Raw genomic sequence first — 72,089 nt, 5'->3', positions numbered from 1 at the left:
TTCTCGAGCGGTCTCAGTAACATCTCCATTCATCTAGCCCTGAGATCCTAGGAGCCTCTCTTTACTCGTCCTTTATAATGGTGCCACATTGGAGGCTCTTTCAGGGTAAGGGGAACGAGACCCATCATTGTTACTGGTTTTGGCATATGAATACGCCATGGGGAGTTTGCAAGGCTTTCCCATGTGGGCAGGAAACTCCTGGTAGCTTGCCAGGCTCTCCCAAAGGGAGAACTAGGCCATAAGATGTCTCCAGGCTGCAAAGTGGCTGTGCGCTTCCCGGAGCTTGGTTTTAAAGTCTCTGGATGTTGGCCGTTGGTGGGATTACACGGCACCAGTGAAGTTCCTGAGTGTGACCTCCTAGCTACTGGAAAATGGGGAATCTGGGCGGAAGAGGTCCAGTCCCGATCCGAGCAGGCTTGGAGGTCTCAGCTTCAGGTCCCACACATCTGGGTTCCTCTGCCCCTTCCTTCATCCGTGAGACTCGTCTGAACATGTGGAGAGGGGCCTTGAGCATGACCGTGGCTAGACTCCGGAGTTCTTCGGTCTCAGGGAAGATAGCCAGGCACGGGGTGGGGGCGGAGGGGAGAGAGAGAGAGTTCTCTAGGTACTTAAAAGATATCTAGTAGAGTGAAAATGTCTCTAGCACCCCTTCAGGGGCTGGCAGGGGCTGGGGCAGCATGACTAAGCAGACACCAGCCGTGAATGCTCCTGCTCTACTCTTCTCTGTCCCTTTGAGACTATAATGAGTGACATCCCAGTGAATAGAGGGATGGGGTGTGAAAGATACAGGCAGGAAGATGGTTCAGGGTGTGATTCATAGATCTGGAGGTGCTGACAATACATGAATTTAGAACCTCCCTGCCACATGAATTGGAATGTCCATTTTTTTTTCTAATTCAATTTTGTTGTTTGGATCCAACCCTAATATCTCCTTCAGATAATGTTTTTTTCCCCCGTACTGAGTCACAGAAATATTAGGAGGCAGCTAGGAGAAAACAATGATCTGACACTTAAAGAGAAAATCGATGACAAATGTCCTCTTTTATGCTTTCTCATCTAATCCTCACAAAAACCATGAGAGAAGTTTTAGTTCCTGTTTTTCAGAGAAGAAAACTGCAGTTCCTAGAGGGAATGAATTTAAATTCTCATACAGGATTTGTTCAATTTTTAAATCTGTATTCATTTTCTTCCATAACAACTAAAGCCCATGTTGACTTCCTTTTATGACCTGTTAATATTAAAATAAATATGGTTTCTTTTCTTATGGAAAAAAAGTCCTACCTAGAGAGAACAGAGAGCACCAATTCAACCTGAATGTGTGGCATTGTATATTCAATCATTGGGGAAGGCCATAAATCTGTTATGAATTTTCAAGTTTGATTTTCAGAACTCTAGGTCAAGGAGCTGTCTCAACAGTCAAACATCTGTGGAAGAATGGATTATGACCAGATGACCTCTGAGCTGTCCACTAAACTCTAATACCAACTAACTTCCCAAATCTGCTCATCAAATCACTGTGCAGCTTAAGGGTTAAGTAAAACAAAAAGAAACTTCATGCCCTTTGACTAATGTCCTCTGCTTCCCTCTTAGGTATCAGGTTGGTGGCAACAAACATATGAACATCACTTATAGGTTCAAGTTACTCAATATAATAAGAAGAAAATAAGAAGTTCTCTAGCCTGAGTCAGTCATCGGTTCTGCAAGGAGCTCAAGTTGTTCTTTGAGAAAACAGTATTTCTTAAAAGGAGTAAATGAAGTATAGCAGTCATGTGTGTGGTTTCTGGAATAGATTCATTTATTCACACATATGTTCTGCCACATACCACAGCCTTAATTAAAAATTCTAATATGGGGGCCAGAGGAATAGTACAGTGGAGAAGGTGTTTGCCTTGTATGTGGTGATCCAGTTTTGTTACCCAGCATTTTATATGGTCCCCCAAGCACTACCAGGAATAATTCCTAACTGTATAGCCAGGAGTAACCCCTGAACATCGCATGGTGTCACCCCAAGACAAAAAGAAAATTCTAGATATGGGCCCAGAGGGTTAGAACAGGGATTAAAGCACTTGCCTTGCATATAACCGACCTCAGTTTGACCCCTGGCATAGCATAACACCTCTTATCACTTCCAGGAGTGGTCCCTGAGCATAGAAGCACTATGCTCTGAGTACCGCCAAAATACAGAACCAAAAAAAATAATTCAAAGGATGGAGCAGTAAACAAAACAAAGTCCTTCTGTTTTCAGAGGAGACTTTATCTTTATCATAAAGATAAACCAAACAGGGTGAGGGGTGGAGTGAGTGGCGACAAATGGCTGTATTACAAAGAACAGAGAAAGAAGACTTTTAGAGGAGACAAGGAGACAAGGCATTGGGGAAACTAGAGTAGTGTGAGGGGAGGGAAGCAGCCAGTGTCCCGTCAGTGTCCAAAGCATCTGGGAAGGAATATTCTAAGCAATGGGAGCAGGCTTGTCATGTGAACCTTTTTGTTCAGCTGACTGGGCTGTAGTAGGAGCTCGCTATGATGATATAAAACAGGATCGTAGAAACTCCCCTGTGAAAGTTAGCTATGCAAGGGGCAATCGAATAAGAGAATTATTAGAGTTGAGAGAATGAGAAGACTACCCCACCTTTACTTATAACGTAGGTGCCTCCTAAAATAGTCATGGAGCTCCAGATAACAGACCTGTCACGATGAGGCCCTCCCACTTAGGAAGCAGAAATTTGTCCTCACGCTCAGGAGACTTTTCTTTATAAGCAAGTGCCTCTTTATATTGAACTTGTCTCCTACCCACAGGATCGACAAAGAAGCTACCTACTGCCTCTTTCACATGACGCCTCCACCATTTGAAATAGCTTTTTACTCAGCTCCATCAGCTCCTTCGACCATTCCCTATCTATGCAGCTTCTAGGCTTCTGACAGTTTCAAACAAAGATTCAGTTTCTGGAGACAGAATGATGAGGTTGGTGTTTGAGACTCAAACGTCCCCAGCTCAACAGTGGGGGAGAGACCACTTTGCTTTTCTCTAAAAGCCAAGCCCTTGATGGGAATATGTCTATTCTTCTCAGTATACATCTGTCCTTTGCTGCCATTTTGCTTGGAAGTAACCTCAGTGTGTACCTTACAAATATACCTATGGTCAAGTCTTTGGAAATTCCAAGTTTCCTAGAGACTGAGATCGAAGGGATGGGAGTGGGGAAAAAGAAAGAGAGAGAGAGAGAGAGAGAGAGAGAGAGAGAGAGAGAGAGAGAGAGAGAGAGAGAGAGAGAGAGAGAGAGAGAGTGAGCCAAACATGCAGGAAGTGTTGGGAGTGACAGAGAGTGGTAGTGGGTCCAGGACAGATGTTAATGCTGTGTTGTTAAGCACCAGATAAATGAAATTACAATAGAGCTGGTGAGTCAAAAATCCTAGGTTCTATTTTTTGTGAGTCAGCCAGCTGGGCTTGTTACTGAGCGTTAGCTTAACTTATTTCTGCCAGCTGCCTCACAAAACAAGCCAGGACTACGAGAGCAGATAAGTACAAATGAAACAGTGCAAACCCATTACTACTATTAGAATATAATTCAGAAGAGAAACCTGCCTCATGATGGGTGACTTGGGTCATGTGGTCTTTAGCACTTACCTGATTTAGAACAGATCCTCCTGGCCATACTTCTGAGATCATGGGCAGATTTTTAACAGAGGCAGAGCTAAATTTAATCATTGCTTTCATTGATGCTGCGAAGATCTGCATTAATTTATTTCTACCTCAATTATTGAGCAATTATTTAGGGCACTAGGGAGAAACAGAAGAAAACAGCAAAGACAGCTATGTTGGGGTTTCAGCTTTTACATTGTAAACAGAAACCTCTTAATTCTTAAGTTGAATGTACGAAGGGTCAGTGCAAGAAAAATCAAGTCTCTCAAAGTGATCCAAGAGTAAACAGTAGTTCCGGTGGAAACATGCACTTATCACAACCTCACAGTGATTTATCTGCTCTCCTGAGCTGGCTTGATAAAGCAGCTTCTCACTAACGTCCATATGATGCCGCACCAGGACTCAGTTTGCTGGGAGCTACCAATTGGTTAGGTAAAGCTCTGGAAAATAATGGTGCCGTTTCTCATTGGTTGCTCTGGCTGACAGGCAGCTTGGGCGAGGCTAAGAATCTTATGTGGGTTGTTCCATTCCAGGACACCAAGCATCTGACCTTGACGCTGTCCAAACTGGGCAAGTTGCCATTTGGAGATCCTGACAGTCACAGAATTTGCAAACTCATCCTACCTGACTCAAAGCTTTTGCTTATGGGGGTTGGGGCGGGCGAGGGGGGGGGAATGTGTCTACACAGTTTTACTTCTTTATTCTATCTGCAGACTCGATTTTATTTCTTGACCCAGTGAAAATGGGAAATTTCAGTTCCTTGATCTTTTTGTACTCAGCCAAAGCAGTCATTCTCGAGAGGTGTTTAAATGCCTGTGTGCGTATTTTTTCTAAGTATTGAAGTTCATGACATTTCTCCCCTCTTCTCCCCCCTCATTCCTAAATGCATAATGCTTCAATTATCAATAAGTAGAACACAAAATTTACTATATGTGGAGCATTGTGGACATCCAGCTGAAATGCAGGTTCTTACCCAGTGGGGATGGGAGAAGACTAAATCTTTGTCTTTTTGACAAGTCTTCCTAAAATTTCACTTTTGCAGCAGAATCTCATTCTTTTTTTTTTTTTTTTTTTTTTTTTTTGCTTTTTGGGTCACACCTGGCGATGCACAAGGGTCACTCCTGGCTCTGCACTCAGGAATTACCCCTGGCGGTGCTCAGGGGACCATATGGGATGCTGGGAATCGAACCCGGGTCGGCCGCGTGCAAGGCAAACGCCCTACCCGCTGTGCTATCACTCCAGCCCCACAGAATCTCATTCTTTAACAAACTGAATGGGTTGTCTACAGTTGTTCGCATTTCTCCAGAACTGTCTGCAGCTTCTTGAGTGTTCAGGAGCTTTCTCCCTTTATACCTTTCCTAATGCCTCACATAATGCTATATAAGCAGGCCGTACTAATAAATAAGTGCAGAACAGGTACGATTGTATGTAATAAAAACTGTTGATTCCTCATTAGCATAATGATTGATGCTGAGTATGTGCTCAATTGTAGTAATTGAATGAATGGATAAATAAATGAATAAACTGCCAGTATCTATGAGGCTGGAAGGAGATTAACAAGCCAATTGGAGAAGGATTTTTAAGCTGTGTAGCCTGAGATACAAGGGAAAAATATGTAAATTCAGGAAATCTGGCATCTGAAATCAATTTCATTATGGAACTCTCATCATGCAACATATAACATGTTTGTTACTAAATCTTTTCTATTATGAGGATTTAAGAAATATTTTCTCTGTCAAGAAAAGGTTTGGAGAGTATTTGCTGGCCTACTCTGCTTTAAGTACTATTTATAGGTTCACTGCATGGAATAGAAAAGGAGACAAGATTTACTTTGACAAAGTGTAGTCAGAAGGAAATCTAAGCAATTAATCCTCATGTGGCTTTTGGCTGATTATTTTCTTAAATGTTCAGTAATGTTTAATTGAATGTTGAACACCATTTAAAAGTACCAGGGCCTATACCTATACAATGGAATACTATGCAATCTTTAGTAAAAATGAAGTCATAATTTGCTTATAAATGGACGGACATGAAGAGTATCATGCTGAGTGAAATGAGTCAGAGGAGAGGGATAGATATAGAATGACTATATTCATTTGTGAAATATTAAAAAAATAGTATGATCCTAATATCCAAAGCCATGAAAAACAGGGGCCTGAGGACTGGCCTCTGGTTGGAAGCTTGCCACAAGTGTGTCGGGGGTGGAGGGCAGTTAGATAGAGAAGAGACAGTATGACAATAATAGTTGGAAATAATCACTCTGAACAAGAACTAAGTGTTGAAAGTAGGTAAGGGATATACATGATAACCTTTCATTGTCTATATTGCAAACCATAATGCCTAAAAAAGCAGGGGGGAGGAGTCCTTGCTATCGAGGGGGATGTGGGGGAGGTTGGCAAGGAAACTGACGCACACTTGTGAAGAGACAGGTGTTGGAATATTATATGACTGAAATTCAATCATGAACAACTTTGCAACTGTGTATCTCACTGATTCAATTTAAAAATTTAATAAATCTTTTTAAAAAATACCATTACCTCTTATTCCCCTAAGAGTAAACCAAATATTTTCATTAATAGAAGTTCAAAAAGATCACATTTTGTTTTATCTCTGCCTTAATAAATCAAGTAAAGATTAGCTTCACTGGGTATGATCAATGACATAAAGACTCTATGGTATTTGATTGATTCTTTTTGGTGATTCCCACTTGCTTGATCCTCCCCTTCTCATCATCCACCAGCACTCTCCCAACACACCATGCTCTGAAACCCTGACTTTCCATTTTACTTGTTTTCAACTGTTACGAAGCAGATCTGTGACCTAAACACAGGACTGGACCTTAACAAAATAAACAGGCTGAGCTGTTGATAGAAAGGGCAAGCATCGTCCGGTATTCAGAAGGAAAGTCCCAGATGGCAGAGAGATGAGAGTTATGAAAGCAAACTGGACAGCTTGGAGAACCAGCGAGGTCACAGGTCAAGGCAGTAACAGCGGTTCTTCTTTCCTGTCTTTAAAATGAGGAAGATGATGGGGTTTATCCTCTGACAATACAACTCAAGACACCCTATGTGTTTCATTTTTTTAAAAAAAATTTATTAGCGAATCACTGTGATGTACAGTTACAAACTTAAGAACTTTTGTGTTTGCATTTTACTCATACAGTGATCGTTTACCCATCCCTCCACCAGTGCCCATTCACCTCCACCAATGATCCCACTATCCCTCTCACCACCCCCACCCCATCCTCCACCACCCTACCCTGCCTCTGCTGCAGGGCATTCCCTTTTGTTCTCTCTTCTTTTGAGTGTTGTAGCCTGCAATAGAGGAATTGAGTGGCCTTCATGTTTGTCTATAGTCTACTTTCAGCTCGCATCTTCCAACCCGAATGGGTCCTCCCAACATCCTCTACTTGGTGTTCCCTTCTCTATCTGAGCTGTTTTTTCCCCCAGCAGGTGAGGCCAGTTTCCAAGCTGTGGGGCAGACCTCCTGGTCCTTATCTCTACTACCCTTGGACACCCTTATGTGTTTCTGTGGGAACTTCCTCACCTGCCCAACATAGCTCTTTCATCTAAGTGACCCTTTTCCCTTGGCCTCAAATTCTCTTTCTCTAGATCCTTTCTTTTGTGTTAAGAAATGAATAAAATGTTGGCTTTGGAAGTTCCCTGTTAAATGTAAATTTTTATGTCTGGCACCTTTTATGGGTGGAGATGGGGAGTTTGTAGCTGGCAGTGCCCTGGGTGTTTTCCACCCCCTCCAGCTGTATTAGAGGAGCACCCATAGAGTCTAGGTAAATTTCACTGATCTCCATTCACCCCAAACTTGCTGAGTCAGAGTACCTTTGTCTGTGAGCTATTCACTATGCTTTGAGGGAAGGCAAGGTGGGGGTGCAGGGGGGAGGTGGCATCCAGGTACCTCCAGTCCTGGTGGGTACAAGTTTGTGACCTGTGGCTACAGGAGGAGCAGAGAGGCAGGGTGAGACCCCCGGGGTGTACACAGCACATGCTTAGTTGTAACAGACTTGGATCTTTGCTTGATTTCCAGCTAAGTGCAGTCAGACTGGCTGTGCAGCAGAGCTGAATGCTTTGTGAAGCAGGTGCTGTGGATACTCAGCAAAGGTGCACAGGCAGCCACCAGTCTGCAGAGCTGAGAACTTTGCAGTCAGGCTCAAGTCAGCTCCGGGCTGGTTGCCAAGAGCCTCTAGCGGACTGCGTCACAGCCTCTCACTTGCAGGCGAAGGGAGAGAGGGAGAGCAGAGTCAGAAATGCCTCTTTGTGCTTGCTTCAACTACCTTTCCCTGCTTGCTTCAACTACCTTTCCCTGACCCTCTACTTCTGCATGGGCTTCTGCCTTCCTTTTCGTTTTCTCTATTCTGAGCCTCCTTCCCATGTTGTCACCTTTGTGTCCTTTTGACGGGTCCTCATGCCAACTCCAACTCCGATGTAATCCAGCACTGTGCTTTACAGGGAAGAGCAGGCTGAGTTACTGGCTGATGTGTTAGCATGTCCATGGGGATTAGCAGGAAACCCCTTCACTGTATCACTGTCACTGTCATCCCGTTTGTCGATTTACTTGAGCGGGCACCAGTAAAGTCTCTATTCCTCCCAGCCCTGAGATTTCAGCAGCTTCTCCTTACTTGTCTTTTCCAACAATTAGAGGCTTTTTCAGGGTCAGGGCAATGAGACCTATTGTTACTGTTTTTGACATATCAAATACACCATGGGTAGCTTGCCAGCCTCTGCCTGTGTGGGCGTGATACTCTTGGTAGTTTGCCAGGCTCTCTCTATGATTTATTGCCTACTGTTTGAACTCCATCAAATATGGTGTGGTAATTATAGAAAATGGGTAGGAAGTGTCTTCTAATGTGTCCGGAAAGTGGCCTGGAGCGTGGTGGCGGCTGGGTAGTGGAGGTCGGCTGCCAGGGCTGGGTCTTTTGGGGTGGGTAGGATTCTCACCTGTCCCCCTTTGGGGTGCCCCAAGTGAAAACAGCCTGGAGCAGAGTCCCAGGATACCCTTTAGCAGGCAAAAATGGGAAACTGATGTTTTCATCTAGGGATCTTCCTTTGGCATGGAAGCTGCAGGATGTCCTTAAGCCCCTCTTTGTGACTGGATTGCCCCATCTGTGAAATGGGAATAATTTCTCTTCCTTTCTCTGTTACAGCATTGTGAGTAACAAGTGGGATAGTCGAGAGTTTCATATGCCTTCAGATGCCTCTGAATGATAGGGGATCTTGTTAACACGCCATTCTGATTCCATAGGTCTAGAGTATGACCTGAGTTTCAGCCTCCCACACACATATCTGTTTGTTTTTGCAGTGGAAATGGTGGGGGGATGGAGGGTACTTGGGTTACATATGACTGCTCAGTGCTTGCTTATTCCTGGCTCTGTGTTTTAGGGTCACTCCTGGTTTGAATTGGGAGACCCTTTGCAGTTTTGGGTATCAAATCAGGGTCATCCATGTGCAATGAAACACCTTAACCTTTGTACTAAGTCTCCAGCTCTCTCACAAATTTCTTTTTTTTTTTTAATGTTTTTTTTTAATTGAGTCACCATGAGATAGTTACAAGCTTTCATGTTTGGGTTACAATCACACAATGATCAAACATCCATCCCTTCACCAGTGCACATTCCCTACCACCAATATCTTGGGTATACCCCCCCTTTCCTACCCTCCCCATGCCTCTAAGACAGACAATATTCCCCATACTCTCTCTCTACTTTTGGGCATTATGGCTTGCAACACAGATACTGAGAGGTCATCATGTTTGGTCCATTATCTACTTTCAGCATGCATCTCCCATCCCAACTGGTTCCTCCAGCCATCATTTTCTTAGTGATCCCTTCTCTATTCCATCCGCCTTCTCCCCTCCACTCATGAAGCAGGCTTCCAGCTATGGGGCAATCCTCCTGGCCCTTGTATCTACTTGAGTGTCAGCCTCATGTGATGTTATTCTGTACTCTACAAAAATGTCTCTCACAAATTTCTAGCGTAATAGATGTCCCTGGTCTGGAGACAAGTCTAAGTAGCAAGAGTAATAAAAGTAATAAGAGAACTTTATGTGTTTTATTTTTTTTAAATGTTTTTGGTACCACACCCAGTGTTCAGGGTCTTCTCCTAGCTCATTATGAAGCACCAGATGATCACAACAATTATTTTATGCATTTGTCCTTCCTAAAAACATATTCATATTTTAAAAGGACTTCTTATGCCTTTAACTCAAATAAATGTCATTATTTTAAACATCTCACATGGCTCTAGAGAAAAAAAATGTCAAGTTAAAGAGCACTGGTTTTCATTTTTGTTCACTTAAAAGCATTGTCTTTCTTCCCCCTTTTTCCTTCTCCTTTCCTCCTTTTAGAGAGAGAACCTGCATCAAAGCAGACTTTTACCTAAACCTGAAGTCAACAAATGACCCAAGGTGAGTCATTACCTGCACCAGACAAGGACAATTGAGGAGTTGATTGAAAGTCACTGCTTGTTTGCGCCAAAAATAATGTACAGGACCAGAGAGGTGAGGTGCTTTTCTAGCCCGTGGCCACCAGTGAGAACCATCATCCTGAGTACAGTACCAGGGAAAAACCCTGAAAACAGAAGTGTATGTCCATAAAACTGAAAACAAACAAGAAAAATTCAAAAAGCATGTACAGAGATGTTCCTAGTAATCCTATGGGCAAAGTCACAGCTGGAAAGAAGCCAAATGTCTAAAAGCAGTAGAACAGAATGAGTAAACTGTGGTGTCCTTATATAATATAATGATATAGAGGCATAAAAGTGAACAAAATACTATAATATACCTTTGTGTATCCTCATATGTGACTATTACAGATTAAATGAACAAAAAATTTATTAGAGATTAAATAAGAGCACATGTTACATAATTCCATTTATATAAAACTTTAAACAGTGAGCCTGTAAATAAGGGACTGATTTTGCTCAGGAAAGAAAGTTAATTCTTATTGGTAAGGATGCTTAAAACTACCAGTTTACTAAACTGTATCCTTAAGATCTGAACAAATTACTCTATTCTTGCTGCATCTGAGTGAAGAAATTTAAAGTCACAGAAAAGGAAAGACTAGCGTTAATTTATTCCTGAATGTTACATTTTTGACCCTTCTCTCCTCTCTGTCTTTTTCATATTATTCCTAAAACAAAAGCCCTTGTCAGCCATATCAGTCAACTGTCCTGATTACCCCTGTTGGCTTCCCAGTTTCTCTTGCTAGACCATGAACAAAAATAGAACCTGTCTTTTCATCACTTCCTCTGTTACTGCATGGAAGGCTTCAGGCTGTGTTATTTGCAGTTCTCTAGGGTCCCTCAGTGTTGTAAGACTTCCTCTGCAGGGTGCCTGTGTCCTTTGGTAATAAAAGCCTCTGATTGCTTACTCTCTTTTTTTTTAAATTTTTTTTTTGCTTTTTGGGTCACACCCGGCGATGCACAGGGGTTACTCCTGTGCATCTGCACTCAGGAATTACCCCTGGCGGTACTCGGGGGACCATATGGGATGCTGGGAATCAAACCCGGGTTGGCCACGTGCATGGCAAACGCCCTCCCAGCTGTGCTATTGCTCCAGCCCCAGATTGCTCACTCTCTTAGCTGTAAAGGGAGTCCAGAAAAAGTTGTGCACAGTTGTTTATCGCTTGTTGCTTAATAATTTGTCTCTTATTTGGCTCCCCTGAGAAGAATATAAGAGTTGTGGCATATCAATTATTTTGTACCATTATTCCAATGAAGTTGCCTAAAAAGCTCCCCTAAAATTGGTGTTCTAGTGTATCCGTTCTTAAACTCAGTGTCATATAATAATATCCCAGCTTAGTCCTTAAGGATATAGATCAACTGGGTGGTTCTGGGTGGTTCTGCTATGGGTCAGACTCTGCAGAACTCAGTTGGACTTGAATGTACAGCTGGAGACCTGAAAAGTCCAGCTAACCAGTGACTGTCCCTGTAGAGTCTTACTCATTTGTAGTAGTCAATGAATTGTTGTTTTGGGGAATGTCACAGGGCAACATTTCTAACTCTAGAAGCTCTGTTAGACATGATCAGATTGTGTAACTAAGGATCCAAGAACAAGGGGAGACATATTCAAGGGCTCCCTGGAGGTCAGACTTAGAGTTGTGACTCTATAACTTTTGCCCTATTCTGTTGGCCAAATCAAGTCACTGACCAGTCTATGTCCAAGATATGAGGATGAATGTTCTAGCTCTGGATTGAAGGACCTAAAAAAGAATTAATAAGTGTGCAGGTAAGCAGAGGTGTGTGTGTGTGTGTGTGTGTGTGTGTGTGTGTGTGTGTGTGTGTGTAAGCTATGTACTACATATGGTTGGAGGATCAAGACAGTGACGTTGAGGTTAGAAGCTTACCACAAGACTGTGAAGCGGGGGCGGGGGAGTGAAGGACAGTTAGGAGAGAGAAGGGACCATCCTGCCATTAATAGTTGAAAATGATTATTTTGAACAGGAACTGAGTGTTTAAAGTAGCTAAAAGGATATAACGGATAACCTTTCACTATCTATTGCAAACCATAAGGTTCAAAAGGAAAGAGAAAGAGAGGGGGAGAGGGATGGAGGGAGGGCGGGAGAGAGAAAGAGAGAGAGAAAGAGAGAGAAAGAGAGAGAAGAAAAATACCTGTCTGTAAGCAGGGAGGGGTGGTGGTGGGAGCTGGGGTTGTTGGTGGTGGGAAAAATATACTGGTGAAGGGATGGGTGTTGGAACATTATATGACTGAAATCCAATAATGAACAACTTTGTAAATGTGTATATCATTGTGATTCAATAAAAAAAGTAAAGGATGGGGAAGAAAGACAGTGACATTGAGAATCTGGTCTCTTTCCTTTCACAAAGCCTCCATCTGTAGCAGCAGATACTGTCCAGGTTTCAGAGGCTGCACAGAACCAGCTAAACCTGTTCTCCAGCCTTCATTTCTACATTGTTCCTTTGGGACTAAGCAGACTGTTTCAGTCCAAACAAATTTCTGGGAGCACATGAGGAAAAGCAGTCTTACAAGGGTCTGCAATGGGCAAATTTCAGATTATTTCCTAGAAGAACTTGAAATGGGAGTACTTGTCAAGAAATTATTTTTGAGGAGATTCTCAGTAAAGAAGAAGCTAGGCAGGAACAAAGTCTCCCATGCAGCTCAGAACTATTCCACCTTAAGATAAGCAGTCTGGGCTGGGTTCCTCTGCCCCTCCCCACACCCCTCACTCCCCGCCTTTACTTCATATCCATCATTGACTATGGTTGCCTCTAGGTGGACCAAGCCTTTATTTCTGTCGTAGTAGGACCCACACACAACAACCTTTTCAGAAAAGACTTAAAATTTTCAGAAGAGCTGAAAGGTTTTACTAGCTCACAATGGAGACGTTACTGGTGCCTGGTCGAGAAAATAGAATAACAATGGGATGAAAGTGATACAGTGATACCATGCAAAGCTACTGGGGAATGGAAACGTGGTTTGGGAAAGGAAGTCTGGATTAGATACTGGCAGTATCAGTACCCAGAAGTATCTCATAATTCACTCATAATTGCTCATAATTCACTCGAGAGAGTGAATTATGAGCAAAAAGAACTACACAGCATTCAAAGGAGACCTAGTAACTGGGTCTTCATGTCAAGATGGGGAGTTGAAGTATGCACATACCTTTTGCTTCTTGGCCTTCATCACCCCTCCTGCTACCTTTAACTCAGGTAAAAGCAGTGAAGCAGCTGTCTTGGTGGCTGGCTTGTGAAATATTAAGTAAGAGTCACTTGTCCAATCCTTAAATTCCCTATATCTGTGACTCTGTGACATAGATCTTAACCGTTATTAGCTGCTAGTTCCAGTCTGACATTTAAAGTAGTTGGATAAATATTTCTAAGGCATCCTAGATATTCAGCATATCCAGAAATAATTCATTACTGTATCAGATAGCTTTGTATCATATTGCCATATATTTTTAGTTTTATACGCTTGGGTAGGTATGTACATGGGAGGCAGTTCAGATATGTAGTAAAGTTTGGGCACCAATGACTTTTCTTTACCACATCTGTCTGTAGAAAGAACTTCTCTCCAGAATTTACACAGGAGAGAACAGCATTACTCCAAGATCAATGGAGAAACCCAAGGTGAGTTCTCTTTTGACAGCTTGTTCTCATACTATCTTCTTTCCAAAGGAGTTAGGGGTTATTATTCTTCTCTAAAACCTGATTTATTGCTGGACACCTCTGAGATGGTCTGAGTCATTCTCCTTGACTCATGCTCACTGCAGAATATTCAGTGATAAAAATATTTAAACACAGAAATTTCTGGCAAACTTCAAGGTCTTCCTTGCAAACACAGAAATTTATCTGAAGGCTACACAGGAAAGGTAAATAAAGGCCTTTTGTAAAGCATCAAGTAGGGATATTCCAAACCTTTGCCTTTCGGCCCTGTTCCCAGATTTTGAGTCTTTACTATTTAGATTCTCTGTATCCCCCTGATCAGGGATAAACTTGGCATTTCATCAATGGTAAAGTTTAAATAGTTTAAAAAGCAAGATTATTTGGGAGCACACAGAACAGTATGATAGCTATAAAAGAATATTACTACTACCATTTACTGAGCATTAGTCATGTTTCGATGCTGACCCCTGCATTTTTTTAAGTTTCTTAGGACTCCAATCATCTTATGAAATGAATCCAATTATTCTCTCCATTTTATAAATGGGGGAATCAGGACAAAGAGAAGGGGGCTAACTTGATTTAGTTATTTAAATAGTGATGTCAGGATTACAGACCCAGCAGGCTAAATTCAGGATACTTAACAGGAGATACTAAACAATTCATAACAAGCAAATTTACAAAGCAACAACAACAGCAGCCACAATACAGATAGACTGATCTCAAAAAATGTTTTTTTCACTCTCAGAACTATGGAGGAAGTTGTGGTGTGATAGTTATGTAGAGGATGCTTTGTGGAGGTCAAAAGAATTTGGGTGCCTGATTTTAGTTTTGAAATCAGCAAGGAGAGGTCATGAGCAATTAGAGCATGACCACTAATATATTATATTTTAATTATATATTTACTTATATAACATGATATGTAATTAGTAATAATTTATGTAGCACAGTAGCACTGTTGTCCTGTTGTTCATCAACTTTCTCAAGCGGGCACCAGTAACATCTCCATTGTGAGACTTGTTACTGTTTTTGGCATATCAAATATGCCATGGGGAGCTTGCTAGGCTCTGCTGTGCAGGCAGGATACTCTCAGAATGCTGGGCTCTCCGTGAGGGATGGAGGAATAGAACCTGGGTGGGCCACATGCAAGGCAAACACCCTACCCACTGTGCTATCGCTCCAATCCAATAATTTATGTCACTGTCACTGTCATCCCATTGCTCATCCATTTGTTTGAGCGGGCACCAGTAACATCTCTCATTGAGAGACTTATTGTTACTGTTTTTGGCATATCCAATACGCACAGGTAGCTTGCCAGGCTCTGCTGCACGGGCTCGATACTCTCAGTAGCTTGCCGGGCTCTCCGAGAGGGGCGGAGGAATCAAACTCGGGTCAGCCATGTGAAAGGTGAATGCCCAACCACTGTGCTATTGCTCCAGCCCCTAATTTATGTATGATATATATAATAGACACAATAGTGATGATTATATATTATATATGATTAATTTACATATAGCTTGGGGAATTTTTATTAAGTAACCATTATTCAAGTACTATAAATCTACAATTCAATATACTGTAGTACAGTTACAGAGCTGTATATCATCACGGCTATCTAATTCTTGAACATTTTCATCATCTCTAAAGAAGCTCTCTACCCATTAATAGTCACTCCCATATTACTCCCTCCCTTTGAGTGCTTGGCAACAGCTAATCTACTTTTTGTCTCCATGGAGTTGCTTATTTCCACTATTTCTTTTAAAGAGATTCACTCAATATGTTGTCTTTTGTGGCTGGCTTCTTTCACTTATTGTGTTTTCAAAGTAAAATCCATGTTTTAGAATGTTTCAATGCATTGTTTCTTTTTAAAGGCTAAATAGCTTTGTACTGTGCAGATTTATCACATATGGTTGTCTCTTGATCAGTTCATTTATAGATAAGATTTTGTGATTTCCAGTTTTTTGATGACTAAATAATAATATCACCAATAATATTTGTAACAAATTTTCATATGGACACATTCTTATTTCTCTGGATGTGGAATATACTTAGAAGTGGAATTGCTGAATCGGGTGGCAACTCTGTGTCTGACTCTTAAGCATATACCAGACTGTTTTTTCAGAAGTGACTGCACTGCTTTACCATCCCAGCAGCAGTGTCTGAGGGTTGCAATCCCTCAATCCTCACCGAATTTATTATTTCCTTTTCTCATTGTTATTCTGGTAAGAGGAAGGAGAGGTAGTAGAGGCCTTGCACACTCCCAACCCTGGTTTGATCCCCAGCGTGGTCTCTGCTTTGCAGAGTCTCACCAAACGTGACCAACATACAAGCTTATGCTCATTACCTTCTGCATACAAAGCATATGGTCAACTCACTGAGCAATCTTCCTGGGTCGAATTTTTAATTTTGAAGATTGATTGATCTATCCCTTTTCCTTTTTTCTTTCTTTCTCTCTCTTTCTCCTTCCTTCCTTCCTTCCTTCCTTCCTTCCTTCCTTCCTTCCTTCCTTCCTTCCTTCCTTCCTTCCTTCCTTCCTCCCTCCCTCCCTCCCTCCCTCCCTCACTCCCTTTCTTCCTCCCTCCCTCCCTCCCTAGTCTCTCTCTCCCTTTCTCCCTTTCTCTCTCTCTCCCTTTCTCCCTTTCTCTCTTTCTCTTTCTTTCTTTCTTTCTTTCTTTCTTTCTTTCTTTCTTTCTTTCTTTCTTTCTTTCTTTCTTTCTTTCTTTCTTTCTTTCTTTCTTTCTTTCTTTCTTTCTTTCTTTCTTTCTTTCTTTCTTTCTTTCTTCTTTTCCTCTCTGTCCTCTTTCTCCTCTGTCTTTCCTCTCTGTCTTTCTCTCTATATTTTTCTTTCTTTCATTCCCCCCTGCCTTTGTATTGGGAACCAAATCTAGGATCTCACACTTGAAAGGTAAGCGCTCTATTGCAGGGTTAGATTCTCAGCCCTGTAATCTGAAATTTTTGTGTCATACTAAGAAAACATTGCCTGATGCAATATCACAAATATTTATGTGTTTTTTCCAATGATTTTTATCATTTTAATTCATGTTTAGAAATTTATCTATATTCAGCTAATTTTTATTTATTTGTTTATTTATTTTTCTTTTGGGGTCACACCTGGAGATGCACAGGGGTTACTCCTAGCTGTGCACTCAGGAATTACCCCTGGCAGTGCTCAGGGGACCATATGGGATGCTGGAAATCGAACCCAGATTGGCCGCATGCAAGGCAAATGTCCTACCCGCTGTGCTATTGCTCAAACCCCTGTTCAGCTAATTTTTACATATAGAAGGAGGCTCCATATATTTCTCATATGATTATCTGCCTATTTCAGTACTGTTTGTTGAACACACTAGTCTTTCTTCCTTAAATTGTATTGGCATTCTTGTGAAATATCGATTGACCATAAATGTCAGAGTTTATTTCAGGACTCTTAATTTGATTGTATTGATTAAAACCTCTATCCTTATGCCTGCCCTTATGTACCAAATATTCAAAATGACTACTGAGGCTTTGGAACAAATTTTCTGTATGAGCTATCTAACTTGATTCATGTTTTTTCAGAAGTTTAATTTATTCTCTTAGTATTTTCAAATGAATTTTGAGGTTTGTTTACCAATTTATGGGAAAAAACTTCAAATATAATTTTGTTAGGGCTTATTTTTAGCTGTAGATCAATTTCAAAATAGTAATTATTAAATTAATTATCAAATTAAGGAAATATGTAGGAATAGTGAGTGGCTATCAAACCAGTGTAGGGTCTGCCTCATATAGAGGATTGTCTATGGACAAAGTCTCTTCTCTGGGGTAACACAAAGGAATTTATGACACCCACAGCGGACATCTAAGATGTGGAGACTGATGGTAAGAAAGCCTTAGCAAGCTCTTATTCTCTTCACCTATATTGCTATTACTTCACTAGGATGCCATTAGAATTATTTTTTTGAAACAAAGATATTATTTGGACACTATTCCACTTATATCCCTTTAAATGGTTTCTCTTTGCTTCCAGTATACATATAGAACTCCATAATATAATTTATACACATCTTTAGCATATTAAATCTTTCTCTTTACCACTCCATTATATTTCATGACTTTTTAATTTTTAATATGACTTTGCAAATTCTCTTTGCAAATATCTTCCCCTTCCTCCATAATCCTCTTCTTTCTCCTCTCCCTCCCCCTCCCAACTGTCATTATCTGTAGAAAATTCTGCACCAAACTAAGATTCTGAGCTTAGCTTGACATTTCTCTGAAGAAATCTGATTCTCAACTTCCCATGTGGATGCTTCTTTCTGGTGCTTCTGATAAACCATCTCATCAATGTCATCAAGTATGATCTAGGTTCTTTTGGCCGATTGATGTTGTGAGCTCTGAGAATGTGCTGGTCATATTTATAACTCATTCATGTATATGGTTGTGCCACTCCAAATTAGTTTCTCATCCATCAGCATCAATATCAGCTGTGAAAAATGCAGATTCGGCAGGGATACTAGGAATCTGTATTTCACACATCCTCTGGCTAATCTTGAAGAGCATTAAACTCTGAGAAGTACTTATAGAGAATTATGTGGCTACTATTGTCCTCAATGTAGTCATCACCCGCATGGCAGAGCCTGGCAAGCTACCCATGGCGTATTCGATAAGCCAAAAACAGTAACAACAAGTCTCACAATGGAGACGTTACTGGTGCCTGCTCGAGTAAATCGATGAGCAACGGGATGACAGTGATACAGTGACATAGCCTCATTATTTTCATTTATAATATGCTAACTTCCTTTCATAGGTGGGAGGAGACAAAGTGAGAGTTAAGGAAAAATCTTTTACACAGTATCTATCTGATATATAAAAAGCTTCTTTTCTCTTGTATATTCATTTTTATAATTCAATGGACTCTTTGCCAAGGTGGTCTTATCATTCTTAGCCTAGCTGTACACACACTGATAAGCAAATTTGGAAGATTTCTACTTATTCCCACAGATCCTAAAAGATCTAAGGAATAAATAGAGTGCAGCTGATAGAAAAGGCTGTTTTCAGTGAGTATGCAGATGGTTCAACTGATTTGGAATTTGTCTGATTATGTGGGTTGATCAAGACATGTAATATATGACAGGATATTGGAATGTTTTTTTCCCAGTTTCAGGCTAGGTGTGAACCATCATCTTTCTCTTTTAAAGATACAGTTTTAGTTAACAGTACTTCTCAAGTAAACTGGCTATAATTGCATTTATTATTGTTATTAATTTATTTCAAGGGTAATAGCCTTGTTTTGTGATTTTGAAGTTTTTATTAGAAGCAAAATAAGAAAGCATTTAAAATCCCTAGTGCTTAATTTCACCACATCCAATGGTGGCTTAGTCTTAAATCTAAATTCCTAATGATTTTGATCAAAGTATAAATTATCGTTAAGCTATTAAAGAGGATTGTAGAGAGTTATAATTTCTTGCATGTTTATTTGAAACTAAATGGTCAATGAAAATACACACTAACTCTTAAACTGATGGAATTTCTAAGAAATTTTTTCAACAATATTTAAGGCAATATAAAAGTAAATGATGCTTGAGTGGTTAAAACCTAGACAATTGTCTTTAAGACCCATTTTAAGTTATGCTGAAATCTATGCCATATGAAAAGCACTACAAATAATGGAATGAGGTATTTTACTGTATTGTAGTCTTTATCAAAAGGAAGAGATAAGTGAAAATAGCAGAAGTTGGAAGGTGGAAATTAATGGAAAGAAAGAGGGATGGCTATCTCTGGAATCTCCTTAAAATTAAATGTTTAGGACCTATTTGATAAGATGGATGCTATCAGAGTGTAATGTAGTTTTTACAACACATAGAAGTGAACTTATTATGCAGTACACTTTACACTTTTGTAGTGCAGCATTTCAACTATGTCCCAATGAAACTGTGGGAAAATAATTAAATGAATACGAGGTTTGTGATGGAAAATATGACACAGGCTCTGGAAAGTAAATATGGCTCCAGGCTCTGGTTTGTGATGGAAAATCTGACACCAGTGTTGGTAAAATCCTCTGTACTAAAGAATGACAGAAACTATAAGTACCACCTTCCTTACAGGGTCTACAAAATCTGAACAATAAACATATTGGTGGCAAAATACCTTGAAGACCCCCAATCTCCAAATTCTACTGGGCAGACAAACTCTCTGACTCTTTTAAGTAGCTGAGAAGGGGGGTGTGAAGAACTTTATACTGAGAGCAAATCTTTCATAATCCAAGGGAAATGAGGACTGTAGTCAGCTACATTATTTTTCTTTTAAGAATACTACAAAATACTTCTCAGATAATTAAGAGAATATGAGAAAATGGAAACTCATCCCCTCTTTATGGATAAGGAAAATTAACATAGTCAAAATGGCAATACTGCCCAAAGCATTATATAGATTCAATACAGTCCCTATGGACTGGAGCGGTAGCACAGCAGATAGAGCGTTTGCCTTACACGCGGCCGACCTGGGTTTGATTCCTACATCCCGCTTGGAGAGCCCAGAAAGCTACAGAGAGTATCCTGCCCGCATGGCAGAGCCTGGCAAGCTACCTGTGGCATATTCGATAAGCCAAAAACAGTAACAGCAAGTCTTACGATGGAGTCGTTACTGGTGCCTGCTTGAGCAAATCGATGAACAATGGGACAACAGTGCTACAGTCCCTATAAGAATACTCATAACATTAAAAAAAATCAAAAATTCTTGAAATTTTTATAGAATTTTAAGTCCACCCACCCCAATGCCTAAGCAATTCTAGGTTAAAAAAAGAAGCTGGAGTATATTGCTTTTCCCAATTTCAAACTGAACTACAAACCTGTAGTAATTTAAACAGTGTGATACTTGAACAAGGACTCTGATCAATGGCATAGAATAAAGAACCCAGAGACAGATATTTGGGTAGATGGATAGCCAATCTTGGATAAAGAAGAAAATATATGGGGGGTAGCATAAAAAGCTTCTTCAGCAAATGGTGTTGTGTAAACTGGTCAGTCACATGAAAAATAAAATGAACTCAGACTCCTTTCTAACACCATGCACAAAAGTCAAATCAAAATTGATTAAAGACCCTGTTATAAAACCTGAATTTATAAGTTACATTGAGAAAACTATACACAGAACTCTCCATGACATTGAAGCTAGAAGCATCATTAAGGATTCAACACCATTGACCAAGCAAGCAGAAGCAAAAATAAACAAGTGAAACTACATCAAAATAATGACCAGACATTCTACATTCTGGGAGAAAATATTTGCCCACCACTCATCTAATAAAGGGTCATTATCCAAGATATATAAAACACTGATAGGATTTTACAAGTAAAAACATTCAACTCTATTAAAAAATGGGTAGAAGAGGTGAACAGAAATTTCCTCAAATAGGACATACAAATAACCAAAGGTAAATGGGAAAATGGTCTAATCATCAGAAAAATGCAGTTCAAAAGAGTAAGATGTCACCTCACACCAGAGAGCCTGGAGCACATAAAAAATAACAATAAACAACCACTGTTGGCATGGATTTTGGGAAACAGGGACCCTCATTCACTTTTGGTGGCAATGTTGATTGATCCAGCCTTTCTGGAAAACAATATTGACACTACTCAAAAATTAGGACTTGGACTTCTATACGATCTAGCACTTCTACTTCTTGGAATAGACCCAAGGGCCCCAAGATGCAAAGCAAAAGGCATCTGCACTCCTGTCCTTATTGCAGCACTATTCACAGTAGCCCAAATTTGGAAATAACATAAGTGCCCGAGAACAGATAACTGGGTAAAAAACTATGGAACATATAAACAATGGAATACTACACAACCATAAGAAAAGATAAAATCATGCAATTTGCTGCTATGCAGATGGATCTGGAAAGTATCATGTTGCATGTTGAGTGAAGTTAGTCAGAGAGAGAGAGAAAGAGAGAGAGAAGAAGAGTGAGAGGAAGAGAGAGAGGAAGAGAGAGAGAGAGAGAGACAGATACAGACCAGAATGATCTCTCTTTCATATGCCCGGATATAAAGGAACAGAATGGAATGAAGCAAAAGATTGAGTAGGACCAGCTAAAATGTAGGTAGAAGTTGTTGAGTGACTTGCAATAACATAACAAGTCGTATTAAGCTATCTGCCAGCAATATTTGAAAGAAACAATCCAGGTGTTTAAGTAGAATTATGTACAGTTCAGAGCCAGAATACAGAGGGAAAATAATATGAAATATGGGCAAATTCTTACACAGTTAAAGATTCATTCTGCCAAATCAGATAAAACTGAGTCTGATTAGAAACTGACAACTACCAAAAGAGGAGATGCAGTTCTTGAAGCATGAAAGCTCTGATAAGTTTAAGTGGGTCTTACCAGTTTTTGAAACTGAGTTAGGTCACTTCATTCTGTGGCATACAGGTGGAGAATGATTGCTTCCTACTTGCCTTAAGCTGCCTGGAATAGAAATCTAAGAAAAACAAAGCAATCCAAACTTACTGATCCAATAACTACCAATGATCAAATACTACTTCTGAAGTAAACAAGAATAACTGAATATCCAAGTGTTTCAAAACTTCTCAGCTTTCCATAATAACCAGAAATCTCAACATTATTTAATTCATGCCACTGATAATTCCCTGTACATGTATGACAATATCTTTCCAATTTGACTCCTGAGTTTGCTGCTAGCCTTAGTGAATCTGTTGGAGGAAATTTCTAGGTATCCTTACATGACGAGGACTATAAAACCAAAGTTCTCCTCTTGGTGCTCTCCATGGGCATAAATTCTTTCTGACTTCTTTTATGGAATATAAAGTTTAATGCTATGTTTGTCAACTGGGAGCCACATGGTCACCCCTGCAGGCCTGTAGGATATTTCAAGGAAGGAACAGGTAAAAATCACATAAATGGGGAGGCAAGGCACCAGACTAGGGTGTAGTGAACTGTCAGGAAAGTTGAAAACAAGGTGTGTGTGTGTGGGGGGGGGGGGAGGCACTCATGATTGGAAAGGTAGGGAATCACTGGTCTAAAGGGTAGAGTCAACTCTTTCCCAATATGAGTTCTGCCAACATCCCTTCCAAGAGTATGAGGTCTTTTGCTTCCTCCTTGGATACTTTTGTCTAGACTTCAAAGGAGGAATTTTCTTTGGTCATGAATTTTTTTCTGTATCTTAAGCATGGGAACTATCCTTCATGCCTTGTTCCTATGTTCACTTGGTCTACATACTCTTGTCCAGATTATTCTCCTACTACTTCAGTGACCCCTGTTCTTCTCAGATGTTTGAAAAAATACAGAGGTTTCCATTGACCTCTCATGGAGTATGTCTTTGAGTAGCATCAATACAAAATCAACAAAAAACAGCACTGACCTTTGAAACCGTAGAACTACTTTCATGATTCCTTTTTATCATCTATGTTCTTGTAACTGTTGTTATCATTATTTATCATTATTAGACTCTAATAAACTTTATTTTGTCCAAGACTTACTATAAGCATAGAGGAAAGTGGATTTGGTAGTGACTAAATTAGATCACCAAGTCCAGTTCCTTTTATTTTCTGGGTTCCCAACTGGATTACATTTCCCATTTTCCATTACAATTAGTTGTGACTATATGCTGAGCTCTACACAGTCTACTATGCAGGGCAGAGAGTCTCTGGTCCGAGCACCTGGATGTCTTCCCCAGGGCCCCTCGAAGGGGATGGGCTCCAGCTTCCCTCCCTGCCCTGAGCAGAGCTCCCGAGGCCAAAGACCTCCAGAGCCTTAGCCACAGCCATGTTCAAGGCCCCTCTCCACACATTCGGAGGAGCCTCACACATGAAGGTATTGGCAGAGGAACCCAGGTGTGTGGGACTCAGGGCTGAGACCTCCAAGCCTGCTTGGATTGGGACTGGGCCTCTTCCGCCCAGATTTCTCATTTTCCAGTAGGTAGGCAGTCATACCCAGGGAATTCCCCCTAGTGCCCTGTAATTCTATCAACGGCCAACACCCAGAGACTTAAAAGTAAGCTCTTAGCTTGAAAGCCTGCTGGGAGAACCAGCAGGCTACTGAGAGTTTCCTGCCCAGATGGGAGAGCCTGGCAAGCTCCCCATGGTGTATTTATGTGCCCAAACCAGTAACAATGCTGGGTCTCATTTCCCTGACCCTGAAAGAGCCTCCAATGTGGCATCATTGGGAAGGACAAGTAAGGAGAGGCTTCTAATATCTCAGGGCTAGGACGAATGGAGATGTTACTGAGACCGCTCGAGAAATTTGACGATCAATGCGATGATGATGATGATGATGATGATGATGACCCAGTACTATGTGGTCCTTGAAAATCTCTCATGCATTTTCTTCTATTTTCTGTTCTGCCTATCTACCTGCCGAATGGAGAAGATTCTAATGAATTAAGATGGGGATCATTAGATGAAGCTGTCTGTGTTTCAATCACGGACCAGATCAAGAAGATTATAGTTTATTTGGTATGAATAAGAAATAAATTTTATCTTGTTGGGTTAGTGAGATGATAGAGGTTCTTAGGTATAGCATTTAACATTTGCCTCAGTGATACAGTTCCACACATAAACACATTAATTCTCTGAAATGCTCCATTGATCACCAGACCACACTGATGACTCACAACCAAGAGGCATATATCTAAGTAGGAAAACATATATAAGAAGCAGAGTCCCGTCCTTCCCACACAAAATCAGTGATAGTTAACGTTTGGTGACTATAGGCTGAGTGCCAGTCATTGTATTAAGCAAAGGCTGCTCGAACGCAAAGGAAACTTAAGCTTACATGCATAAACTTTTCCAAGGCCCTGGAAGGGAAGCTTAGTATGTCCACAGAGTCGTGTTTACACAAAAATATAGAAATGTAAAATGTCCCTAAAATTTGTGGAAGAGTAACACTGTAGCACTGTCATCCCATTGTTCATCGATTTGCTCGAGCAGGCACCAGTAACGTTTCCATTGTGAGACTCGTTGTTACTGTTTTTGGCATACTGAATACGCCATGGGTAGCTTACCAGGCTCTGCTGTGTGGAGGGATACTCTCGGTAGCTTGCCAAGCTCTCTAAGAAGGGCAAAGGAATCAAACCCGGGCTAGTTGTGTGCAAAGCAAATGCCCTATCCACTGTGCTATCGGTCCAGTCCTGAGTATAACTGTGTAAACTTCATCAAATCTCGATATTAACTTAAAATCAAGTATCTAACATTTATTTTCAATATATCTTCACAGCAATTGTATACTATGAGTATTCTATTTTATAGAGAATAAATTTGATGCCTGAAGATTTTTTTATTCCTGTACTGTAAAGTTTTTAAGTAATTTGACCCAAATCATCTAGATCTGACTTACTACAACCAGGATTTGAACCTAGACTCCAAAACTCAAGCTTGTGGCGAACCTTGTGGTTTCACGAGCTAATAGGTCACATGCATTTGGTCAAGAAAGAATGAAGTGGGGCTGGTCATGTTTAGCATAGTTCTTTTGACCTCGCTGAACAATTTCCATTATATTCTTCCTAATTTCTTTGTCATTGTCTCTGTCACTATCATTCCATTGCTCATTGATTTTGCTTGAGCAGGCACCAGTAATGTCTTCATTGTGAGACTTGTTACTGTTTTTGGCATATCAAATACACCATGGGTAGCTTGCCAGGTTTTGCTGGGCAGGCAAGATACTCTCGGTAGCTTGCCGGGCTCTCCGAGAGGGGCAAAGGAATCGAACCCAAGTCAGCCACGTGCAAGGCAAACGCTCTACCTGCTGTGCTATCGCTCCAATTTCTTTGTATGAATAAGAATTACCACACAAAGATAAATTGTGTGAATTATCTTTAGTCACAGATAAGAAGCACCATAAAATTTTCAGGGCTGAGTGATAATTTCAAGTGTTAATTTCAGACTGTAGGAAGCATATGGGATTTAGCACCAAATGATTAAAGTTTTAGGATGAGGATACAATAGGGTACCAAGGCATAGGTTTTGTCAAGAAATTGCTGGAGATAGCAACAAACAATTTGATCAACATGGGCAGTCAAAGATCATGCAACAATTTCAAAGCTCCTTACTCCCAGTTTCCTGATTCACCTGGTACGAAAGAGCTGGAGGATACCCGAGTTGTACCCACATGAACAGCTCCTGGCTCCTGAATGGACATAATCCCAGAGGCACATAAACCAATCTTGGAACCCAGCAGATTTTGGCAGAAATCCCTCCAGACTTATTACTAAAATATCACTGTATCACTGTCATCCATCTCATTGTTCATGAATTTGCTCGAGTGGGCACCAGTAATGTCTCCATTCGTCCTAGCCCTGAGATTTTAGCAGCTTCTCTTTACTCGTCTTTCCCAAAGGTGCCACATTGGAGGCTCTTTCAGGGTCAGGGGAATGAAACCCATCATTGTTACTGTTTTTGGCATATCGAATATACCACGAGGAGCTTGCCAGGCTCTGCCATGCAGGCAGGGTACTCTTGGAAGCTTGCCGAGTTCTCCGAGAAGGAGAACTAGACAATAAGAGATTGTGTAGCTGCAAATGTGGCCATGCACTTCTGGGAGCTTTGTTTGTCTCTGGATCTTGGCCGTTGATGGGATTACACGGTGCTGGGGCTGTTTGTGGGTGTGACTGCCTACCCACTTTATCATGGTATATAATATGTTTATCCTTTTTTAAAATAAACTTTTTAAAGATACAATTTGCTGTTATTTTATTAATGTGGCTCTTGCTTAATTTTATCTTTAAGCTAGGAATCTTTCTTTTAGAAATATTGAAAATGCAACTTTTATACTTATGTGTAATTCTTAGCTTAACCAGGGTGTTAAATTACATATCCACAAAATACTTACCACAAGGTAAGTATTTTGTGGATATATTTTGTCTATAAATAATGAAATAGCTTTTAAATTTATTTAGGAATTGGGCTGAGAGATAGCATAGTAGGTAATACATTTGCCTTGCATACAGCCAACCAGGTTCAATCCCATTATTATATATGGTCCCCCTGCACCACCAGGAGTGATTCCTGAGACAGACCCAGGAGTAAGCCTTCACCACAGTTCGGTGTGGACCAAAAAGTGAATAATTAATTAAAATATTAGCACTGCACTGTCTTCCCATTGTTCATTGATTTGCTCGAGTGGGCACCAGTAACATCTCCATTGTGAGACTTGCTGTTACTGTTTTTGGCATATTGAATATGCCACGGGTAGCTTGCCAGACTCTGCTGTGCAGGCGGGATACTCTTGGTAGCTTGCCAGGTTCTCCGAGAGGGACAAAGAAATTAAATTATTAATCAAAAATAATTGTCTCCCATTTCTTCTTTTACAACAGAACACAAGAACTCCAGAATTTTACTGTTCTTCTAAAATACCAGAAATCCAAAATGCTCTTCATATCAGCAATAGAAAACAAATTATCTAATGATGCCTTTTGGACAGGCCTGAATGTTGGGGAAAATTCCAAATAATAATGGTGGATCTTTTGTCGAAATATTGAATCTGATCAAAGTGGAGAGTAAGGTGGAAATCATCTGCCACATAGGTGGGGGAAGGGGTGTAATGGGGATATACTGGGTTTCTTGGTGGTGGAGGATGTGCACTGGTGTGGGGGATGGGTGTTTGATCATTGTATGACCAAGACTTAGACTGGAAAGCTTTGTAACTGTTCTCACAGTGATTAAATTAAAAAAAAAAAATAAAGAGCTGGAGGATAAACTAGCCAGGCTCCAAAAAGGAATGAAAACTCCAGGAGTGCCTTCAGGGTCAGCATTGCCTAGAGACTGCGGGCTCATACCCAGCTGTTACCTGTGTGACACTTTTATCCCAACTAATACACCACCAGCTGGTGGAGTTTTATTTCCTTGTTGACTTTTTTTTTTTTGCTGCCACCTGGAAGTCTTGGTAAACAAAGATTTATATCACTGATACACTGTTGGCGCCAGTGTAAATTGACTCTGTGCAGTACTAAGATAAAATTGTGGGTGGGCAGCTGGCATGTGGACATCTCTCTGCTGGACATTTTGTGTAAGCTCTAGGATTCAAGTTCACTTATCCCTGTCCTTTTCCATACTTTCAGAACCTCACCCATACCATTAATCATCCAACTACCTGATATGAGGGACATGATGTCAAAATCTAAACCAGGAAAGTATACTAGATAACTTGGCAAGAAAACCAAAGACAAAATTAGTCCTAGGGTTTGGGTCTGCAAAGCTGATATTAAGAAGTGCTATGACTTATGGAGTACATGCAGGTTCAGAGTTCATGTTTGGCTCATTACGTCTTTGGCCTATGATTTCTATTTATTAGTCATGCAAGCCTAGCTAAGTTAATTCTCTTTTCCAAATCCATTTTTCAGTAGTAAAATGGCAAGTATCAAGTGCCTAAGAAAGAGTAATTCTTTTATTAGATGACTATTATTATAAGCCGTAATGGGTAATGGAAGACTTGTTTACTATAGAATTGTCATGGATTCCTCTGTAGGGCCCACCTGTAGATCCAGATTCAGAAAAACAGTGCAAAACTAATGACACAAAGTGAAGACCGAAATAATCGTTACACTAACCCAAAAGTCCATGACAATGCTTGTTGGCTATCCACCATCCAGCATCTTAATGAATGCTCTTTTTCTTTTTTTGAGGTTGAGCCACGAGGGTAATCCTCAGGGCTTACTCCAGGTTCTGTACTCAGAGATTAATCATGGTTGTGTAAAGGAGACCACATGGATGTTGAAACAAGGATGATAACTGGCCAGGCAAATGCCTTAGTTCATGTGCCACCTCTTCAGTTCCAATTCTCTAGCCTTGAGTTGTTAATTTTGTATCTTTGGAGTCCATCTTAAAGATAAAGAAGAGGGATAGAGGATGATGGTTGAGAAAAGGAGAAGCAGGAGAAACTAATGTAAGCCAAAATCCTTCATGTGACCATAATTAATCCAGAATTGGACCCATGAGGGTGTCTTGGGGGAGGATAGTTGGTCTACTGATAATTGTTGACCCCAAGACTAAAATTTATAACTTTCCTCTAGTGTGGCAGGCACTACATTCACAACGTCAGATTCCCAAATTAAAATGCAAATTCCCAAACCCAAGAATATCAGGACTCCTGAGCTATTTGTGTGCTCTTCATCTAGAAGCTACTCAAGTCCTCTCTATGCTTATGGCAAAGATTTTATGATTCTTTCTTTAGATGCATGTCCCTCAGAGAACTTCAAATGAGAATTAATGTGAAGCTTAATTTATTGAAGATTTTTTTCCTGAAGGTAGCGATAGCACAGCGGTTGGGCATTCGCCTTTCACGTGGCCGACCCGAGTTTGATTCCTCCGCCACTCTCAGAGAGCCCGGCAAGCTACTGAGAGTATCGAGCCCGCGAGGCAGAGCCTGGCAAGCTACCTGTGTGTATTGGATATGCCAAAAACAGTAACAATAAGTCTCTCAATGAGAGACGTTACTGGTGCCCGCTCGAACAAATCAATGAGCAACGGGATGACAGTGACAGTGAGAGGTAGGGATGGGGTCGATAGGAGGAATGGACACAAAAAGCACAACGCAGGAGGAATTAAGTTGAGCAGAGTTCCAGTATTGGCCTGATTTCAAGAGCTATCGGCATGTAAATTGTATGTGATTTTGACCTAACTCCAGGGGAAAGAAGCTGACCTACTTTATTTTTACTCTAGTAAGTTATTAACTAAGGTTTTTTCTTAAGGACATATAATTTCAAGACCTTTTGTCTCTTAGTTGCTATACCAGTAGCTTCTGCATGGTTTTCCACATCACGTCACAGATATGGGTAATTAGTAAAATAGAAGGCAAGTAACGTCAGGATGAAAAGGTCAAAAAGAACCAAAGGAATCTAAGCAAAATACTAAAAACTACGGTTACCACATTTTGAATTATTTTAAGAAGTTTGAAAAGATTAGTCATTTCTGTAAACATGCAGTATTTTCTAAACATGTTAGTACTTATTATAAAATGGGAAATGTATAGGATTTAGCATTAGAAAATGTAAATTTCAGTCATGATTCTTGCTCATACAAACTTCCCTGGGTCTTAGTTCTGACATTTATAAAATGAATTTATTGGTTATTTTTTAAATGATATTTCCTACTATCTCCGTGTTTTTAATAAAGTTATTTTAAGACCTTGAATAGCACAGTAAAATTTTTGATTTTGTCTTTAAATTTTGCTATTTTATTTCAAGCAATTGTGTTAATTGTCAAATATAAGACTTTCTTTTGTCAATATGTAATGTTTACTTTTATGTTGTTTCACTTGAATTAAATTTCATCGTATATGAATACTGCTATGTCAACTGTATTTTATTTAGTTACTGCCTTAGGTTTTTCTCAAACTATTCTTCAACCTTGTTTGGTGATTGTTTTAGGAAAGCCTATTTCAAATTACCCGTGGTTGAATTTTAAATATTCTGGCCTAACAATCTTATAGACAACTTAAATTACTTTAATTTTGATTAAATTAATCAAATTTAATTTAATCTCTTTAATCAGAGTCTCTTGCCCCCGCACCTGGCTGTCTTCACCGGGGCCCCTCAGAGGGGGTGGGTTGAGTTTCCCTCCCCACCTCAAGCAGAGCCCCTGCAGCCAAAGACCTTCAGAACCCAGCCACAGCCATGCTCAAGGCCACACATTTGGACGAGCCTAATGCATGAAGGAAATGGCAGAGGAACTCAGGTGTGCGGGACCTGGATCTGAGATCTCCAAGCCTGCTTGGATCTGGACTGGGTCTCTTCCACCCAGATTCCCCATTTTCCAGTATTGAGGCGGTCACACCCAGAAACTCTCCCCCCCACCCCCCGCCACAGCGCTATGTAATCCCATCAATGGCCAACATCCAGAGACTATAAAACCAAGCTCCCAAAGCGGTGGCCGAAAAGCAAAGACATCATATAGCCTAGTTCTCCCTCCCAGAGAATCTGGCAACCTACTGAGAGATTCCTGCCCACATGGGAGAGCTGGGCAATCTCCCCGTGGTGTATTCATATGCCAAAACCAGTAACAATGCTGGGTCTCATTCCCCTGACCCTGAAAGAGCCTCCAATGCAGCACTGTTGGGAAGGATGAGTAAAGGGAGGTTTCTAAAATTCTCAGGGCTAGGATGAATGGAGATATTACTGAGACTGCTTGAGAAAATCTACGATCAACAGGATGATGATGATGATTTTTTATTGCAGTTCTGGCAAGTGATCTGCTGTAGAGTTATAATTTTGGCCTGACTGGTTTATTTAAGCAGTTATATGATTTTTATTTTGTTTTAGATTCATCATTCTTTGTATTTGAATTTTTCCATTTTTAATGTAAATTTTTAACTTATTTGCATCAATATAAAATATTTTAACAAAGTTTAAGCTAACCTTTATCTTTACAAATTATACTTACTTGTGTAAAAAGTATGATATTTTAGAGTAAATAATAAATTAAATCTCCCTATTTTCCTAAATTCTGCCTTGTAGCTTCTTTACTCCATTCATCTCTGTCTCTCAAGGTATTTCCTTCTTCTAACTGAAATACATTCATTAGTAGTTATTTTAGTATCATTCTATTTGTTATTTCTTTGATTCCATTTTATCTACCAACAATTTCATTTCCAGCTGTTTTTGTTACTCTTCTTCTTCTTCTTCTTCTTCTTCTTCTTCTTCTTCTTCTTCTTCTTCTTCTTCTTCTTCTTCTTCTTCTTCTTCTTCTTCTTCTTCTTCTTCTTCTTCTTCTTCTTCTTCTTCTTCTTCCTCTTCTTCTTTTAATAATTTGTGTTTTTTCCCTGTATCTTGCTACAGACTTTTATTGGTTCTTTTTGGGTCACACCAAAAACACAGGGGTCACTTCTGGCTTATGCAGTCAGGAATTACTCCTGGCGGTGCTCAGGGGACCATATGGGATGCTGGGAATTGAACCCGGGTTGGCCACGTGCAAGGCAACCACCTTACCTGCTGTGCTATCACTCCAGTTACTTTATTTCTTAGCATTATACCTTACATATTCCTCCCAGCCCTGTCTCACATCTTGCAGATTTATGTTTGATCTCTTTTCCTACTTCTTTCCAACACCAGTTAGTCCCAAATGAGGTCTATATTTGTAACTTGAGCTCCCAAATTACTGATGTTCGAGTCATTACATACAAAGTTAAGTACCAAGTTAGTAGAGACAGCTAAGCCTAAATCAAAGATGAAAGACTATATCTTACAGTTTCCCTGTTGCACATCTGTATATAAATGATAGTTCACACAGTAGTATTATTAAGAAACTGTTTCAGTCCCCCCTTTTTTTGAATAAGGAAACCTTAAATTTTGTTCTGATTTCAAACAGTAAGTTTGGAGAGTGAGTCTCTTCACATGGGAAACTTTAATTATAGGGATCCAGATTTCTCCATTTTCTCTTTTATCTCGAGTTAAGTGTGCAAAGTCAAGCCTATCGTTCACTTCCATTTTAGGTCTTCAGAGATGTTTACCTCAATCTTTAGGATGTTTTTTATCTGGAATTATTTCTTAGGAATAATATTTAATATCATTCTATTATTGCTAACTGAATAACCTACTCCTGCAAACAGTGGTTTACTCTACCAGTCAATTATTCTCAATTGTCTAACTGGGATTTGGCAAAACTGGAATTTAGAGTGGAATTTAGACTCAACTGGGTAACCCTGCAGGAAGTAAGAAGTACAGGAATAAAACTCCTGGCTTCCTAACCTGTTACTATCTAGTCTGCTATTGGTGCCCTGCCTTAATTAGTCAAGCCCAATGGTAGACAAAGAATTTGGGCATGGTTGTGATCATTTGTTTGTTTCCTTGACACAGAACTGCATAGCAGAGGTCAGAGATGGTAACAGAGAATATGCAAACGTGACCAAATGTAAGAAAGACATAACTGAAAGATCACTGGGTTCAAACCCCAAAACAAGATACCCAAACCTCAGAAAGGTATAATCAATCAAGATAGATTTTTGGAAATCATTATTCTGAGGATTTTAAAAACTGGTAACTCTTGGCTTAGATAGAAAATACTCAAGCAGAGGGTACTCAGTATCTTTTTTGAATTTTCTCTTGCAATCAAAGAGATATTGTTACTTGTCTTATTTATGTAGCCCCTTTGTACAGAAAAGCATGAAAGGCCATCTCCCCCCAATTCAATAGACTACTGGAGGGGCAATCAGGAAACCTACTGAGTTCCAGGTCTGCCATTGCCAAGTTTTCTGATCTTGGACAATCCCCAAGGTTTCCTGGGAGATGCTTGGTGTCCCTCTGCAGAAAATGAAGAGGTTGAACAAAATAAATGAATAATTCTGAAAACTCAGTACCTGTGTTTGTTGATGGACTATTTGGCACTTGGAATTTGTTGGTTTATCTGTTTAGTAGGAATCACACTCAGTGTGATGTGGTCAGTACTGGGCTCAGTGTGGTGTGGGCAGTACTTGGACAGTTATTCAGGCCACACGGGCAGTACTGGCTTGTGGGGAGGGCTTGCTGGGCTGAGTCACATTCAGAAATTTGCACATGCTACCATTTCGGCTACCTTCCAGCTCATCCTCCCCAACCCCATTTAATTAAAAATATTCAATGTTGGTTGCCCCACATCTTATCTTTTGACAGAATCACCTACTTGAGGAGAAACTTGAGTAGGGACTCATATTTTCCACCTTCCTTTTCCTTAATTCTTTTTTTTTTTTCTTTTTGGGTCATACCTGGCGATGCACAGGGGTTACATCTCAGGAATTACTCAGGAATACTCAGGAATTACTCTTGGTGGTGCTCAGGGAATCATATGGGATGCTGGGAATCGAACCTGGGTTGGCAAGGCAAACTCCCTACCTACTGTTCTATTGCTCCAGCCCTGTTTTTCCTTAATTCTTAAATATAGTCTTCTTCAGCCTCCTAAGAAGAGCCAGTAATGACAGCCACCCAAGGCAAAAGGGTGGCTTGATAATGATGAATTGCTTTAAAACAAAATAAAGTTAAGGGACTGTAAATTTAGATTTCCAGATGTGTACTGATTACCTGGCGTCACAGACATCCTAGTTATTTTCTAGAATTATGCATAAATTACCCACTTCTACTTTCTAAGAAATTGTCAGTTTGAAGGTCAGAATTTGACAATTGATAGGTTCTCTGGTAGAAATAAATTGGGGGAGTCTGGGCTGGAGTCTTTAATGTGCACAATTGGGGCCATAGATGTGATGCTACTTCCTATTTATAGCCAAGCAAGCTTAATTGTTGCTTTTCAACCTAAATAGAAAGACTGTTTACTGCTGCCTTTAATTGTAGCAAGCTGGTGAAAAAGCATGCATAGCCTCTTCAATAAAGCAACTCAATAAAAGCATTTTGTCAATAAATTATTACTGCCATCATGAAAGCTGTGCACAGCATTCAAATAAAGAGCATCAGCCTAGCTTCTCCCTTCAGTGGACCTAGTATAATGCTTTTACATTTTCTTAATTCATTCTCTATTTCTCCTGTTTTTAAAAAAAATGTCAGAAAAATGTTAGAGCTGACAAAGGTAATCTTTAGCCTTCATTTGATAGTGAAAATCTGAGAAAACTGTGCACAACTGGGATACACTCACTAATTTAAGAAATGAGTGTAGAGTGTCTTGAAATAGGCGTTAGTGAGATAGGTTTGATTTTTTTGGTGGGTGGAGAGCACACCTGGTGATGCTCAGGGGTTACTATTGGTTCTACACTCAGGAGTTAATTCTGGCAGTGTTCAAGGGACCTCATGGGATGCCAAGGATTCAAGCCAGGTCTGCTGCGTGCAAAGCAAACACCCCCACTGGCTAGCCCCTGGTTTTATTTTAAAACTAAAAAGTGTTTGGCAATAGTACAGCAGGTAAAATGCTTGCCTTGCATGCTGCCAATTTGGGTTTGATCTCTGGCATCCCATATAGTCCCCCAAACCCTTCAAGAGTGATCCCTGAGTACAGTTAGGAGTAAGCCCTGAGCACCACCTGGTGTGGCCCCAAAACAAAAAGAGTAGAGTGTTTTGAAATAACTGAAAGTTAGTGGCTGTGTAAAGAATATTAGTGGGAACAAATACCTGTGTGAGAATAAAGTAAATAACCCTTTCCTTTGTCTTCCCAAACAATAGCAAAACATTGCTTTTTACCTTTTATCTCTGTGGCTTTAGACTCTGTGGGCCAAATGATTCTCCTCTGACATGAAGGACTTAAAGATGAACCTTGTGTAATCTCTGCAAACCAGACTTGAAATAGAAATGTTGAAAGTTATTTTAGCCTAAATGTGGTCTGTCTTCTCCACATTGAATATGCAAAGATATTTGACAGTATTTGACAGTATTCTCTGAAGGAGGATGGGAAAGAGGCTCTTCTCTTGTGTGAATTATTTTTTGATTATATTGTAGGCACATCATGACTGATAGTGAACATGAACTTAATCTTGACCATGTAGCTATGCTCCTGAAATATCAGAAAAAAATGCAGTTTGAAGCATTGATTAGCATAATGAAAAATTTTGAGTCTAATATGTATATATCTGATTCTTATGTTTGTATGGTTTCTTTTTTCAGTTCATTGTGCCTAACTCTATTTGGTAACTATAAGCCTATTTTGTCAGTTTCATTGCAGAAATGAATTTGGAAAAGGAGAGTAGGTTGATATCTAGGTTAATTCATGATAGAAAATAGTTTATGTTTATAATTCTTACAAATTGGGTGAGGTTTATTCTATGAGGTGGAGAGTGATTTATCCTGGTATCTCTTTTGTAGGGATTTGAAAAGATATATTCTACTGTGGTTGAAGGATGCTTCTAGTAATATTAATTATATTCTGTTGGCTAACGGGGCTGTTGAATTTTGTTTTTTCTCTCACTGTTCTTAAACTATACTAAAAGAGAGGGGTGTTAAAGTCTAATTTTTTAATTGTGGATTTGTTGATTTTCCCATTAGTTTTGTCATCTTTTTTGTCATATATTTTTTTCACATTAGCTCTTATCACCACATAAAAGGTTTCTACATCAGTACAGATTTTCTTTTTTTGCTATAAGTTCTATTCTATACAATGTAAATGTAGCCACCTTGGCTTTTCTTTAACTAATGTTTACATGATCTATCTTATATCAAAGTGTTAATTCTAATTTTCTTGTATTATATTTCAAGTGACTTTGTTGTGGGACAATTATAGGTGTGCTATATTTTTACCATTTCTCTGTCAATATTTTTGTTGGTATATATGAGACATTTATGTATAATTATTTATTAGTATATTAGAGCCTACAATCTTATATTTTGCTTTCTCTGTGTTTTGCTTTTTGTTTTCTTTTTCCTGCCTTAATATGAATTATTTAAATAATTTTTAGATCTCATTTTCAGTTATCTATGTTTTTGATGTATTTCATAGAATATTTAGCATTTGTCCTAGATACAAAGAGTATTACTTATGCTCTTGTTATTATTTTATTAGAATGAAGTATTTCATTACTTCCCTTTTTGTCCTTTATCCTTCTCTGTGACATCATTTCTTTCTTTACTTTCATTTTTTTCTATTTTTGGACACACCTGACAATGATTATCACTTTCTTCTGGCTCGGGGATCATCCTGGCAGACTCTGGGGGCCATATATGGTGTCAGGAACTGACCCCAGGTTGAACAAATGCAAGTCAAAAACTTCACTGACTTTATTTCCACTCTGACTCTAGTTTTTATTAAATATTTCTCCTGCATACACTTGAAATCACATCAGGCAGAATTATAATTTTGGCATCAACCATTGAATACAATCAAGAAGTTTGCCTATCCTTTTTGTTTTGTTTATGTGGTGTGCGCATGTGCACACATGTGCCATACCCAGCAGTGCTGGCAGAGGTGGAGATGTAGAGGGAGCACGTAAGTCAGTACGTGGGCACCATGCCGTAAAGGGGATCACATTCAGGGCATGAGCCTCTTGCTTCAGTCACATCCCCCGTGCTACCCATAACTTAAACTAATGTATTTCTTTCCTAACATTCCATGTATCCCTCTTTCATCATTTTGTTTCTTTGTATTCTGTTTGTGATGGATTCTCTTTGCCTTCATCAGAGAATGTCTTGATGTCCTTTTTATTCCCAAAGGAAACCTTCACTGGACCTAGGATTTTGAGGTCAAGGTATTTTCTCTTAGCTCCTGAAAATTGTTGGGAAACTCCCTTCTGACCTCCATAGTATTTGATGAGAAGTCACTTTTATCCTAATTATTTCTCCCTGTAGGAAAGTTGTCATTTCCACTCATTGCTTCCAAGATTTTTATTTTAATCTTAAGAGTTTGCATTGTGTGTATGTGTTTTTAAGGTTTATTTTAGTTTAAGTTTTCTCAGTTACTTCAGTCTATAAGCTGGGTCATTTGCCAGATTCAGGAAAGATTTAGCCATAATTTATTCAATTGATTTCTCATCCTTGCCTTCTTTACTTTTTCCGTCAGGGATTCTATAAATATAAATGTTTTATCTTTTGTTTTAATTCTGCAAGTCCCTAAGGATTTGTTGATTTTGTTTCAAAGTATTTTTCTCTACTCTTCAGGTTGAATAATTTATATTATTCTGTCCTACAGTTTTATGATTATTTGTTCCTTTAATTTTGCTCTATAACTTATCTGTTGAGCTTTTGATTCAGTCATTCTACAGTCTTAGCTCTAATATTTCTATTGATTCTTATTTATATTTTAATTTATTCTCTAAGAATTTAATTTTATTGGTTTCAAATATGCTTATGCTGCTATTGAAGTATTTTTGATGCTTACTTTAAAATTCTAGTTTGATAATTTTAATGTTCCTGTCATCTTATTTAAGTTTTTTCCTAATATGTCTACATCTTGCCTTCCCCAAAAGATTTTTTAAAATATTCAAAATACAAAACACACTATAATAAGATTTTCTACAATTATTGTATTTAGGGAACTTGGTTTAGTTATAGTGTCTTTGAATTAATTTCCAGTGCTTTGCCATGGCTGAGGATCTGCATCAAGCGTGTTGTCCTTCTCCTTTCTTTGTGGATCATGAGGTTCAGCTGCCAAAGGGACAAATAAAAAGAAGTAGAGTTTGCTCATTTTCGCTTCTTATCTTCTAAATAACACCTTATGTAAACCAGTAGTAAGAGCTAATTAATAATGGCCACTTCTGTATAGAAGGCCTTCTTTTCTATCATCTTTGACTCCAACCCTTGTCTTTCTGAGTTTTTCAATGACATCTAAATAAATAGTATAAAAGTAAAAAAATAAGTTATGGGCATAAAATTATTAAATTTATTGGCAATCCTCCAAAACTTGTAATTAGGAAACTGAGTCTAAATGTAAAAATTTAATTAACCCTTATTTATGTGTGTGTATTAATTTATTCTTATTTACATACATGTGTGTATGTGTATGTGTCGGGATAGAAAGAAAAAAGGATCTCAATTTTTTTACTCCTAATCCAGAAACATCCAAAGAAATGTATATACCAAAAAGGCAAAAATTATAATCTCAAAAAGACATACATATATCTATATAGATATAGATATTACAATATCAGTAGTATTATTAATGGCCCAAGCTGCAGGCAATTCAAAATTATCAACAACAAAATGAATAAATAAATTATGCTGTAATCACACAATGGGTTTATTACAGTAATGAGAATCAATAATCTCTAACTACACACATTAATGTGGTTACAAATCACAAACACAATGTTGAATACAAAACATCATCCACAGTAAATACATATTGAATGATTATAGGCAAACAAATACAACATAAAAGAAAACCAATGAATAATATTAAGGATCAGAAAAATTATTTTCCTTGGTAGGGAGGAAGGAAAAGATGAGTCAAAGGGGTTCAAGGTGCTGGCTATAAGGTACTTTTCCTGGGCTGGGTTATTAAACAGATAGAAACTGAGTGAAAGTTAAGAGGGCTGGTGGCATTCCTTGTGAGTATTTTTTGAATAGACACTCTACCTGAATAAAAAGCATGTCAGGCAGTTTTCATTGCTGACCTCATTACCCGTCCCTCTAGAAAATGAAATCCCTTCACAGAATTAGTTTTGGATTAGGATATTATATTAGGATAAAATATAGAAATACCACCCTTCAGCATGACTAATTAATTCAGGCATTGATATATGAGCCAAGAGTGACTATGAGTAGACTGAATCAATGCTCTTTATCTTCCTTCCTTCCTTCCTTCCTTCCTTCCTTCCTTCCTTCCTTCCTTCCTTCCTTCCTTCCTTCCTTCCTTCCTTCCTTCCTTCCTTCCTTCCTTCCTTCCTTCCTTCCTTCCTTCCTTCCTTCCTTCCTTCCTTCCTTCCTTCCTTCCTTCCTTTTTGCGTCACACTCAACGATGCACAGGGGTTACTCCTGGCTCTACACTCAGGAATTACTCCCGGCAGTGCTTGGGGGACCATATGGGATGCTGGGAATCAAACCTGGGTCGGCCGTGTGCAAGGCAAATGCTCTACCCTCTGTGCTATCGCTCAAGGCCTCAAGGCTCTTTCTTCTCTTGGGAATTTGATCTATATCTACGGTCAGACATAAATCCCCTTCACACACGCATACAACACGCATACTTCCTGTAGAAACTTAAAAGTGAAGAAAATTCAGATTATTTGCAATCCTTGCTTAGAGCCGCTCTGACTCATTGGATTTTCAGTCTTTGTTTAGAGATAATCTCTTTTGGATTCAGAGAATGGCAGATAAATTGAGGCCCCAAGGAAGTTCCTTCTCTCCTGGAAATTACTTTGTGACTTTCCAGTCAAGGCATTCTATTCCATATCTCTCACCCCTCCCCTGACCCTGGCTCTCAGCCCGCATTATCCTTCTAGTAATTTGAGGTTGGCAAGGCTAGCTATGGGCTTCCTCTAATTTGCATAAGTAATCAAGAGTTCTTGTTGTCATTCAAAGGATAAAGTTGGTATCTCTTGTGAAGCCACACTAAGTCACTTAGATTTGTTCTGGAAATAGGTGAGTACTACCTCTAAGTAGATTTAAAGTCTTGCGAAAAGTTAGGGTATATTTATTACAAAATACTAGAATCCTTTATATATGTATATATATATACATACATATATATAGAAATATATAGAGAGTGAGAGAGAGAGACTTCCTCCTAGCCATATTTTTACAAAATATTTCTCGCTTAAATTAATTCTGTTCTTGAATACAGGAAACTCAGGATAAGGTTTTATTCAAGATATTCTGATTCTAGCCCATCCAAATAACTAGTCAATTATCAAATTTAACACAGTGTAAGTATCCTAATCCTTGTGCCCAGGGAAGGGACTGAGAGGGCCTGCTAGGCATGTAAAACTGTCACCTCATTGGAGACTTACGACAATTCCCTGAAATATCTTCTGTTATTTTCCTTTTATAAATAAATAAATTGATACTCAATAGGGAAAAGTATGGACATTTATTCCAGAAACAGATTTATGTTATTACTTGAACCCTACCACAACTTGCTAATTGTAGGAGAAAATCCTGACACCCTCCCCAAAAAATGTTTTTGAAATTTAAGTAAAGGTAGAATTAATAATTTCCCAACCACCTAAAATCCTGAAAGGATAGAGGTAGTTGACATTTAATGATTGGGAAAAAAAATAGATCACCACTGACTTTGTTTGGATGAGCTAGAATCACTGGTCTCAATTGTACTAAATGGTTTAAATAAAATGTTGAAACTCTTGAACCATCACTTTCAACCTCATCCTACCTTCCTATTTCCATCCAAAACCTAGAGAATGTGTTGGCCACATATTTAACATTGTTCCTATTAGATCATTTTTCATACATTTCAGTTTCAGGACCTGTGGTTCTCCTTGCTGCTTCTCCTTCCTCCACGGGTCCCCTGATCCTGACTAATCCTAAAAAATCAGTACTGCTCCCAGACCTCTGGTGTTGGGACACCCTGGCTGGTGATCTGGCTGCTGAGGTGGTGGCTCAGAGAGAGAGGTGGGCTGGGGAAAGCTGACATGGCTGCACCACGAGAACACTGTGGTCCATCTTGTTACCTGAATTGCAGGACAACTTGATATTATGCCATCTAGCGTCTCAACCTTGGACAGCAAGAGAACGGAGGCATCCAGCCTCAGACATAAACACATGCTTAAAACGAATTAAGACTAAACCTCAGGTTGTTCGCTCCTCTTAAAAAAAAATCATTACTGGGCTCTAAGAAGAGACACTGGATGTCTTGTCCAGTACTCCTCCCACCCCCCTTAGTTCTCCATGGGCTGGAGCCATAGCACAGCAGATAGGGTGTTTGCTTTGCACACGGCCGACTCAGGTTCGATTCCTCTGTCGTTTTTGGAGAGCCCGGCAAGCTACGGAGATTATCCTGCCTACAAGGCAGAGCCTGGCAAGCTACCCGTGGCATATTTGATATGCCAAAAACAATAACAACAAGTCTCACAATGAAGACGTTACTGGTGCCCGCTCAAGCACATCAATGAACAACAGGACAGCAGTGTTACAGTGCAGTTCTCTGTACACATGAGCCAGGCCATCAGCTGCTAGGATCTGCATTGTTTCCTGAAGGCCTTGCTCTGACCTCTGAAGCTTCCTTGTCAGTGCAGGACAAAGCACAAGGCTAAAGTCATGGACAGTTGGTGTGCCCTGGGGACATTCCTCAACAAATGATAGACATGAATTGCTGTATAGATAGCCCAGTTCCCTCTTTTTGGTAGCATAACAGAGAGGCACATGTCCATGCAATATTTATTGCCAGTAGAATTAAGCCCTGAGTGCACTTTGGCCAGCCTACATACACTTGACTGGCTTCTTGCCTCTGTGTCTCACTCTCCGCTCACCCACCAGTATTTCCTTTATTTCCCAAGTAATCCAATAAACTATTTGTGTCTGAATCTGTTTCAGAGTCTCCTAATCTAAGAAAACTCCGTTCTTCTCTCATGCTCCGCATCTTTTCGTTCTACACACCATTCTTCCCATCAAGGAGTAGGCTTTCTTGGGCTCTTGGTTTGGCCATCATTATATAACAAGAGTCCTGCAATGTCAGTACCAAGTCTCCAACCAAGAGGATACATAATTACACTCACAAGTTATATAAATGATCTCTTATTCAAGTCTATATGTGCTGAGTGATTTGTCATATTAGCAGAAACTAACTGATCTATGCCCCCCCTACTCTCTCCCACCCTTGTTTTAACCTTTGTATGTATTCCTTGACTGAGAAAATTGTTTTCCTAAGTAGTGGATAGAGAAATGAGTCAAGGGCAGGGAGAATATCAGTTGATAATAAATCTTGGACACTAGACTACAGACCTGAGAGGAGAGAATGAGGGAATGATTTATTGATTGTAAGAACCATAGATGGAGAGTATGAACAAATGGGTGTTTACCATGGGAGATAAGAGTTTGCACCAAAACCATAATGGTTAATCAACAAATAATGGGGGTAAGTTGGGGGATAAGAAGGTCAAATCAGGTGGCATTAAGGACAGGGGTGAAAACTCATACACTTTAGTGGTGATGGCATGTAGTAACTTTGTGTATCAATAGCATAAACTTAAATACCACTATATCCCTATTACCTAAACTATAACTTAAAATATTTTTTTAAAAAGGAAAGCATCTTTTGGGGGTACAGAACAGTCAAGTAACCTTCTCAGAGTTGCCCAGCAGAATGTGGGTGCCAGCTCTGTCCGTGTCCTGCGTTTTAGCATCCTGCAAAGCCTCCGTGCTGAATCACTACGTCTCAGTTTGTCGGCTCACTGCTGCATTTTCTCTCCACCACGTCTGCTAGCCTGACTGGCTGGTTTTTTCCAAAGCCCTCTTTTCACAGAGCTGTGAAGTAGGAGGCCACTGTGTTTTCACAGATTGTGCTGATGACATATGTGTCTGATTGGAATTCGAGAGCCTGCAACACTGGCTCAAGATGGAGGCACACCAAAAATACTGCAGTGGCTGGAGGCCTGAGAATTTGAGCTTCAGAGGCAGCAGGACACAGAGTAAACAGCACTGAATGCAGTGAGTCAGGATGCCTCGTTCTGGCTTGGCCTCTGGTCTCTGAAGTCCTTTCCGTCTCTAAATGCTAGGATTTGAAGGCAGATTCGGGATCATGCAAACACTAAGCCCAAATGCTTGAGCTATTGTCCGATTTAAGGACGTCCTGTTAGGATAAAGCAGTGGTTTTTCTCCTACCTGCAGAATCAGTCTCCTCTGGGAACTTGTTAGAAATGCAGACTTTCAGGCTCCACCCCAGAATATTTTGGGACGGAGCCCAGATATCTGTATGAACAAGTGGGCTAGTTGATTGGAATGCAGGCTCAAGTTTCAAAATGACTGATGTCGGGCCGTGTGATTCTAGCTGGATTCATGACACTGAATTCATAGCATGATCTGGGAGCTGCTTAGAGAGCAGCAACACCTCCTTAGCCCCCCAGCATCAAAACCTGCATTTAGCTAGATTCTCAGCAGGTCTGCAGGCAACGCAAAGTTGAAAGGCTCAGGGTGTAGCTTCCAAGTCTCCAGTGCTGAAGTTTGTCCTTTCCCAGATCCGGCACAGGGTCCAATAATTTATGATTCTAAATTGCTCCCAGGTGTTGTTGAGATTGCAGAGTCAGAACACCTTAAACATCAAGCCCACTTCAGGCCATGTCTGGAATCTTGACTCTGGGAGGCTGTCAGGTCGATCAAAGCTGGTTCAATCCGTCCTTTACAAATGTGCATCTATGCTCTGATAAATGCCAGAGGCACCATGCAAATAAATGATGATTTTGAAATTTGTAAGTAAATTAAGAAAAATAAGAGGGGAAAGTGGGAGACATAATATGTTGTATAGGATGCTTACCTTGCATGAAGTTGACCCAGGTTTGGTCCTTGGCATCTCATGTGGTTCCCCCCAGTCTGCCAAGAGTGATTCCTGAGCACAGAGCCAGAAGTAACACCTGAGCAATTCTGAATGTGACCCCAAAACAAACAACAACAACAAAAGACTGAGCTTTCAAGAATCAGAACTGGGTTTGAATCCTAACCCTGCTGGCTTTTATATTTATGGGATATTTTTATAAGTAATATTACTGGATGAGCTTACTTATATATAGTATAGAGAATAACAGGTAAGGGAAAGCCAGATATTAAAGGGGGGATACTTAGATTGTCCTGACCCCTAGCTTAAAGAAGTGAGGATAGGGCAGGAAGAAACCAAGGTGTGGGGAGCAAGATGAAGTGAACAGGAGGTAACAGGGGCAGGAGGCAGATCCCTCAGATACACTGGCAGTGGAGAGCTCTAGTATATCTGTGTATCTGAACCACAGAACGAACAAAACTGAAAGCGTGAAATCCGGACTGCAAACAAGCTTAAGAAGTGTGTCTGTCAAGGAGGTAGGCTGGCGGTGGGAGGGGAGTGGGGGATATCAGTGCAGGGAAGTTGACATGGCCATGGGATTGATAACCTTAAAAATTGTGCTGCCTGGGGCTGGAGCGATAGCACAGCAGGTAGGGCATTTGCCTTGTACGTGGCCTACCCGGTTTCGAATCCCAGCATCTCATATGGTCCCCTGAGCACCGCCAGGAGTAATTCCTGAGCACCGCCAGGAGTGCAGAGCCAGGAGTAACCCCTGTGCATCGCCGGGTGTGACCCAACAAGCAAAAAAAAAAAAAAAAAAAAAAAAGTGCTGCCTTAGGGGCTGGAGCAATAGCACAGCAAGGAAGGGCACTTGTTTGCAAGCAGCTTAGGTTCTATCCCCAGCACCTCTTATGCAGTACCATCCCCACAACCTGCCAGGAATGATCCCGGGGGCAGAGCCAGGAGTAAGCCCTGAGCATTGCTGGCTGGCCTAAAAGCAAACAAACAATAAAAAAAATTCCCTGACAGCTTTAACTCTGAGTCTTACTTTTCCTCGTCTGTAATCTAGAGATGATCATATTGGTTAAATATGAGCTATGGTCAGTATATAGTACTAGCCTATATATATATTTGAATATATACATGAATATATTTATATATATTTTTTTCCTCCAGCTAAGAGACTCATCAGACTCCTGGACTCCTTTTTCTCCATCAGTCCCATCCTGACAAGTGGCCTAATTGCCTGGTTTGGATTAAAGCCAGGTGAGGCTGATGGGCTTTTCTTTAGAGCTCCCGGGGGTCAGATGAAGGTGATCCAGCAATAACCTGTTTATATTAGGAAAGTTTCCCATGGCTTTGCACAAATCGATTGATGAAAATGACCATCAGTCTATTTCAAACTGCACTCTGGGATCACCTGCCTACCAAAGTCACAAGAGATTGTACCAGTCCCTGGTCCTGCAAAGTTCTCTCTTGATACCTCAGGGTCTGGAATTAAGCAGAGATTTGGTAAGGGGGCTTGCGGGGGAAGTGACACTTGGGTTCACAGGGCAGGGAAGCCTACCCCTTTTCACATAAATGCATTAGTTGGGCCCTTTCAGTATTTGTGTGAGGGAAAAAAAGACTGTCAGGATACTCTGAAACTGCAAGATCAGATTGAAGTACTCATTTGGGTGAGGGGAGAGCCATTTGTAGTATAGAGTCGGCAGTAACATGATTTCAAAGATCATTAAGACACAAACCAAAGAGCATAACGTCTTGAAGCCAGATGAAACCTGAAAGTGTCAGTGACTGGACATTCCTAAATTTGCGTTCAGCTTTTTGGAAGAAGCAAAGGGAAGGGATTTTTTTTCATTCTCATTAAATAAGGAGAATGGGTGAGGGAGAATGGCTAAACTCTAGGGAATTTCAGACTAAAATGACCACTAGAGGGCACTAAATATCCAGAGAAACTGCCTGGTTTCCCCAGGAGTTGAGTTGTGGTCAGGTCAGTGTTGAGTGGACAGTGAACCAGGTTCCAAAGAACGTCTCTGCTAGTGTACAATTTCCCATCAGAAAGTATTTTTCTATGTTAGGGAAGCACTGCAGTACTTTAGCACTGTCACCCGTTGTTCATCGATTTGCTCCAGTGGGCACCAGTAATGTCTCCATTGTGAGACTCGTTACTGATTTTGGTGTGTGGCGTATCCAATAAGCCAAGGGGAGCTCCCCAGCACCAAATATGGTTTCTCCACCACCAGGGATAATTTCTGAGTGCAGAGCCAGGAGTAACCCCTGTGCAATGCCGGGTGTGACCCAAAAACCAAAAAGACAAACAAACAAAAAGAGTTTGTTCTGAGTGTGGAGTGCTTTTTTTTTTCTTGCTTGCTTTTTGGGTCACACCGGGGATGCTCAGGAATTACTCCTGGCTCTGCACTCAGGAATCACTCCTGTCGGTGCTCGGGGGACTACATGGGATGCTGGGAATTGAACCCGTGTTGGCCACCTGCAAGACAAATGCCCTACCCTCTGTACTGTCGCTCCATCACCAGGCGTGGAGCGCTTTTATGAGAAAATGTAGAATTAAAAAGAAACTTTGCTTTAGGGCTAACTGGTGGCATCAAAGACAGGGTTTTCAGGTATGGACTCCATACCCCATAATTTCCATGTAATATCTCACTGAATATTAACTTAATCAAAACAACATTGTGCTATCTGAAGAAAAGTTCTCAGCAAAATCCTCCTGGGGTAACTGGGCTACCATAAATTAGTGCTGCCAATATAGAAATTCTAGCTCCGCCCTAATGGGGAATTGCAATATACAGTGAAGCTGGATTAAGGTTGACACAGTCAGACCCATACCAAAGCTATTCAGAAACTCACCATTTCTAGAAAGATCCTGAAAACAGCAGTGGTCACATGGAACGGGAATGTTAACCTGAGGAATTGTTAGTGATGGAAACTGCAGAAGGGTGTCGGCAGGAAATGCATTGCCTGTCTGCCAGCACGTGCAGGGAAGAGATTACTTGTCCTGATTCCCATGTCTCTGCAGCTCTTCAGGAAGACATATTGAGTATGGAGGTCCACACTTGTCATTTGATCCCAATCCACCACAACAGACAACCACTTTTGTGAATCAGGAAGTTTGGGCAGGATGTCAAAAAGATTCCTGAAGTAGGAAAAGGTTCTTTGGTGCATGCATTCATGCTAGGAAAGCTCAGTTTCTCAAACAGGGTCTTGTCTGTGCTGAGTTATTTGGAAAAAGAAATGAAATTGGTTGGGTTTTAGTACATTTCCTTGGGGCAGAAAAAAGATGGATAAAATTAATGAGATGAATGAATTAAATAAGAATTCACTCGAAGAATTTTCCATCTCTAATTGAAATTTATTTGTCAGAGGCTAAACCCCAGTGAAACCCCTGTAATGCCAGATTCCCACAGATAAAAATATGTTTTCTGAGTCACTCTATTATCCCCTGACTCATAGTGATGGGTCAGCCCTTCTGGCTTCTCATTTTATTGGTGGTGCAATTGGTCACATAAATTCTCCAGCAGACCCATCTCACCACTGTTTGCTTCTCAGTTCCCACCACATCAAGTTCAAGGGCAGGTCATCCCTTCCACTGATCATACATCCTCTTTTCTCTCCTTTTTTTTTCTTTTTGCTTTCTGGGTCACACCCAGCGATGCAAAGGGGTTACTCCTGGCTCATGAACTCAGGAATTACTCCTGGTAGTGCTCAGGGGACCATATGGGATGCTGGGAATCGAACCCGGGTCGGCTGCATTCAAGGCAAACTCCCTACCCACTGTACTATTGCTCCAGCCCCTCTCTTTTCTCTTCTTACTGGTCATCCCACTCTCCTAAAAAAGGAATCTTGGCATTGACCTTTTACGTGTAGTCCTCTTGCTTAGAAAATTATTACACTTTTATTATTAATTTAAAATTTATTCCTTTTCCCTTCCCTGTTTGGGGTGGGTGTGTGTGGGGGGGCGGGGGTCCATGCCACCTGATGGTTCTCAGAGGCTACTCCCAGATCTGTGTTTGGGAATCATTCTAGGTGGGTAACCATAAGTTGCTGGCCATGTGCATGCAAAACATGCACTCAGTTGATTGAGCTATCTCTCTGGCTCCTTTTCTCTCTCTCTCTCTCTCTCTCTCTCTCTCTCTCTCTCTCTCTCTCTCTCTCTGTTGAAATGATTGGAGGTCACACACTTGGTTGCAGTGTAGACACACTTAGTTGAGGAATTGGGGATCTCAAATGCCAGTGCCACACTGTTGACTTGGGTGGAACAGAGCCAGAAACCAAATTGCAAGGCACTTACAAGGCAGGCACTTTGCCACTAAGCCATCCCTGGGTCCTGCAAATTGCCCTCACTGGCTTAACAACTGAACCCGAGTTGCATTTCCTTGAGTCTTTCGTGACTACTTAGCACTTATTGCCTGCGTTTTCCTTTGCATTCTCACATCTTTCTTCAGACCTGAGGGGCCTTAATTCAATATTGGGTTTCTTTTTTTCTTTTTCTATTTCAAAAATGTTGACTGTGGCTTGGCAATTTGAAAGCTACATCTTTGAAGACAAAGATTTAAAAAAAGTAACCCAAGACCCCAGCTTGATGACACAATGCATATATTTAGAATTACATATTACTTGTCTGATTGACTTCTGAAATTCTATTGGGATTCAGGATAATTTTTACTTTCTAAGGGCAGCCTGCTACATTAAACCAAAGTATCCTACTATTGTTTCTATAGAATTGTGCATCTCTTGCTTGGCCCTTCTCAAAGATAGGAATTTTATTTACTTTTTAATTTTGTTGGGCTGGAACGATAGCACAGCGGTAGGGTATTTGCCTTGCACGAGGCCGACCCGGGTTCAATTCCTCTGCCCCTCTCAGAGAGCCCGGCAAGCTACCGAGTGTATCTCGCCCACACAACAGAGCCTGGCAAGCTATCCATGGAGTATTCAATATGCCAAAAACAGTAACAAGTCTCACAATGGAGATGTTACTGGTGCTCGCTCGAGCAAATCAATGAGCAATGGGATGACAGTGACAGTGACAGTGACAGTTTTAATTTTGTTAGACAATTCTTTCTGAGGGCAAGGACTGTCTGTCCTTCCAGTGTCTAAGGAAATACTGGCATGTAGTAGTAAGTACATTCTAAATGAGTGAATATGTGATTCATTCTAAATACATGTACATACATTTCTAAATGAGTGAATATGTGAAAGTTGGTTGGCTAAACTGGGATGTGATATAGACTTCTTGGGTAATGAAGAGAATAATGTTGATGATGTTAATTTTGGGGGGATCCCTGAGCATTTACTAAAACAGATTGCTGGTATAGTTTCAGATAGGTAAAATCAGCAAAATCATTTTAAGGTTATTATTACCAATAAGACATATGGTATATTTCTCAAAGACTTTGTGAATAAGTTGTGTAAGGAATATTTTTTCATGGTAGATGAAGATGTAAATCTTTGAAGATTATAAGAAAACAGAGAAATGAACTACAATATTCAAAGTCTTCTCAAAAATTTATTCCAATGTTGAACAGTAGAAACTCTATTGAATATGTTGGATCTTACCTTTTTTGTATTAATTACTAATTAACAATAAGTGATCAACTTTTGGGCTGGAGCTACAGCACAGTGGTAGGGCATTTGCCTTGCACGTGGTTGAGCCGGGTTTGATTTCTCTGCCTCTCTTGGAGAGCCCGGCAAGCTACTGAGAGTATCTTACCCGCATGGCAGAGCCTGGCAAGCTACCCATGTTGTATTCGTATGCTGTATTGTATGCCCAAAACAGTAACAATAAGTCTCAAAAATGGAAATGTTACTGGTGCCCGCTTGAGCAAATCAATAAGCAAGAGGATGACAGTGACAGTGACAGTAATCAACTTTTCTCCTTATCATTGAAAATACCTATTTTAAGTAGTGTTAGAATGTTTCACTGTGTAGATGTGTCACTTATATAGGTCAGACGTGACAAATCTGATTTTTATCTTTGTGAACTTGAGAACATTCTAAAATCCAAAGAAAGACAATGGAAGGAAATGAGAAATGAATTTTATATATATCTGCAGCTATTTCCATTGGACACTGGCCTTTGTTCATTGGCATTTCTTACCAACCATCCAGTTCTCAGTCCTACTCAAGTGCTACCTATTCTCACTCCCTCAGCCCCAGCCATCTAAAATTCTCTACGTAAACTCTTAGTATTAAATATTCATGTAAACATGAACGACTTCTTAATACATGTACCTCTGGTTCTCCACCTAAGAGCCTTCTTTGCTTATAGGAGCAAAGTGAGCTTCATCAGGAGCATCAAAGTATCATGTCTTGGGGGAACAAACAACCCAAAAGCAATGAAAAATGAGGATTAGCAATAAAATATTCCAACACTTGGAACTGGAGTGATAGCACAGCAGGTCGGGCATTTGCCTTGCATGCAGCCAACCCAGGTTTGATTCCCAGCATCCCATATGGTCCCCCAAGCACCGCCAGGAGTAATTCCTGAGTGCACAGACAGAAGTAACCGAGTAACCCCTGTGCATCACTGGGTGTGACCCAAAAAGAAAAAAAAATTCCATCACTGGTAAAGAACAAATTGGAAATATATTCTAGATAGAACTCCTCACCAGGATTGGGTTATAATTACCACAGGCATAATTTATTTATTAGCACCCAACTATGAGCTTCCTTTCCTTTCCTACCTCAGTTCCACATTCTCCTGCTGTGTTTCTGAGATCATCTTACAGATAAACCCTGTAGTCTCAAATCCTGTTTCACTGATTTTACTTTTTAATGATGAGTTCAGGAACTCTTCAGCTTATTGTCCTTCTTTTTAACAAACAGGGACGTTTAAAAGGTCCCAGTGAGCCAACATATATTCTAAGGAACCGGGTAAAAATGCTAAGCCATGCCAGGTTGCTGACTCTTTGTCATCAGAGCTTCTGCTAGGAATGCTCTCAAGAGGGAATAAATTATACAGGAAGCTCTGGTCTCTTTAGAGGTGACTTTGGATATTTTGTTCTGTCTCCTTGCTTTCGTCCTCCCATTTTTCTCATTTTGCTTCTTATGCAGTTAAATACACCCTAAACTCTTTGTTGTTAATGCCCAAGTTGATTTTCAGATGTGCCCACAAACTTAATACTAGGCATTCTAGAAAGCAAGATAATATGCACTATACCTAATAACAGTTACTACTAGTACTGAGGGTCAGTGACATGTGCTGAGTACTTTATAAATTGGTAGAATCTGCTGAGTTTCTTAAGACTCTGTATGTAGTAAATATAGTGCAATGACACAGCTGATTTCATGCAGAGTTGAGTGTGCTATACCAAATAAGGGGCACACATGAATAATAACAAGAATAACAAGCAAAAAAATGTATATCAACTCTAGGAATTCTGAGAAAGTTTGATTCATTCTACTGAGGTTTTGAAAGCCCCATGAAACAGAATAAGAGTAGCATATGGATTGAATTTTGAAAGATCCAATGGGTCAAGACAGTGAGAGAAATAATTTAAGCCTCTCAAGTCACAGTTTCTAGGAGAATTCTATTTAACACCGAAACATAGCCTTAATGTTGCCCTCCTCTTCTCCACAAACGGTTACAAAATCTTTAGGGTTTCCTTTTCTCTTAGTCCCTCCAGTAACTGATGAGGAAACTTCTTCAACTTTCTGAGAGACTAAGACCAGACCAGATCCATATCATACTATTAAAAGGGCATGTTGGTTAGAAAGATATTTCAGCTTATACATCAGAATCCAATGTGCAGGCATTGAAACAAAACGGAGACTGATTGCCTTCACACTGAAAGAACACCGAGGGCATTATTTGCTCAGTGGGCTACTCGGCAACATCATCAGGGATCCAGGCTTTTTGTGTGGGTTCCTATGCAGTCCCTCTTGATGCTATGGTTTCTTTCATCCTCACGCTGTTCCCCAAGATGCAAACAGACTTCCAAAGATTGGGGAATCATGGCAGCTTTTGAGACAGGAAGAAGGGAGATGGATAGTAGTAAAAGTCCCTTTTCTGCTTAGCAAGACAACATATTTTAATTTTCCTAAAAAAACTAAACAAACATAATGTTCCGAATTGGATTCATGGCCACCCCTACATGTAAAAATGAGCTGTGAATTTGGGTCTTTTACTTTCAAGATAATACAGTTAGACAAAAAAAGGGGAAAGGAAAGGGCTGCAATGGAGGTCTTGCACACTCTGTTCCCTTCCTGGAAACCTGTCCTGCTACCATCATGGCCCTTTGAACCTTGCTTCCTCTTGGCTGATAGCTGGCCTATTGTCTATAGCCACAACCAAACTGAATAATGAGCTAGCCCAAATCTCAATGGTATATAATAAGAATAAATGTTAATGTCATGTTGATTGCTTTGCTGACTGGCCAGGCTGGCTCTGTTCCACAAGCTTTCATTCTTTTGAAACCACATGTGTGTTGTGGCAAAAGCACAAGTAAGGTAAATAGAAAGGTGTAGCATCTCACTGCTTTTCTCTTTACTCCACTGACCAAAACAAGCCACCTGGGGCCAATGAAGGAACGGCAAAGATACTAGGGTAAGAATGGGACTGGATGAGCAAGGGGGGATCTCATTTCTCTGCTGGATAATTATCTGTGAAAGTGATGGTAGGATGAGATGTTAATGGGTGTTTCCACAAGAAGTCAATGTGCCCATAACAAGAAATGACTGCAAAGCCTGCTAGTGAACTGACTGTAAGATTTTCATTTTAGACTAGATGTGATGGATAGGGTTAGTGTGTGGGCTGGAGCAATAGCCCAGCGGGTAGGGCGTTTGCCTTGCACGTGGCTGACCCAGGTTTGATTCCTCTGCCCCTCTCGGAGAGCCCGGCAAGCTACTGAGAGTATCCCACCCCCATGGCAGAGCCTGGCAAGCTACCTGTGGCGTATTCGCTATGCCAAAACTAGTAACAACAAGTCTCACAATGGAGATGTTACTGGTGCCCGCTCGAGCAAATAGATGAACAATGGGATGATAGTGGTACAGTGACAGTGATGGATGGAAGAGATGCATAAAGCAGATTAGTTCTATAGAGAAAATGGCATACTACTGTGCCTCAAATCACCTTTAATATTCAGCTTTCATTGTCCATAATCAACAAAAAGCAATTCTGAAGATCAGTTTCACACCATTTATCAACTTGGCATTATCAGGACCAGGCATTTTTCAGTTCCTCTGTGTGTCTGGAAATTTTCAGATCCAGAGTGAGGGCTGACTGTTGCTTGCTCCTACCGTAGTATTGAGGTGTTACCTTTATAAAATCTTCCCAGTTAAACTCCTATTTGCTGTACTTATGTAGCAATTCTCTACCTAATTACTTTATTTGTATTTGTTTATAATAAAGGAGACTTACTATACTTAATGTATGCCACTAGGTCTTTGAACCAGATATCATGACAAAATAAATCTGAGGGGCTGGAGAGATAGCACAGCGGTTAAGACACTTGCCTTGCATATGGTTGACCCTGGTTCGATCACCAGCATCCCATATTATATCCCTGGGCATCCCTGGGCATCATCAGGAATGATCCTTGAGAGAAGAACCAGGAGTTATCCCTGAACACTGCTGGGTCTGGCACAACCCTTCTCCACCAAAAAAGAAAAAAAACAACAAAACGTTCTGCACTAGTTTAAATTAAACTAAATTTGGGTATATACTCATAGAGGGAAATTACAATATAGAAAAACTATTTAACAACATAGGTGTGTCTCTAAAAATAGTATATGTATACTTTATTTTTGAAAAGAGTTTCACTGATCATTCTAGACATTGTCAATAGTGTCTCCTCTTTTTGTAGGCTACCTTGATAGGAAGAGTCAGATGTAAACGCAGTAAAGAACTCAGTGAATCTTTTCTTTCTCAGAAAACAGATGATGGCACATTCTTGCATACTTATTTATTTGGTGTTGTTTCTTCCAAGTGGTGCCTGAGACCCTGAGGACCCTTACTGGTGATTATCAGCCAGCTGATAGCAGTTCAATGTAGTACTGTGGTACAGGGTTACCATGCTCTCCTTCTTGGGTTCAGGGATCATTGCCTCCACTGTTTGGAGGGGGGCCCTTCAGGGATTCACCTGGTGGTGCTCAGGTACCATGTGGTGCCAAGGCTCAAACCAGGGTTAGTTCCATGTAATCCGTGTGCCATAAACCATGAACTGTCTCTCTGGTCCTTCTGCACATTTATTTCAAAGATTTTTTTCAGCGCTTGTCATCTGCCAGACTCTACTATTCTGCATAATATATATTAATAGACATGCATATATATATTTTATCTCAACTATAACTGTAGGTCCTGTTATTATTCCCATTTTACAGGTAAAAACTCTGAAGGCCGGTGAGGTAGAACAGTACCCTCAAGGTTAAAAAGCTAGAAAAAGAGGCAAATTATTATATAACTATGGCTAAGGGTAGGCCACGTGGCAGATGATACAATTTCCTTCACAAAATCACTTAATCTCTGAATAAGCATAATCATTTTTCAAGAACCAAGCAGCTACTGAGTTTTGATTTCACATTCAAAGCATCTTTCCTGCTCACTCTATTTCCCGGCTGTGGTCACCTGGTTTGCTTTTGTGGTTTGCACTGTCCCACATCTAAGCAGATGTTTTCTGTGCACACAGCCAAATCTCTGTTTCCGAGGCTGGGATAGCAATAAGGCCTGAGGATTAACTTAGGAAGGAGCATATGACCCAAACCAAGACCATTGAGCATCAGCCCTAGGACTTTGGAAAAGAAGCACACTTGGTAGACGTAGGGCTGAGGTGGTGAGCAACAGCTTTAAGGCTGCAAAAACAGACTGAGATTTAAAGTGCCACAGAGGTCATGATTCTGAGAGACTGAGAAAAATTAATTTCTAATGAAATTTGTGCTCCTGGGTTTATCCAGGCTGAGTTTCTTATTACAGAGCCTAAGGCCTTGTGAGTTTCTAGAGCCATTGTCAAAGCCAGTTTGAATCAAGTTTCTGTCATTTGTAACATAGAACATTATATAAAAATATGGGAGATCATTCACCGGGATATCCAGCTGCCTTGGAGACCTGGAGTCTTTTTACCCACAGAGGTTGGAAATGAGGCTGTTTTTCCTATCTTTAAAGCACCGACAACACCCTTCTATACTGACAAGGAGCTTCTGTCTTTCTTGTACTTTTTTTAAAAAAAAATCTCCTTATTGATTTGAATTACGTTTCTAGAAGGTGCTTTCTTTGATGATGGGAAAACAAATCATGTCGAAAATCAGCATGGAAAGGTTACAGAGGTGAAAAATAGCTCATATTATTGTCATTGTGCTCTCTGACTTCTGCTGTTCAGTACTATAATTGTGAGCCACATGTGTCTACTCAGCACAGAAAATGTTTTATTTTTTATTGGATCACATGTAGGCTTTTCAAGGCTCTGAACTCTGTGCTTCAAGATCACCTTTGGCAGTGCCTCACCATTACCATCATCATCATCATCATCATCATCATCCCACTGATCGTCGAATTTCTTGAGTGGTCTCAGAAACATCTCCATTCATCCTAGCCCTGAGACTTTAGAAGCCTCTTTTTACTCATCCTTCCCAACGATGCCACATTGGAGGCTCACCATAGAACTATATTTGTGTACATGCAAGCAAACATTTTATCCATCACCTATATGATTTCTCTAGTCTGAGACATAATTCTTGTGGGGAAGAAAATAAACCTTTAATTTAATTAAATTAAAGTTAAATAGGCTAAGAGTTTTAATACTTGATCCAGTTCTGAGAAAACCTATTATGTATACTCGAAATAGCTTAATGCATATTTTTTCTCACCACTGTACATTTAACAAAATATGAACTGAGATAAAGTATTTTTGGATGCAAATTTAATGTCTGATTTGAGATGTAGTATAAGCATAAAATTTACATAAGATTTCAGAGATTGAGTTTAAAAATAATTTTATTAGTTTTTATATTCAGTACACATTGGAATGATTTTTACATAGTCGAATAAAATGGATTCTTAAAATTAATTTCACCCAGGTTGGAGAACTAGTACAGCAAGAAAGGTACTTGCCTTGCATGTGACTGACCTGGTTTGATTCTAGGTGGTCCCATGGTCCCATGAATCTTCACAGGAGTGATCCTTGAGCACAAGTCCAGGACTCAGCCCTGGGCACTTCTGGATGTAGCCCTCAAACAAAAACAAAATTCTGACCTTATCTGCTCTTCTTTACCTTTTTCAACATGACTTATACTGCCCTGGAGAGAGCGTTTTTCCCTTCAGGTGAGAGTTTTGGCCACACCTGGTGGTTCTCAGGACATACTCCTGTCTCTATACTCAGTGATCACTCTTGTACTTGCTGGGGGAAATCACTCCTTGCATGCTTGGGGGACCATATGTGACGCTAAGGATTGAAGAGAGTCTGCCAGGTGCAAGACAAGCAAGCACCTTACCCACTAGAAGGCCGCAGGTCATGTTCTTTTAATCTAATTTCATGAGTTTTGCTCTGAAAAAGCTTTAAAAGAAATGTGTCAACAAACTCTCTTATGTTAGTTTTCTTTCTAAAGTCTGGTAAAAGCTGATCATTATTTGGTGAGCGAATTTTTTTTCTTGCTCTTTTGTGATATTTTTTATCTAGATTCTTTACAGTAGTCTTCTAATTGAAGGGTACAAAACATTAGTTATGAAAACTTTTTATTATAAAAAGGAAATGTCCAGTTTGATGTAAAATATGAGATATTACTGTCTTCAGAAATCTTTTATAGTATATCTTTTGGTTGCTTTTTTTGTCATTTTTTCCCACTCATACTTGTATATTTATTAAATTAATCTGGCAACCACAGGAAACATCCACTTTGCTTCATTTATTATACCTCAGTGATTCCTGAATTTTCCTTCCATTCGAGTGCTTCCCATTCAGAATACATATGACACAGTTATAGCAAAATAGCAAAAGGATAAGGGAGGACCTTTAGTCTCCACGTAACCTGTCAACTGAGGTGCTCTTGTCTTAGTGGCCCTTCTCTTCAAAAGTGCAGAATCCCATCAGAATTTTCTTTTAAGTGGTCAAATGCCCTTTGAGACAAATACAAAACAAGATAAGTATATATGATTTTCATCCTGGAAAGATGAACATTTAAATAACTTCATTATAAATTCAAAATATTCTGAAAAGTATGTGCCCAACATGTGTACGTTTATTCTCATATTCATTCCCCTGTCCTCTCCTGCTGTACAGAATACGTTTCTCAGAATCACCAGTTCTTTACTGACTGTATTGAACAGCAAGCACAAAAAGGAAAGGGAGGCCAGAGAGTTTATAGCCCCCTCTCTCTTTGGATGCTAGTGCCATTATTCTCCCTGTGGTCCAGCTCTTGTCAAATAAGCCTTCATTTTGGGAGTCATACATAAAAATGCATCTTTTTATACAATTTTGTGTATGAATATTTTACATGCACATAAAATGATACTATATATTGTGTATCTATGTAATATAATAGATTATAGGATATATAACTTCAATATTGTTATAGCTTACAAACTGGGTTGAAGAATGTATCTGGGAGTTATTGCTTATGGGGACCTAAGATTTATTGTAATGAATATTTCACTCTTTTATAAAAGAGAAGTAAAGGTCATAATGGAAAATTTTTAACAACTCTGTTCAGTAGAAAAGAAAAAAAGTAGATAAAAAAGCAACACTCCTCCTAGACCTTTTTTATTTTTGAGAAAACAGTACAACTTTGCCAAAATATGTTGTCTTCTCTTACCAATTTTTCCAAAAATATTTAAATATCCTAACTGTACTTGGTGCTTTAAAATAAACCTTTATTATGTTACAGATAAATTTGTTTTATTTTAGATTACTATTTTTAAAGAGGTAAGAAATGTGACATAAGTGTCATTGGACTAAAACCAAGATGTGAGTAAGGAGGTTGTCTTTCTAGAGGATCCAGATGAGAATGTGTTTTCTTTTTCCATCACTCCCTCCACCCCCCAGTTTATAGAAGTCAGCCATGTTCCTTAACTTGTCATCCCTACCTCCCTTTTTAGAACATCAAGATAACCTATCTTTGATCACACTTCAATAATAATTTTTTCTATAACTTAGACTGAAGAATTTAAGACCTTTAAAATTGGACTAAATGTAACCAGATAGTTCAGGATAACTTTACACCTCAATATTATTAATAAAATCTCATTTGCAATCCCATTTTTATTGTGTCAGATAAATATTTACAGTTTCCAGGGATTTGAATGTGCACATTTGGGAGGAAGAGTTTATTATTTTTCTTTTTATGATAATTTACAGCAGAAGACATCTTTTATCTGTAACCTAAAGACTCAGAAGCCATTCCTTCAACCAAGATGTTATCTTTCTGAGAAGATAAAGTCCTTATTTACAGTCAGACTCATTGTGGTGAGATCTATCTTCTGATTCTGCATAACTGAGCTTGATATGTACATTTTTGCAAGAAAATAAAGTGAGGAGGTTTTTTATTTCATTAAAATGGTTTTCATAAAATAAATAAATAAAAATGGTTTTCATCAGGGACCAGAAAAATAGTACAGTGGGTAGAACACTTGTCTTGCATGCAGCTGACCTAAGTTTGATCCCCAGTTTCCCAGAGCCTACCAGAATTGAGTCCTGAGTGCAGATTCAGTAGTAAACCCTGTACACCTCCAAGTGTGGCCTCAAAAGTTCCTCAAAGTTGTTTCATCAGTGCTTGCTCTTAAAACCCATGTTCACCCTAGAACACCTTTCTTGTTTGCTTGTCTGGATGTCTCTTTGTCTGCTTTCTCTACTCTAGAGAAGCCCGTGTTCTCTCTTTAACACAACTTTCTAAGTTAGTTTCATAAAAACTAAAAATAAAAGGGTTTTCACCATGATAGGAATATTTCAAATTAAAATGATCACAGAGCTATCTGTGGATTTTCCACAATGAAAAGATAAGCATCATTTGCTCTGTTTGCTTTGCTCAGCAAATCATTCTATAGTAATGACAAATTAACAGTTTGTAGAAATCATAGAAATTAAATTTTGTGCTGGTTGCAATAAGTCTGCTGAAAACAGGTCTTGTGGACCAGTATTTTGCTAAACAGGTTAGTTGTCTAGAAACTTGGGATTTTAAACTTATTATTTGAAGTGCTAATGTTTGCTGACCTCTGGTGAATTAGACTTCTGGAGTACATTAAATTCTCCATAAGGAAAAAGCTAATAAAATTTAGAACCATTTAAAGACATCACAAGTGGATATTTGATTTAAGATTTAAGTAGATTAGTTAAAGGAAAAACTTTGTACGTAATCACAAAAGTTATCCATGTTCAGTTCTTCAATATCCTTGAGCAATTGCACTCCTCCAGCAAACAGAGGAATACAATAAATTTTCAAGAACTAGTATTATGCAATCATTAAACTACTTTGCTAGTTGATCAGAGATTATTTATTTATATCCTCCCTTATGTCCTCCAGGCAATGGTCGGGATGTTTGCAAGAGTTTTGTCTCTTTAAACTTTTGAAAAACTACTTTAGCTGGTAGAAATTTATTCCATGATTTAAAATACAAGAAATGTGTCTGTTTTAATTCAAGTTAATTTAATTTAGTTCAAGTCCAGTATTCATGTAGATTTGCAGGACATCTAGCAGTCTTTTTTATTTTCTGACTCTATTTTGGAGTAGAAACCAGGACAAACAGGAATATGGTTTCTAGGCTACTAAAACGAATATTGTTCACCCAAAAGTAGGCCAATAAATTGTGGGTAGATGCATTGCCAGAACATGACGACTTGAGGCTTATCTGTGTGCTGGGATCAAAACCATCAAGGTTAAGCACTTGGTATAAACCAGTCTCCAGAAAACCTTAAATTACTTCTTGAAAAACAGGACCAAAGTTTTCTGGAAGCCTCAGATGAAACCTCAAACAACTCGTTAGTAACACAAAAATAGAGTGGAATTTTTGGGAATCCCGCTCAATGGAAAAGTTGTTCCATCATGGAAGGAAGAGAGAAAATCTCATCTGTATCCATCTAGGAGCAGGGCATTAGTGTTGAATTAAAAAAATCTCAGGTCCAGACTGCACTAGACACAATGAGGAAGCAGAAACCTACCAAGCTTATTGAGAAAAGATAGTAGCCCCTGAAACTTGACCAGTACTAGTATTGTAGCACTGTAGCACTGTCATCCCATTGTTCATCAATTTGCTTGAGCAGGCACCAGTAACGTCTCCATTGTGATTGTTTATTGTTTTTGGCATATCGAATATGCCACAGGTAGCTTTCCAGGCTCTGTCGTTCGGGTGGGATATTCTCGGTAGCTTGCTGGGCTCTCGAGAGGGATGGAGGAATCGAACCCAAGTCAACCACATGCAAGGCAAATGCCCTACCTGCTATGCTATCATTCCAGTCCTACCCTGGTCTATCACCTTTCAGATAAGGACTTTAGAGATAACGTGTTGATGATGTTTAATGAGCCCAAAGAAGCAATAGTGTAGGTAAAAGAAAACATGAGGAGCTGGAGTGATAGCACAGCTGGTAGGGCGTTTGCCTTGCACGCGGCCGACCCGGGTTCGACTCCCAGCATCCCATATGGTCCCCTGAGCACCGCCAGGAGTAATTCCTGAGTGCAGAGCCAGGAGTAACCCCTGTGCATTGCTGGGTGTGACCCAAAAAGAAAAAAATAAACAAACATGAGGTTAGAAATGGAAAAACTACAATAAGAAGTGACAGAACTAAAGAGTTTGGTAGGTGAAATGAAAGACTATGTAGGTAGCCTTGGCAGCAGAATAATAACAGCTGAGGATAAAATCAGTGAGCAACAAGATAGGATGCAGGAAACTTCTAAAAAATATCAGAGAAGTGTTCAACACCCTGGAAGCTCTTAGAGTCCTCTCCTTTGGTGGTATTATGGAGACTACATTACAAGGTATATTTGGGGAAATCAAATGTCAAGTTCCTTGAGTTGATTCAGTCTCAGTCCTTGAGTCAATTCAGTCTTGAGTCGACTCAGCCCTATCCTCTCCAAGGGGATAGGTGTCTAACTTTTCACCAGGATTTGCTTCCCTTGCAACCAGCCTCTACCCTTCCTTGATTATCTAGGGACTTTCAAAATTCATAAATTAGCATGATATAAGATACCAATAGCACCCATTACATAAGAAATTCTAAGGGTTTTAGGAACTCTGTGTCAGTAACAGGAATGAAGAACAAATATACACACACACATACATACATACACAGATTTTTGTTCTATTTGACAGTATCACAAGGCTTGAAGAGACTGAGTTATACATCCACCAAGGATCAGTGGTAAAGGAATTTGAGCCACAGTTAATTTTTCCAGACTGTCCAATCTTCTGTGCCTAAGGCCAGAGTGATATTCTGCCTGAAGGAAAGCCTTCTGGCAATGAGATGTTGTAAACAATGGTTGGAACTAGAACCACTCACACTGCAATGGTAAGGCCTGAGAGGTAATGATACAAATAGCTTCTTGTTTAAGTCTATGGCAAAAGACAATGAAATAAATATTACAAAGTGGCCTGAGGATAGTTTAGTGGCAAAGGCTTTGCAGGTAGGATGCAGCTAATTCGATCCTCAGTACCATCCATAGGCACAGAGCATTATCCTGGTACCTCTGCTCTTTGGAGCCCCTAGCACTGCAAGAGTGCAATATGTGGGTCATCAGAGCCAAGTGAGCAATCTGGCCATGTGTGCAACAGCCAGAGAGTATTGTGAAACAACCACAACAAAATGTTTGTGACCCAGTGAGTTCCATGGCCAAATGTATTAACGCCACAAACAGATGGGCAATATTCTCTCTTCTACCTGACACTTTCCAAAGGCAAACACCAAAACCAAAGAATCACCACAATAATAACACAGCAACTAAAGAAAGCAAAGAGGGAAAATAAATTTTAAAAATTAATGAAGGGGCAGAGAAATAACATAGCTAATAAGATGCCTACCTTATAAGTGGCTGGAGTAATCCCTGAGCTCAGAGCCAGGATCTATAAGTAAGGATCTATAGTAAGGAACTACAGAATCTATATCCACTGATCTGGCTTTGTGCTCAGGGATCACTCTTGGAGAGGATCTTTGCAGTGCTGGGGATGCAGGGCAGGCAAGGGAAAGAAGTCAAGCAGGTGGTAAAACCAGAACCATTTGGTGGAATTTGCAGGGGTGCTGTCTCACTAATGCTTCCTTTTCTTCTTTCTCCAATCCAGAAAGCTGGGCTTTCAGCTGATAGACTTGGGCTGTCCTAGGTACAGAGAGTATACTTAAGAAGGTCCTTGTCTTCAATTCATTACAGTCTAGTTGAGGAGACCAACTATGTGCACCTAAGATACTAGAAGGCTTTGGGTGATGGAGAATAAGAAAATCAACATTCAAAGAAAGGGCTCTACAAATAGTGAGTGAATTAAAGTTCATACACTGTCTTCCCCTTCTCATCCGCCCACCCCCACCTGCACACCCTAAGCATATTAGAACTGCTCAACCGTATGAACATAACTTATTTCCTCTAAGATACTGCTTCGTTTCTATCTCTTCCAGAAAACAGAGGGACCTGAAAATAACTGTTGAAGGAATGTGGTAAGAACCTGGCAGGAGCCCAGTAGCTACTCAGCAGACTTGACCCAAGAAAGAGAAGAGTAAATATCAAACACAGAGTCAGTAGTATTTGTGTGCTTTCCTTTTTCTTTTCCTCGCAAGGCATGTTTGCTCTTCCAAGAACCCGAACTTACTGTTTAAAGTATTTTTGTTCCAAGGATCAAGCTAACAAGGAAGAAGTGGACGTTTGTTTGTGAAACGTGAAAAAGCAGTCAAGAGGTTCTCAGGCAGTTGAAAGGGTCCAAATTGATCAAAAAGGGATTTTTTTCATTTATATGGGAAAATTATATACCTTGGTATATTTTATATGCATGTATGTAACAAGTGCTACACACTAGTAAATTACTATGAGAAGATTCAGTAGTATTCCAACATGTTAAATAACATAACGTTAATGTTTTTGAGAATGATAATTCTGGAGTCTAAAGTTGACTCACACTGAATATTTTCAAAGCACTGTAAGACGTGAGCCACTTCTGCACAAAGGCTGATCCTGCAAATTTACACACTCTGGGGGGGTTGCAAACCGTTATATGCCAATTTTGTATGTTGTTAAATGTAGCTAATGGGTTCATTTTTTCAACAATGTGGAAAAATACTTTTAATTTTGGTCTCATAAGAGCTGACTCTGAGATAAGGATATTAATTCAAGTAGTCTATTTGGGGCGTAACCCTGGAAGACTTGTGGGGCAGTGAAAGAGGGAAAGGAGGAAACTTTGTCAAGGTGTGTGCCAATGAACACAGTCACTACTGACATTTGGAATTCAGACTCTTGGGTACTCTGGGTAGATACCTCATAAGGTCCCTGAGTCTCACCTTATCTAAATAAACTGAGGGTTTTCTATCTTATGGGTGTAGAGAAGATGGTTCTGGATTATTCAAATCACAGATATTTCTAGCCTACCCTACAAGCAGGATCATGGTACTGTAGGCAGAGAGCACCATCAGGGACAGTCACACGTGCAGGATTCGAGGTTGTCTGGGTAGAAAAGAATCAGGAAAGGCTGAGAGGAGCTGTGCTGAGCTCTTGACTCTGAAACTGCTTGGAAGCATACTTCCGTGAGCAGTATTGGAATTTCAGGCTTTTTTTTAAAATCAATTGATAGATATTGAAATGCACCTGTGTTGCATTTCAATGAAGCATCAGTAGAAAATAGACAATGAACTTGAATCTTATGTAAGAATAAAATGTTAATTCAAAACCTGGAGGGTGGATATTGGTGGTAGAAAGTGAACAATCTGGTGGTGGTTGTGTATTAGAACATTGTATGTATGAAACTATCACTAACATTATTATCATATTGTCTTCAAATAAATGGGAAAAAAACCTTTTTAGTGACAGAAAACTATGAGGATTCACTCATAAAGAGGACTTGGAAAAACAAAAACCCAAAATTTTAAGTTTGAAAAAAAAATCACATGAATTTAAAAATTAGTTATTAAAGAAATAGAAGCATTTGGGAACCTAATTATAGTTTTTAGTACTATGCTAAACAATTTGGATAGTATTTTTGTGTTAATCATTTCTACTCTGAAATCTCTGTAAATAAGCCATATTAGTAACTGAAATGGAGAAAGAGATTAATTAAATTTCAATGCCCTCTAGCATTTCTAAATTATACCCTATGCAACTTACTTGCTTATCTTGCAAATGTGCTCTTAGTTGGGTTACATATCATTAATGTCTTATAAGTGAATAATATCTAGTAACTGTATTGTTAATAATAGATTTTTCCACTCTTAGCTTTGACCCAAATAAGTAATTTTTTTGGGTTTTTTTTTTTTTTTTGCTTTTTGGGTCACACCTGGCGATGCACAGGAGTTACTCTTGGCTCTGCACTCAGGAATTACCCCTGGCCGTGCTCAGGGGACCATATGGGATGCTGGGATTTGAACCCGGGTCGGCCGCGTGCAAGGCAAACACCCTACCCACTGTGCTATCTCTCCAGCCCCCCAAATAAGTAATTTTTAAAGATATTTAGATCTAAAAGAAGGGTATGTTTAGAAGGATATTTGAGGTGATGAACCTGAGTGATTTGCTGTCTGGACGCATTTCCATCTCAACTGTGACAGATGAACCCTCTGGGATAGGATTTTAAATATATTACTTGCTTTGCTTAACTTGATTATCTTAATGCTAAAAGGAAATTATCAAAGTCAATCTTGGGATATCATCTGATTAATAATTTGGCAGGCATGATCAACATCTATGATTCCCAGGGGGGCAGGATAAGAAACACCCTAAGCCTACGTGGCATCCCTAACATTCATAGTTTCCATTGCCTTCACTCAGCCCTCTCCATTTATAATTGGTTGACTATCCTATCTTATTGTCCTACTTAATCTCAGCATTGTCTTGTCTCTCATTCATACCCTCCTATAACTGGTGTGCTAATTCTTAAGAGTACAGCTATTAATTATGTCACTTTTCTGTTTAATCTGTCTCCTTGATTTCTACTTAAATATCAGATTCCTGATTATAGAATACATAGTCATGTCAACTTCTCATCCCTTATCCTGCATGCATGGAAGATTAGCTTTGGACATATTTATTTCCTACTGATTTGCCTTCTCATAGCCATTCTTAAAGTTAGGCTACTGCTTACTTTCAAGGGTGCTTTAACTTTTCCTGAACACTATTTTCCCCAGCAGGATAGTGTTGTAGGATACTAGAGAAAAGGACTAAAATGATTGCTCTTGGAAGTAGTCCTCACATGCTGGGGGAAAAGGCAGCTCAGATAGAGAAGGGACCACCAAGTAAAGGATGCTGGATGCTTGGAGGACCCACTCGGGATGGGAGATATGTGCTAAAAGTAGCCTATAGACCAAACACGATGGCCACTAATACCTGCATTGCAGACCACAACACCCTAAAGGAGAGAGAGAGAAAAAGGGAATCTGCCTGTCCCAGAGGTGGGGATTTGGGAGAAGATAGGGGTGGTGGTGGGAGGGATACTGGGAACATTGGTGGTGGAGAATGGGCTATGGTGGAGGGATGGGTACTCAATCATTGTATTAATGAAACACAAGCACAAAACTTTGTAAGTCTGTAATTGTATCTCATGGTGATTCATTACAAAATAAAAATAAAGAAAACACATAATTTTCTTAAATAATGGTCTTTTCCCAACAACACCAGATACTTTCAATAAAGTGAAAACTGGCAAATTTTCAATAATGAAAAAATAAACTAGCCCATAAAATACACACACACACACACACACTTGCACACAAAAGGATAGGCTTGTGTTCCAGATATCATTAAATACTCACAGTACACATTTTGTATTGTGATCATTTTCTCATCTATATCTTCCCACCTCTGGAGTCAGAAAACACTAGATCTTTTATATCTGCAACCTCAAAATGTAATGCATTATAGTTGTCCATTAGTACGAATGCATCTGAATGCAGGTTCTCTAACTTATAAGTGAATTTATGTTGATCATTGTGGTAACCAGAATCAGGCTGCCATGTGCCATGTTGCAGAATTCACCTATTGAGTGAAAGAGACAGTGGCTTTTTTAGTGGAAACATGATAATATGAAGAATGGTGGTCTCTGATGGCTTTCCCCTCAGTTTTGTTTTGATTTTAATAATTTTTTTAATTTTAAAATTTGTTTAAATTTAAATTTAATTTTAGGTGCCATGATTTACAAAACTCATAATGGTAGGATTTCATGCCTAAAACATTTCAGCATCACGTCCTTCATGAGTATCCACTTCCATCTAACTTTGTTCCAGTGTCCCCCAACCCTCCACCCCTGGTACTAAGCTTCCTATTGAAGCTAGTTCAATTTTGTTGCTGTTGAGCATTTATTTTTCCCCATACTATGTTGTTTTATATTTTGGTTGTGAGAGATCATTTAGTGTCTACCCCGTTCCCTCTAACTTCACTCAGTGCTGAGTGAAAGCTCTAGGAACTCTAATACTTGTATACAGAAACCAAATGTTCCTTTCTAAAGATGGAAACAAACACAAATTTATGTAGAACTTTATAGTGTGACAGGCAGTGAATAGTGCATTTTATTAGTATATATTATCCTATTGAGTCCTACCCACAAGTCTATTAAATAAATCTATTAGTTAAGATGGTTCAACAGCCTGTAACCTCAGTTTCTTCTAAACTTTGCTATTCATTGTCAGGCCACTCTAGACCACGTTTGATATCTCTTATACTGACAGAATCGTCAGCAGAAAAAGTTAAAGGAGGTTGGAGGCTCATATCTCTGCAATTAAAGATTTTAGCCTGGAAATGTCAAATATCACTTGAGCTCACAATTTGTCAGTCAGAATTACTCATGTGAAATTACCCAGCCTTAAGTGGGTGGGACAAGGAATGCAATTCTGTGGTAAGAGGCATAAGAAATACTGGGTAAACAATACAAGAATAAATGTCCCTATCTTATATAGGAGGAAAAAAGAATCTGAGCTAGCTTAATCAGCTTAGCCAAGTAAATGAAAGAGCTAAGATGCTACAAAATAACTAAACATTAACTTTATGTTTTTACAGAAAATTCTGAGTCTAGACATTCTTTGTCACCAAAAAAGACAGAAATAATTGGAGATTGAAGAGATAGATTAGCAACTATCTCTTAATCTCATATGTGTGAACTGGATTGCTTTGGTTATCCTCCTAACGCCCTACCTCAAAAGTTGGAGACAAAAATATTGACTTTCTGTTACATAAGTTTTAAGTCCCTTAAGAATTTGTGATGATCCTTGGAGTTCTTGATGTAATTTATTGGCAACAAAGAAAAATAAATTAGATGAAGAGTAACTTGCAGTGGCTTGGAAGATGTTAATAATGTGACATTATGTAGCTTTCTGGAAGAGACTATTATTTATCTCAGTGGTGTGCATTTTTTCAGTAAGATGAGTTTATAGACAAAATTCTTGCATGGCAAAGATCCAGAAGATAATAATCATATGTCATTGGTGCCTTCTGGAGATATGATATACATTACACAAAAAATAATTTTTTAGGGGCACATGCCATACTCTTCTTCCAATTTCAGTCTCTCTCAACAGTTTTTCACTTTTTATAGGTGCTGGAAGGAAGCACAGCATTTGGGGGAACATAAGAATTTTACACTTTCATCAAGGATGCAGTGTGTGGAAACTCCCATTTGTTAATTTTCTTTTAACACTTAACATCTTGTGATTTTCAGTACCCTGTATAGGTACTGAAGCATCTCTGTTCCCATTTATATTTCAACACTAAGTAAACAATAGATTATTTTGCTTCTACATAACACCCAGAAAGAGGTGTCCTGGCTGGCTGTACATTAGTACCGTGGGGTGCTATTAAAAATTCTTTTGTCCTTTCCTATCTATTGGTTCTTATTTAATTGATCTTGGATAAGTACGGACCAATGAATATTTTATGAAAACTCCTCCTATGGTTCTAATAATAGCAATCTAGAACCACAGATGTAGAAAACAGTTAAGTGGTGTACTAAGACAAAGCAGTTCTATTTATTAGATTGGAAATATGTGGGGGGGCAGTTTAACACCTTTTTATCAAAAAGAACAAAATAATTAAAATTTCAAAAAAATTGACTTCTCAACCTATTAAATTCAACTTCTACTTCTAAATACTTCTTCAAAATGGTCTTTGCCAGCTCCCACACGGACTTTCTTGGCCAAGTCCATTAGATTGCTATTTTAGTTTATATATAAAAGCAACTGGGAAAACTTTCAAAGTTCTCACAAACCCTCTAGTTAAGCCCTGTTATATCAGAATCTTTATGGATGAAAGAGAGGTCTAAGCACATTAACATATTATTGCATGTTATGTCATATTATAAAATGTATTATAACATCTATTGATATATTACTATAGTTTTATATAGTATTATATAAAAATATAAAAGTATTCTATGGTTCATTCTAAATTTTAGGCAAGATCAGGAATGAACATAGTCAACATTACTACTAAATTCTGCTGCTTTTGATAATGATTTCTTTCTCAGGGAAATATTATCTTGGCTTTGTGACTTTACACTCCTGTATTCATGTTGTCTTTCATTTTCTCTGATCATACCCTCCATCTTTTCTAGCTTCTCTTCTAAATTTCTACATTATTGAAAATCTTCAAACTAAATAGTTCTTTTGGAAGTGGCTTTCAAGAAGCGCTCAGGAGACCCAGGGGCCCCACCAGTGATTCTCTGACTGAAGGCCCATTGGTTCAGCACTGGGGTCTAAAGATGTGATACTAATCAGTCCTTTTAGTGATGGACCACGCTGGGTACCTCCAGGGCCACAAAACTTGGTGATGCTCAGTGGACCATGTGGTGGTGAAAATGGAATTTCATTCAGATGCATGTTGTAACTATCTCTGCAACCAATATTTAGCTCTTGGGACAGAATCATCATGTTGGTTCAGTTGATATATTCTTATCAAAATACTTTTATTAAGCCTCCAGCTCACAAACTAGTATGAAAAACCCAGATTCCTTTTGAGTTTTTTTAAATCCATATGTATATTTAATAAAATTCTTTAGCTAAATATTTCACAAGCTAAACTCTTGACCTCAGATGTGTTCTACTCTGTATAATACAATCTCTTTAGTTACACAAACTTGAAGTCTGAGAGGTGTTCTCAATGCCACCCTCTTCAAACATCACATCAAATTCAGACCTTCATCACATATCCAAATGCAACTTCTTCTTTATGCCTCCAAAACTTAAGCCATCTCTTGTTGTATGTGATATTGTCTTAAAACTTAATGCCTTAAAATAACAGTGACCACCACAACTGGATTCTGTGGGAAAAGAATGTGAGAGACTTAGCTGGATTACTCTGACCAGCTTTCTCTCATGAGGTGCTATAAGTTGTTCAGTTTCTAGCCATCTGAAACTCAACTAGAGCTGCAGAACCTGCTTCTAATATGGCTCACTGACAAGTTTGTGCTGGTTGTTGGTTTGAGAGGCACATCTGACTGAGTTCAGGAATGACCCCTGGCTGTCTGTACTTGAGAGACCATAAAGGGTGCCAGGGTTGAACCAAGGTTGGTCATATGCAAAGCAAGTGTCTGAATCCATGTACTGTCTCTGGTGGTGCTGGTTGATGTGAAACTCGATTTCCTTTTCCAAAAAATACCACAGAGGATTTTTTCAGTGTCTTCACACCACGGTTGCTGGATTCCCCCAACGTCAGTGATCAATGAGAGAACAAACAGAAGACTGTCTGGACTCAGTGTCTATCTTTTGAAGTCACATACCATCAATTTATATGACCTTGTTTTTATCCAGACCAGTTCTATTTAATGTTCAAATGAACTACTTCAGGATATAAAAAGGACAGAATCAGTAGTACAATTTTGGTTGTGACCAACACACCAATGAACTTCTTAAACTATGTGATAATTATTTCTCATCCAGACTATTACAATACACTCACAGCCTCATGTCTGTTTTGATTTCATCCTCCATAATGCAATCAGAACAATCTTTGAAAAAAAAAGAGAATTTTAATACCATCATGTTAAACTTAGAATTACACATACCTTCATGGATAGAGACACTATACTGCAAGCAGCAAGGTTGAAGAAGGAAATTTCATACAAAGGAGAACCTCTTAGATTCACAACAGACCTATCAGAGGAAACTCTCCAAGCCCAAAGGCAGTGGTAGGATATAGTGAAAAAACTCAATGAAATGAACATTTCACCAAGAATACTTTATTCGGCTAAACTTCATTCAAACTCGAAGGAATGATGCACTATTTTCTGGATAAACAACAGCTCAGGAACTTCATGGACTCAAAACCAAACCTAAAAGAAGGACTAAAGGGGCTATTGTAAGACAAGAAAAACCCCTACAAGCACAACAAACCCTTACAGAAAGATGGCTCAAAATCCCATAACAATAATCTCTCTAAATATGAATGGTCTAAATTCACCAATTAAGAGACACAGAGTGGCAAAATGAATTCAGAGACTGAACCCAACATTCTGCTGCCTGCAAGAAACGCATCTGAATAACCAGAACAAACACAGACTCAAAGTCAAAGGATGGAAAACAATCCTGCAAGCAAACAACTCTCTCAAAAAAGCTGGGCTGGCCTTACTAGTATTGGACAACATAGATTTCAGGTTGAAAAAGATTAGAAAGGATAGGGAAGAACATTTTTTATTAATCAAGGGATATGTACAGAAGGAAGAAAATCACACTCCTAAACATGTATGCACTCAATGAGGGACCAGCCAAATTCCTACAACAACTGCTAACAGACCTTAAGAAGGACATCTCGAGCAACACAATAGTAATTGGAGACTTCAACACTTCCCTATCACCCCTGGATAGATCAAGAAGATTAAAACTCACCAAGGAAATACTGGTTTTGAAGGAAGAAATAGAAGAGAGAGGGCTAATAGATCTATACAGGGCTTTATATCCCAAAAAAAGGGAATACACATTCTTTTCCAGTGCACATGGAACATATTCCAGAATAGACCATGTGCTGGGCCACATAACATACATCAACAGAATCAGCAAGATAGACATTGTACCAGCTATCTTTTCAGACCACGATGCACTGAAGATAGAAGTTAATCACACAGAGATGCAGAAAACCAAATCAAACACCTGGAAATTAAACAACTCGATGTTGAACAATGAGTGGGTCAGGAAGGAAATCAAGGAAGAAATCAAAAGGTACCTGGAAACAAATGAGAATGTAGACACAAGCTACCAGAACCTGTGGGACACAGCTAAAGACGTGTTGAGGGGAAAATTTATAGCTCTGCAAGCATTCCTCAGGAAAGAAGAAAGGGACCACATGAATAACTTGACTTCGCAGCTTAAGATTTTAGAAAAGGACCAACAAAAAAAGAACCCAAACCAGGCAGAAGAAAAGAGATAACAAAACTTAGGGCAAAAATCAATGATATGGAAAACCAAAAGACAATCCGAAAGATCAATGAAACCAAGAGCTGGTTCTTCAAGAAAGTAAACAAGATTGATAAACCACTAGCAAGACTCACAAAGAAAGAGAGAGAGAGAGAGAGAGAAACCTTATAAACAGCACCAGAAATGAAAAGGGGGACATCACAACAGAAACCAAAGAAATTCAAAAGATTATCAGAGACTACTTTGAAAAGCTGTATGCCACGAAACAAGAGCACCTAGAAGAAATGGATAAATTCCTGGATTCCTAAATTTCCCAAGACTGAACCAAGAAGACCAGGAATACCTGAACAGTCCTATTAATATCAAGAAAATTGAAGCTGTAATCAAAAGTCTTCCCAAAAACAAAAGCCCAGGTCCAGATGGATTCACTAGCGAATTCTTCCAAACATTTAAAGAGGACCTGTTGCCAGTTCTTCTCAAGCTTTTCCAGGAAACTGAAAAAACAGAAACCCTCCCAAACAGTTTCTACTAGGTTCATGTCTCCCTAATATCAAAAGCAAACAAAGACACCACAAAAAATGAAAACTACAGGCCGATATCTCTGATGAACATGGATACAAGGTTCTCAACAAAATATTAGCAAACAGAATTCAACAAGTCATCAAAAAGATCAGATACCATGACCAAGTGGGATTCATCCCTGGGATGCAAGGATGGTTTAACATTTGGAAACCAATCAACATAATCCATCATATCAACAAAAGAAAAGATAAGAACCGTATGATCATATCAATAGATGCAAAGAAAGCATTTGACAAGATCCAGCACCCATTTATGAGGAAAACTCTCCAAAATGGGTATAGAAGGGGCTTTCCTCAATATAGTTAAAGCCATCTACCACAAGCCTACGGCAAGCATCATCCTCAATGGGGAAAAACTAAGAATCTTCCCTCTGAGATCAGGGACAAGGCAGAGATGCCCACTCTCCCCACTCCTGTTCAATATAATACTGGAAGTACTTGCAATTGCAGTTAGGCAAGAAAAAGGTATTAAGGGCATTCAGGTAGGAAAGGAAGAAATGAAACTCTCGCTATTTGCAGATAATGTGATACTATACTTAGAGAACCCTAAAAC

Source organism: Sorex araneus, chromosome 3 (assembly GCF_027595985.1).
Source record: "Sorex araneus isolate mSorAra2 chromosome 3, mSorAra2.pri, whole genome shotgun sequence".
In the NCBI taxonomy this organism is placed as follows: domain Eukaryota; kingdom Metazoa; phylum Chordata; class Mammalia; order Eulipotyphla; family Soricidae; genus Sorex; species Sorex araneus.
Note: the sequence above shows the minus strand (reverse complement) of the source record.